This window comes from Gossypium hirsutum, chromosome A03 (assembly GCF_007990345.1).
Source record: "Gossypium hirsutum isolate 1008001.06 chromosome A03, Gossypium_hirsutum_v2.1, whole genome shotgun sequence".
NCBI lineage: Eukaryota > Viridiplantae > Streptophyta > Magnoliopsida > Malvales > Malvaceae > Gossypium > Gossypium hirsutum.
In genome coordinates this window covers 18,875,518-18,947,606 of record NC_053426.1, presented here as the reverse complement: position 1 = coordinate 18,947,606, position 72,089 = coordinate 18,875,518, and the positions used below count along the sequence as shown (strand labels likewise).

General features: G+C 34.9%; 1 protein-coding gene and 1 long non-coding RNA gene across 2 annotated transcripts; one reads left to right on the top strand and one right to left on the bottom strand.

Moving 5' to 3' along the window:
• Positions 1 to 37,061: 37,061 nt before the first annotated feature.
• On the bottom strand, positions 37,062 to 42,782 carry LOC121219130 (uncharacterized). Its single transcript, XR_005915850.1, has 3 exons — positions 42,625 to 42,782; positions 37,883 to 37,948; positions 37,062 to 37,784 (listed from the first exon to the last, which is right to left on the bottom strand). It is a non-coding gene; the product is annotated as an uncharacterized lncRNA (long non-coding RNA).
• Positions 42,783 to 55,571: 12,789 nt separating this feature from the next.
• LOC107886108 (protein IMPAIRED IN BABA-INDUCED STERILITY 1) lies at positions 55,572 to 60,621 on the top strand. Its single transcript, XM_016809946.2, has 8 exons — positions 55,572 to 56,598; positions 56,990 to 57,274; positions 57,478 to 57,795; positions 57,905 to 58,132; positions 58,481 to 58,578; positions 59,046 to 59,637; positions 59,788 to 59,920; positions 60,171 to 60,621. Exons 1-8 carry the CDS (start codon positions 56,176 to 56,178, stop codon positions 60,188 to 60,190), a joined length of 2,097 nt encoding a protein of 698 aa, XP_016665435.1. The 5' UTR covers positions 55,572 to 56,175; the 3' UTR covers positions 60,191 to 60,621.
• The last annotated feature ends 11,468 nt before the right edge of the window (positions 60,622 to 72,089 follow it).

The following is a 72,089-nucleotide window of genomic DNA, read 5'->3' as shown; positions in this document are numbered from 1 at the left end:
AGGTTTTGTTTTAATTGGCTAATTATCTAAACCAAGAACGCACAGAGAAAAGAATTGGGGAATTGCCTTTGGGAAAATCGATTGACTTAAGACAATACCTAAGGAAAAATCCACCTAGACTTTACTTGTTATTTTGGCTCCGAATCGGACGATTTATTCATTCAACTTGTTCCGTAGAGATCCCTAAGTTATGTTATTATCCCTATTCAAGACTAATAACGTCTAATCCCTAGATTGAATAACCGAGACTTTTCTCTAATTAACACTCTAGGGTTGTATTAACTCGATCTATGGATTCCCTTATTAAGTTTCACCCTAATCCGGAAAAATCTTGTCACCCTATTTTTAGGCGCGCAATCAACTCCGATTAATTATGGCGAATGTACTCTTAGACAGGGTCTATTCCTCCTCCGAATAAAAGCTTGTGTTGAATCAGTAATAATTAAGAACAAGTTAAATATTTATCATACGATTCAGAAAATAATAAAAAGATTCGTCTTAGGTTTCATTCCCCTTAGGTAGTTAGAGGTTTTAGTTCATAACTAAATAAGAAAACATCTCAGAAGAATAAAGATTACAAAACATAAAGAAAACCCAAAACTCCTGAAGGGAAATTGAGGAGAGATCTTCAGTCTTGATGATGAATCTGGCTTCTGAGATGGATCAATCGGCTTCCTTGGAGTAATTCCTTACTCCTCCTTCTCCGTCTCCTTTTCTTCCTCCTTTAGGGTGTATTTATAGGCTTTGGAATGCCTAAAAGCCCTCAAAATTGGCCTTTTCTGAATTGGACTCAACTTGGGCTCGGCAGGGACACGCCCGTGGCACATGCCCGTGTGCGATTACTTTACGCCGTGTTCGAGCCTGTTAGAATGGCACGGGCGTGTGCTATACCCGTGTGAGTCGGACTTCGATTCTGCCAGATTGACACAGCCGTGTGGTCTGCCCGTGTGAGGAGGTCCAGGCCGTGTTGATTTCGTACTTTGGCCCATTTTCTTCGTTTTTGGCTTGTTTCTCGTTCCTTTCGCTCTCCTATGCTCTTCTAAGTATAAAACATGAAATTAAAGCATTAGGAGCATAGAATTCACCAATTCTTATGGAAAATCATCCATAAAATACGTTAAATATGGGGTAAAAATATGTATAAATTACGGTTTATCACCCGTGTGCAAAAACATGGACATTCTGTTTCTGATGTTAGCAAACCCAAAATGTCAGACGGCAAAGGCACACGCTCGTGTGCTAGACCGTGTCCCTCACACGGCTAAGACACACGGTCGTGTCTCTGCCTATGTGTTTACTACAATGCATACTGACATGAAATTTTTACGTGCAGTGGACATATGGCTGGACAACACGCCCATGGGGCTGGCTATGTATTACAAATGGCCTAGACACACGCATGTGTATCTACCCGTGTGGACAATATAAGGCTATTTACCAAGTCTGTTTGCCACCCTTACTTACATAACCTATACAATAACCACCAAATCCAATATAAGACCATCGCAAGCAACAAAATCATCTACAATAGGCAACATTCCATTTACGCATTTTACTCAACCATGAAAATAACTTCATTCCATACAAATCAAAATGAACATTAGTCATCATTTGAGGCTTAATACAAAATGAGGATTTATCCCAAGCCAACACATTTGGCCAAGTTAATATTAACACAAAACATAAGTCTAGTTCCCTATACATGTCATATTCAAAAATAGAAATCAAACTATACTGAATGCTTCGATTGATAGTGTGATTGATATCTCTGACTTCCGTTGATTCTTGAGATAGATAGGCGGCACTATAAGGAAAGGAAAGGAGAGGGAGTAAGCATAAAGCTTAGTAAGTTACATATAAATAAATATACAACAATAATTTTACCATTCATTAACATGCTCATAACACAAAAGTAGGCGCAAGCATAACTTACTCATCACTATCCATATAAATATCATAGCATATATCGAGCTTATATCTCATACATTTCAAATAGGTACTTGTACCACTCACAACATGGTTATACTATGCTCATTAACTTAAAGTCATAATACTCACCGTTGAACTATTCAGAACACTATTGGATATTCATTAAGCCTCAAACGTGGGTAAGGTGCCGATGTCATATCCCAGACACAGTCTTACACTAGCTCATATCTCATGAAGATTCCATGTCCCAAACATGGTCTTACACTGACTATCATATCATAGCTGATGTATGTCCCAGACATGTCTTACACTGACTTACGTCTCAAGGCCGATGCATGTCCTAGACATGTCTTACCCTAGCACTCGTCTCGATGCCGATGGCATGTCCCAGACATGGTCTTACACTATCTTTCATAATGTGGCTGATGCATATCCCAAACATGTCTTACACTAGGCCACAATAACTCATATTTCATGGCATGAATATCCGATATATTTCCTAGGTTCGAACAGGAACTCTACTATCTCTATTATCATCATACTTTCTCAATTTCAAAATCAAGCAATTCATGCTATATTAATTCAAATACAATTCAACACATATACATTAGTGATGTAGTTGTATTATTTACATACAACTTGCCTCGAATTACAAAATGTGGCGACTAGTCGATTTAGTCGATTTGCTTGGCTTTTCCCCGATCTAGGTTCGGATTCAATATTTCTTAATCTATAATAGCAAAATGTACTCATTTAGTCACTAAATAAAAGTAGGCAATTGAAAATTCACATCTTTTGTAAAATGACCATTTTACCCTAGACTTTGACAAAATGACCATTTTACCCCTAAGCTTGAAAATTGATTTTTTATCAAGTTTCTTCATTTCTTAAGACTATCCAAACACTTTTTTCTCTTATAGCAACTCTAAATTCCCACTATTTCACATATTTAACATCTATTTTACAACTTATGCAATGTAGTCCTTTTAGGTGTTTTCATGCTAACACATTTCACAAAAGTTGTTTATAAGACACCCAAGACTCATTTTTTTCCATAAAAACTCAGCAAACATCACAAATCCTTTCATGGAAAAACCCTAGACTCTTAATCATTTTGCAAAATAGTACCCTCATTTGAAAGCTCATGACACAAAGGTCTCAAAAATGTAAAATCATCAAGAAAACTCATTAAAATCACTTACTTGTAGAGAAACTAAGTGGCTAAAAATTTTGAAGCTCGAAAACCCTCTAATGGCTGCATTTTTTGGTGATGAATAAGAAGAGGAAAAGATGATATATTTTTCTTCTTATTTTAGTCAAAATTGGTCACCAACCCACTTGATTTTGACCATTTCTCTTTCTTATGTCCCCTATGGCCGGCTAGCATCCTTTCTAAGGTCTATTTGTCCTTTAAAGACCCCCAATTTAGGTTTCATGACAATTTAACACCCTTAGCTATCAATTTAAGAATTTTGCACTTTATGCGATTTAGTCTTTTTTCTCAATTAGGCTTCCTAACGCTAAAATTGACTCATCAAACTTTTCACGTACTCTTAAAAACATGCCAATACATCAAAATAATAATAAAATAATTTTCCTGACATCAAATATTTCATCTTGAGACCACTATTCTGACTAGGCCCTAAATCGGGCTGTTACATTTCTCCTTCCTTAGGGATTTTCGTCTCCAAAAATCTGATCGGTGAGTAAGTTTGGATACTGATCTCTCAAAGTCTCCTCGGGTTTCCATGTGGCTTCCTGGAATCCATGTCTATGCCAGAAAACTTTCACAGTGCTATACTCTTATTCCTTAACTGTTTGACTTTCCGAGCCAAAATTCGGACGGGCTCTTCACCATAAGTCATGTCCGGAAGAATCTCAAACTTTGTTGGCGCAATCACATGCGAAGGGTCTGATCTATATCGGCGTAGCATGAACACATGAAACACTTCCTGAATCTGTTCCAATTCAGGTGGCAAAGCTAATCGATAGGCAATCAGTCTTACTCTTTTGGTAACCTTATAAGGTCCTATGAAACGATGACTCAACTTGCCTCTTCTACCAAATCTAAGAACTTTTCTCCACGAGGATACTTTCAAAAACACTCTATCACCAACTTGAAATTCGATCTCCTTCCGTTTCAAATTTGTATAGGATTTTTGCCTATCCGAGGCAGCCTTCAAATAGTCACGAATCACTTTAACTTTCTCTTCAGTCTCCTTGACTACATCGACCCCATAAATCTGACATTCTCTGAGCTCGATCCAATATAAGGGTGTTCGACACTTTCACCCATATAATGCCTCATACGATGCCATCTTCAAACCTGACTGATAGTTATTGTTGTAGGCGAATTCAATCAATGGTAAGTACCTTTCCCAATTTCCCTGAAACTCGAGAACACAACACCGCAACATGTCCTCTAAGATCTGAATCACTCTTTTCGACTGACCGTCGATTTGCGGGTGAAATGTCATGCTAAAACTCAAATTTGTTCCCAATGCCTCTTGTAACTTTTTTTCCAAAACCTCGAGGTAAGTCTCGGGTCCCGATATGAAATAATTGATAACGACACTCCAAGAAGCCTCACGATCTCAGATACGTATAAGTTGGCCAATCTTTCAAGGAAATAGTCGGTATGCACTGGTATAAAATGTGCCGACTTTGTTAGCCTATCCAAAACTACCCAAACAACATCCTTTTTCCTTGGGGTTTGTGACAGCCCTAATTTGACCCTAGTCGGAAAGTGGTTTCGGGACCACTAAACCGAATTGTGAAAATAATTTCGTGCTTAATTTGTGTGAAAATGCATATGTGAATTTGTGGTGCTTTGATTGAAATTTATTGAAAGGGACTTGTGTGAGAATTTTGAAAATGTGCTAGGTATTTATGTGATGGCTTATTACTATATGGTTTAAAATTCATAAGGATGTGCATGTCAAATTGCCATTTTTTTTATAGTGGCCGGCCATGTGGTTTAGTAGTTGAAAAAGTATAAATTTTATATGTATTTATATATATAAATGTATTATAATAAGTAATAAAAATTTTATATTATAATAAAATAAGTAAATGGGTGAAAAGAACAAGGTTAATTACTTTTGTTCTTCATTGCCGATTTCTTAAAAAAAAAGATAGGAGAGATCAAACTTTCGGCTATTTTAGCATCCAAATTAAGGTATGTTTCATGTGCTATCTTCAAATTCTTGTGAAAATTTAGTTAATTACATAGTTTCCTACGTAGCCCATGTTAAAACTTTAGTTTTGGTTGAGGATATAGCATTCGGCCATTTACATGAGTTTTGCTAAATTATTGATAGTTGAATGTTGGTTTTAAGGAATGAATAATTGTGATTGTAATGGAGTTTCATGTTGCTTAGGTGATGAATTAATCAATTTTTTCAATTGGACATATTGACGAGATGCAAGGATTTTGTTTTATTATAAATGCAAATTCGGTCATGGAATTTGATGTATTTTCTTATTAAATTTTGATGAATTTCGTTATAGGAGAAATTAAGGATGAATTTGAGTTGGCTATTAGTGATTTGTGTGAATCATTTAGCTAAGTGGGGTATTCGGCTAGGTCCATTTGAACAAATGTTTTGGTGTTGGCTGTTTAAATGATATTATTTTTGTATTAAGTTGAATTAGAAGATTGAGAAATGTGTTAAAGATGACTCAAGACTTATATAAGCATTCGGCAATAGCTAAGGAGTGGGAATTTTTGATAGTTGATGTATATGTGTAATGAGTAGTGTTATATATATGTGATTTATTTGGTAATAGAAAATTTGGCTAAAATGATTAGGGTGTTTCTTGATAAAATATTTGCGATGGTTAAATTTGTGTATAAGAAAGCAAAATAAGCTATGTGAGTTTTGCTTGTGTATGCGAACTAGGTATAAGTTGAATAATCGGTCATTAGGGTTATATGATCATTTTGTGTTTGAGCTATAAGTGATTTTCATGGCTTGATAAGTTCTTACCATTTTCGGTTATAAATAAATATGAAATTTGAATCATGGCATATTTATATAAATTATAATACATATTGAATTTGATATGTGATTGCCGAATGTGATTAATAAGTAAATAATATTGGTTAAGTAATTAAACAAATCTATTTGTTTTAATTAAGCTCAAGAGCAAAGAGGGTCAAAGTTGGATAGGGGAAAAGAGAAAGTAATTGAGTAGCCTTTCCGCAACCATTCAAGTATATCCGAGGTAAGTTTTGAATAGTCACATTTAGTACGTAATTGATAATGTCTTGATATGTGTATGATAACTGTACTGCGATCTATTGATTCTATTTGAATATAGTTGAGTGACAAATAATTTATGTTTAAGGCTTAAAACCGAATAGACATTAGAAGTTAAGCTTGGAAAGTAAAATGGACATATATTCTTATGTATGTTATTGAGCCAAAAGTTATATGAATGGTGCCCATGTTATGCTATTATTCGAATGGAATAAATGAACTATGATTGTGAGATGTTATGTGAATTGAATTTTCTTGCGAATAAGTATGCATGACATTCAGTGATGTTTATCCGGGCTTAGGGTCTGCAGGCTATGTGCTAGAATTATATCCAGACTTAAGGTCCGTAGGCTATGTGCAGGAATTATAACCGGACTTAAGGTCCGCAGGCTACGTGCTGGAAATATGTCCGGGCTAAAGTCCCGCAGGCTTCGAGCTGGTATTATACTGGGTTTAAATTCCCGCAGGCTTGTGCTGGTAATTGGTTTCAAGTTCTAAGACCTGACGGCTTAATGCCAGTAAGTTAAGTAAGATTATGATATTGAATGTTCGCAGTAAACCATCGTCGAGTAAATACTATACATTTAAGATGTTCAGGTACGTATTACTTACTCATCGGTGAATTGATTTCGAAGTGAATCATTAACATCAAAGAAGAATATATATATAAATATGATTGATGGTTATATTTGCGAATATGAGAATGATTTAATCGGTCATGGTATATTTGTATATGAATTATATGTTAAAATTTCTTTATGTACTCATGTACGTTCAGTCAATGATTTTGTGAATTATTAGTATTAAAGAATGATACTTAAATGTGAATGATTGTTATATCTACGAGTAAAACAATGACCTATTCGGTCAAATGTTGTTAATATATGAGATTATTTGATTTAAATGCATCGTATGAACTTTAAGTAGAAGAAAAATATGTGCTGAGAAATCTATGTATATGTTTATGTGTATTCGGCCATGAAGCAATTTGAATTGAGAATAAGTCTGTTTAAATGAATGTTTCGATTTTCGATAAGTCTTTAATTGTTTGTGATGCTTAAAACTTACTAAGCTTTGAAAGCTTACTCTTTTCTTTATTTCTCTATTTTATAGATTGTTGATTTTGGCCACCGACTCAGGGATCGTCAGTAGTTCATCACACTATCGATCTTTTTAGGTACAGTTATAATTTGGACTCGATATGGCATGTATAGGTTAGGCTAATGATAACGATGTTTTGAAATTGTAAATATTTTGGCCATACGAAAATGACGTATAACTTAAATATCAGTATGTGTTTCAGCTCGATCTCTGTTTATGTTTATTGACAGTGTGAATGAGATAATTAAATGTTTAGTTCGGTAATACCTCTTAGCCTTAATCTGGTGATCGGATTCAGGTTAGGGGTGTTACAGGGTTACTGGTAAACCTGTCACAAAATTGAAGTAGACCCGAAGGTACTTGGTGTTCAGCATTCACTTGCTGACACACTAGACACTTAGAAATGAACTCTGAAATGTCTCTTTTAATTCCCGACCACCAGTACATTTTCTTAAGGTTGTTGTACATTTTCACACTACCCGGGTGGACAGACAAACAACTACTATGCTCCTCTTGTAGAAACCTCCGAATAAGCTCACTGTCCTTGGGTACACAAACTCTATCTTTAAACATTATACATCCATCGGTACCAATACGAAAATCTGACTTGACGCCTGACTCACACTGAGTTCTCTTGGCTTGCAAATCACTGTCGTTATTCTGAGCTTCCCGAATCTCTTGCAGAAACATCAGTCTAGCTTTCAACTCTGCTAGAACTGAACTATCTTCGGACAAGGCCAAATTGGCGTTCATTGCTCTCAATGCAAATAACGATTTTCTACTCAATGCATCGGCGACCATGTTCGCCTTTCTCGGGTGGTAGTCGATAATCAACTCATAATCCTTTATTAGCTCTAACCATCATCGTTGCCTTAGGTTCAACTCCTTTTGAGTCATAAAGTACTTAAGGCTCTTGTGATCGGTGAACACCCAACACTTCTCACCATACAAATGGTGTCTCCAAATTTTCGACACGAATACGATGGCAGCCGACTCTAAATCATGCGTCGGGTAATTTTTCTCATGTGGCTTTAACTGTCTCAAAGCGTAAGCTATGACCTTACCTTCTTGCATAAGCACGCACCCTAAACCATTCAAGGAGGCGTCGCTATATATCACAAACTCCTTGCCCGACTCTAATTGCACTAACACTGGGCTTCGGTCAACAAAGCCTTTAATTTCTCGAAACTCTATTGGCACTTTTCTATCCATCAAACTTGACATCCTTTTACAGCAGCCTTGTCATCGGTGTAGCTATCATAGAGAATCCGTTTACAAATAGTCTATAACATCCACCCAAACCCAAAAAGCTTCAAACCTCAGTTACATTCCTTGTCGATTTCCACTCAACAATAGCCGAGATCTTGCTTGGGTCAACTCTGATCCCGTCACCCGACACAATGTGCCCTAGAAATCTGACCTCTTTAAGCCAAAATTCACTCTTACTAAACTTGACGTAAAGCTGTTTATCTCTCAAAGTTTGTAGAACCATTCTCAAATGCTTTGCCTGCTCACCCTCATCATGCGAGTAAATCAGTATGTCGTCAATAAAGACCACTACTAACTTATCCAAATACGGCCAAAAACTACTGTTCATCAAATCCATAAACACTGTCGAGGCATTAGTCAAACCAAAGGGCATGACGAGGAACTCATAATGCCTATATCCCGTCTGAAACGCAGTCTTCGGTACATCTTGTTCTTTCACTCTTAATTGGTAATATCCGGACCTCAGGTCAATCTCGGAAAATACAGTGGCTCCCTTTAACTGATCAAACAAGTCACTGATCCTTGGCAAAGGATACTTGTTCTTCATTGTTACTTTATTGAGCTGTCTATAGTCAATATATAACCTCATCGACCCATCTTTCTTTTTCACAAAAAGTACTGGAGCACTTCACGGTGAAAAACTTGGTCTCGCAAAGCCTTTATCCGTTAACTCTTGCAACTGTACCTTCAATTCTTTCAATTCCGTCAGATCCATCCTATACGGAGTGATTGAGATGGGTGCCATACCGGAGACCAACTCGATTCCAAACTCAACTTCCCTCACTGGACGTAATCCGGGTAATTCCACTGGAAACACATCTGTAAACTCACAAACCACTGGTACCAATTCAGTCTTCAACTCAGACACTTGAGTATTCAGTACAAAAGCTAGGTAAGCCTGAAATCCTTTTCTTAGATATTTCTCAACAGTTAAAGACGATACTATTATAGGCAAATTATCCGATTCATCTGGTCCAACCCGAAGGATTTCCCGTCTTCACATTTTAGTTCATTAAATTTTCTCCCACAGTCCAGTACAACACTATGAGAGGTCAACCAATCCATCCCAAGAATTACATCGAATTCATTAAACAACAATAACATCAGGTTAGCTAGAAAACAACGACCTTTAATTGTCAAAGGACAATTTCTACACACTTGATCATCTAGCACATGTTTGCCTAAAGGGTTGGACACTTTTATCACAAACTCAGTGGACTCTACTAGCATGTTCATACGAGGTATCAAATCCATACAAATATAAGAGTGGGTAGACCCCGGGTCAATTAAAGTAACAACAGATATTTCATGGATAGAAAAAGTACCTATGATCACATCGGGAGACTCTGCCTCTTCTCAGGCACGAATAGCGTAAGTCCTTACAGGCGCACCGTCGGACCTCACCGTAATATCTCTTGGAGTGCCTCTACTGCTAGTCTCACTTCTGGGGTTCTTTTGTGATCTACCCTTTAAAGGAGCACTACTTGCCTTCCCTTCTTGTTGTTTCTCTCTCTCTTCCATTTCGAAACAATCTCGGATGAAATGTTCTAATGATCCACACTTGAAATAGCCCCTTTCATTCCCTTGGAACTCGCTGAAATGATGCCTACCACATTGTGAACATTCAGACCTATTTGGCCGAGCACTATCGACACTTGCTACAGAAGCGGTCTAGGCTCTGAATGCCTTGTTCTATTTTTTTTTGGTTCTATTCGAGAAACCTACTAAAGCATCCGATCGGGTCATAAACTCTCTTAATCTTTTTGATGAGGACTAATGTGACTTCTCCATCTGTCTTTTCTTTGTATCCTGCGACTCAAAAACTGCTTTCCTCCTTTCTTTAATCAACTCTTCGGCCTTACAGGCTCTTTCAACAAGTGCTACAAATTCCCGCAACTCTAAGATGCCAACAAATACTCGGATATCATCATTGAGGCTGTCCTCAAACCTCTTACACATGGTGGCTTCTGTAGATACGCATTCTCGTGCATACTTGCTAAGCCTCACAAACTCACGTTCATATTTTGCTACTATTATACGGCCTTACTTTAACTCTAGAAATTCCTTCCTCTTTTGATCTATAAACCTCTAACTAATATACTTCTTTTGGAACTCTTCCTGGAAGAATTCCCAAGTTACTCTCTCTCTTTCGGTACCACAGACACGAGAGTGTTCCACTACTAGTAGGCTGAATCTCGCAAGAGCGATACTGCACACTTCACGCACTCCTCAAGCATGCACGATAATTCATCAAACATTCTGATGGTATTCTCTAACCAAAACTCTGCTTTCTCCGGGTTGTCATCTATGTTAGCCAGGAATTCCTCGGCCCCTTGTTTCCAGATCTTGTCTACCGGAGGCTTCTCTCTACTAAACACATTCGCGCCTTGCGAAGCTACCAAGGCATACTGAGGATTCGGAGGAGGTGGGGGAGGTGAAGTGTTCAGATTCGCACGAACGAACTCCGTGTACCAAGCTTCCATCATTCAGAGATAGGCTTTTTTAGCCCCTCCACCTTGGCCTATAATTACAGGTTCAATCTCTACTGGTGCAGTCCTTTCAGCGAGAGTCGGTGCGTTACTCTCTACTTCATCTTCCGTGGCTCTATCAAGATCATTTACTATATAAAAAACATAATTTAATCGTCAAGAGTCGTCACACTATCATACAGTTATGGCATGTATAGCTAGACGCGTACTCATGCTAGGCTAGTCTTAGAACCGACTAAACCATAGCTCTGATACCACTAAATATAATACCTCACGCCCAAACCCTTCACCAGGACGAAATACGAGGTATTACCTAACTTTAAACTCATGCTAACAAACATTTTTGAGTCACCAAAACTCTACTAAATTTAAAACTTTTTCAATTTCTACTTTAAGCTTATTGTCATGGGTCTACGATCCCCAAATCGACCATAGGAAACTATCCGGGATCAACCTGGTCCCTTAAGCTAACTATAGAAAATTGATACTTGACACAGGGGCACACGCCCATGTGGAAGGGCAACGCGCCCGTGTGACCATATCGACCTGGTCGTGTTGATGGCCTGTGTGTTTCACACGGCCTGAGCAAAATAGGGACACGATCATGTCCTCTACCCGTGTGGAATTAATTCTAAATGCACACTTACAGGGGTTTTCACACGGACTGACACATGCCCATATCCCTGGCCCATATCCTTCACACGACCATAACATGCCCGTGTCCTATCCTGTGTGCAAAAATATGGACATTCTGTTTCTGACGTCAGCAAACCCAAAATGTCACATGGCCAAGGCACACATCCGTGTGCTAGGTCATGTCCCTCAAACAGCTGAGACACACGGTCGTGTCTCTGCCCGTGTCTTTACTACCATGCATACTGACTTGAAATTTTTATGTGCAGGGGACACACAGCTGGACAACGCACCCATGGGGCTGGCCGTGTATCACACACGGCCTAGTCACACGCCCGTGTGTCTACCCATGTGGACAATATAAGGCTATTTAACAAGCCTCTTTGCCACCCTTACTTACACAACCTACACAATAAGCATCAAATCCAATATAAGACTATCTCAAGCAACCAAATCATCCACAATAGACAACATTCCATTTACGCATTTTACTCAACCATGAAAATAACTTCATTCCATACAAATTAAAATGAACATTAGCCATCATTTGAGGCTTAATAAAAAATGATGGATTTATCCAAAGCCAACACATTTGACCAAGTTAATATTAACACAAAACATAAGTCTAGCTCCCTATACATGCCATATTCAAAAATATAAATCAAACTATATCGAATGCTTTGGCTGATAGTGTGATCGATATCTCTGACTTTCGTTGATCCTTGAGCTAGATAGGCAGCACTGTAAGAAAAGGAAAGGAGAGGGAGTAAGCGTAAAGCTTAGTAAGCTGCATATAAATAAATATACAGCAATAATTTTACCATTCATTAACATGCTCATAACACAAAAGTAGGCACAAGCATAACTTACTCATCACTATCCATATAAATATCATAGCATATATCGAGCTTATATCTCATACATTTCAAATAGGCATCTATACCACTCATAACAAAGTTATACCATGCTCATTACCTTAAAGTCATAATACTCACCGTTGAACCATTCAAAACACTACCGGATATTCATTAAGCCTCAAACGTGGGTAAGGTGCCGATGCCATGTCCCAGACACGGTCTTACACTAGTTCATATCTCATGTCAATGCCATGCCCCAGACTTGGTCTTACACTGACTATCATCTCGTAGCCGATGCATGTCCCAAACATGTCTTGCACTGGCTTAAGTCTAGAGGCTGATGCATGTCCCAGACATATCTTACCCTAGCACTCGTCTCGATGCCAATGTCATGTCCCAGACATGGTCTTACACTAGCTCTCATAATGTGGCTGATGTATGGTCCAGACATGTCTTACACTAGGCCACAATAATCCATATGTCATGGCATGAATATCCGATATATTTTTTAGGTTCGAACGGAAACTCTACTATCTCTATTATCATCATACTTTCTCAATTTCAAAATCAAGCAATTCATGCTATATTAATTCAAATACAATTCAACACATATACATTAATGATGTAGTTGTATTATTTACATACAACTTACCTCGAATTACAAAATGTGGCGACTAGTCGATTTAGTCGATTTGCTTGGCTTTTCCCCAGTCTAGGTTCAGATTCAGTATTTCTTGATCTATAATAGCGAAATGTACTCATTTAGTCACTAAATAAAATTAGGCAATCGAAAATTCACATCTTTGATAAAATGACCATTTTGCCCCTAGACTTTGACAAAATGACCATTTTACCTCTAGGCTTGAAAATCGATTTTCATCGAGTTTCTTCATTTCTTAAGACTAGCCGAACACTTTTTGCTCTTATAGCAACTCTAAATTCCCACTATTTCACATATTTAACATCTATTTTACAGCTTATGCTATGTAGTCCTTTTAGGTGTTTTCATGCTAACACTTTTCACAAAAGTTGTTTATAAGACACCCAAGACTCATTTTCTTCCATAAAAACTCAAAAAACATCACAAATCCTTTCATGGCAAAACCTTAGACTCTTAATAATTTTGCAAAATAGTACCCTCATTAGAAAGCTCATGACACAAGGGTCTCAAAAATGTAAAATCATCAAGAAAACTCATTAAAATCACTTACTTGTAGAGAGCTAAGTGGCTGAAAATTTTGAAGGTCAAAAACCCTCTAATGGCTGCATTTTTTGGTGATGAATAAGAACAGGAAAAGATGATATCTTTTTCTCCTTATTTTATTTTTATTTTAGTCAAAATTGGTCACCAACCCACCTAATTTTGACCATTTCTCTTTTTTATGTCCCCTATGGCCGGCTAGCATCCTTTCTAAGGTCTATTTACCCTTTACAGACCCCTAATTTAGGTTTCATGGCAATTTAACACCCTTAGCTATCAATTTAAGACATTTGCACTTTATGCGATTTAGTTATTTTTCTCAATTAGGCTTCCAAATGCTGAAATTGACTAACCAAACTTTTCACGCACTCTTAAAAACATGCTAATACATCAAAATAATAATAAAATAATTTTCCTGACATCGAATTTGTTGTCTCGAGACCACTATTCTGACTTGGCCCTAAATCAGGCTATTACAAGTAAAGTTGTTTCAGATCATTATATATCTTCACACTACCCAGATGAACAGATAATCGACTACTGTGAGCTTCATTCAAAATCATCTGAATCAACTCTGAATTTCTCAGAACACATATTCAATTTCTAAACTTCAAACAACCCTCAGTATCAACGCGAAACTCTGAATTAATATTCGAATCACATTGAGCTCACTTTGCTAACAAATCATCAGCAACTTTCTGAGCATCACAAATTTGTTGAACAAATAATGGTCTTGCTTTTAATTCATCTATTATGAAACCATCATAAAAAATAGCCATATGCACATTCATTGCACGCAAAGAAAATAGTGATTTTCGGCTTAGAGCATCAGCAACAACATTAGCCTTTCCTAGATGGTAGTCAATCACAAGCTCATAGTCTTTTAACAGCTCTAACCATCGGCGCTGTCTTAAATTCAGATCTTTTTGAGTCATCAGATATTTCAGGCTTTTGTGATCAGAATAAACATGACATTTCTCACCGAACAGATAGTGACGTCATATCTTCAATGTAAACACAATAGCTGCCAATTCTAGATCATATGTCGGATAATTCTTTTCATGCGGCTTTAACTGTCTCGAGGTATAAGCTATGACTTTGCCTTCCTCCATCAAAACACAGCCCAAACCATTTAAAGATGCATCACTATAGATAACAAATTCTTTACCCGATTCTGGCTGAATTAGCACTGGAGCTTCGGTGAAAAGGGCTTTCAACTGATCAAAACTTTTCTAGCACTTTTCTGACCACTCGAACTTAACATCTTTCTGAAGTAGCTTCGTCATCGGGGTTGCAATCATAGAGAAACCTTTCACGAACCGTCTATAGTAACCAGCAAGTCCTAGAAAACTTCAAACTTCAAAAGCATTTCTCGAAGGATTCCAATCAAGTATAGCTAAAATTTTACTCGGATCAACCCGAATACCCGATGCTGATACAACATGTCCCAGAAAATTGACTTCGCGTAACCAAAACTCACATTTACTGAACTTCGCATACAACTGTTTATCTCACAAAGTCTGTAACACAAGTGTGAGATGTTCTGTATGCTCGGTTTCATCACAGGAATAGATAAAAAAATCATCTACGAACACAACCAAAAACTGATCCAAATACTGTCTGAAGATCCGATTCATCAAATCCATGAAAATAGCAGGTGCATTAGTAAGTTTGAAAGTTATAACCAGAAACTCATAGTGTCTATACCTCATTTGAAAAATAGTCTTTAGCATATCAGAGTCTTTAACTCGCAACTGATAGTAACCTGATCTCAAATCTATCTTCGAAAAAACTGTAGCCCCTTTTAGTTGATCAAACAAGTCGTCAATCCGTGGCAACGAATATTTATTCTTTATAGTTACCTTATTGAGCTGTATACAGTCGATACACATTCTCTTGCAACTGGTGCACCCTAAGGAGAGAAACTCGATTGCGCAAAACCTCTATCTGTCAACTCTTGCAACTGAGCTTTCAATTCTTTTAATTCAGCGGGTGCCATTCTGTAGGAGCTACCGATATCGAAGTCATCCCCAACACAAACTCAATATCGAATTCTACTTCTCAAATAGGTGGCAAACCCGACAATTCTTTAGGAAACACATTCGGATACTCGAACACAACTGGTGCTGATTCAATCTTTCTTTCAGCTACTTTACTATCAAGCACATATGCACAGTAAGCTTCACAACCCTTTATCACATACTTCTGAGCTAACATCGAAGATATCACTGCCAGTAAACCATTCAGATCATTAGATTTAATCCAAATAATCATATCATTCTGGCACTGTAAATCAATAGTCTTTCTTTTGCAATTAACGACAGTGTCATGCAAAGTCAACCAGTCCATACCCAGAATTATATCGAACTTGTCAAATAGAAACAACATCAAATCAGCCAGAAAACACGAGTCTCGAATCATCAAAGGACAATTCTTACATACTTTGTCAACCAGAACACACCAGCCCAAGGGGTTCGATACTCCAATCACAACCTCAGTAGACTCAACAGGCAAAGTCTTACTGAATACTAAAGTCTTACACACATAAGAAAAAGTCAAACCAGGATCAATCAATGCAATTACACTAGTATCATAGAGAGTGAATGTACCAGTAATAACATCTGGGGATGAAGCCTCCTCGCGTGCGCGTATAGCATAGGCTATGGTAGGTGTACGAGCCTCGGATCTAGCTGTTGTATCTTTAGTCCCTCTCTGACTGCAACTCACATTATCTGTATTTCTAGGTGGTCTACCTCGAGCTGCAGTGTTACCCGATCTCGTATTCTGTACTAGATTTTGTTCAACTAACTCAGGGCATTCACGAACGAAATGATCCATCGATCTATATTTAAAACAACCCCGATCGTACAATCTAAAACTGTCGGGATGTCGTTTACCATAATGTTTACACTCGGGTTGTGACACCCCTAATTTGACCCTAGTCGAAAGTGGTTTTGGAACCCCAAAACTGAGTCACAAAAATAATCAGATGTTATATTTTGTGCTTATTGAATGTGGAATTTGTATGTGCGAATATTTCGTGCCTTGATTTTATCAAGGCGGTGTTAATTTATAAGAAAGGACCCATGTGATAAGACTTGAAAATGTGATAGGTGAAATTTAAAGTGGCCAAATAATGCATGAGTTATTGACATGAGGGACTTGCATGTGAAATGGACCACTTTTAATTAGTGGCCGGCCATAATGATAGTTGATAGATATTATATGCATTTTATTTTAGCATGATAATAGTTAATGGCTTTATATTATGGAAGAAAGAATAATTAAAAGAAGGAAAGAGTGATAGAAACAAGGTATGTCCATCTTTCTTTTCCCCATTGCCGTAACTAGTGAAAGAAAAAAAAAAGGAGAAGAAGAAGCCAAGGCATTCGGCCATGGTTAGTTCATAAATCAAAGGTATGTTAATGTGATTTTTATGTAATTATTCATGAATTTAAACCATAGTGCATGTGTGAAAATTTGATGTTTTAATTTAGACTTATGACGGTGAATTTCATGTGATTGACTTAGTTGAGAACCTAAGAAAATATGATAGGGGAATATGTAAGGATCAAATGATAACAAAGTGAGGAAACTTGGGTTTGCATGTCAAATCACCCAAACCTCAAGTAGTGGCCGGCCAAGCAAGGATGGTTCTTCCATTAAGTTGAATTTTTAATGATGCTTTTATTAGTAAATGATTAAAATAGATCAAAAAAAAGAAAGGGGGAATAAAATAAGAAAGCAAGAGAAAGTCTTCATCTTCTTTCTTTTCTTGAAGTGCCGTGAGCTAGGGAAGGAGGGGAGACTTCATTGTTTTTGGGTTCTAGCCGAAACTAAAGAAAGAAAAAGGGGAAAGTGTTTTGGGAATGTTCGGTCTTTTGGAGGCCAATTTCTAAGGTAATTTCATTGTAATTTTGTTAAATTTTGATGAATACGAGTTTCACTTCTTTATCTAGCCGAAACCCATTTGCTAATTTTGGTCTAAGTGGCGTATTAAGTTCGGTTCATGTGTTTTTGAGCTAGGGATTTGTTTTTAAAGTTAAAAGTTGCTGGATAAGTGTTGGATGGACTTGATAATGTTAAAATTATTGAGTGTGTAAAGTTATAAGTTTAGTTTATGATTGGGAGCTTAAATTTAGCTCAAATTTAACTCAATTTCTTATATTAAGCATTTCGGCTATGGTGTGGATTGCATAAAATTTGAAGTATTTGATGTTTGAGAGTTCTAAATAGTTAATTATTAAGTGAGGCTTAGTAATTTTGTGTTAAAGATGAATTTCATTACTAAAAGTGGTATTCGGCTATGTGGCATTGTGTTAAATTTTGGATGTTGTTTTTTTTAATTTTAAATTAACTATTAAGTAAGCTTTAAGGCTGTTAAATGGTAAAAAGAGACTTGAGAGTGATGTTTAGGTAGCTTTCGGCCTTATAGTGAATTATGATTGTTAAAGGATGGACTTAAGTTGTGTATATGGGATTTAACCTTGCCGATTATGTGTTAACAAGGTGAAAATGGTTATGTTGCGTTAATAGAGTGCCGAATGTGAATTTGGTGTTAAGCTATATTTGAATACTTGGTTGAATGATTTTTGATATACCCGAAATAAGGTGCATGAATTATGGATTAGTAATGATTTGAATTTGTTTAAATCTAGCTCAAGAACAAAGGACACCAACTTCGGATAGGGGAAAAGAGAAAGTAGTTGAATAGCCGATTTGTACTAAGTCGATCAAATTCAAGGTAAGTTCTTAAGTATTTGAGTTTGATTCCTTTGTAAGTTTTAAGTATTAAAGTCTATAATGTGATTGAGTATGATATGTTAAGCACATATTAAAAGAATCATAACTCTATTGTAAATTTTTATGCATATAGCCTAATGGCTATTATGAAGTATAGGTAAGTTATTGATACGATATGTTGCCAAATGGATATGATATTATGAAGTGCTAAAAGGATATGTCAGAAGAGTAAAATTGTGATAAACCTGCTCAAGACAGCAGCAGTAACATGAATTTAGAAAATCACCATAAATTGTTGGAGTTGAATGGGAGGCTGAATAAATTATGAAATTAAATCTTAATGAGTCTAGTTTCTTATAAAAGAAACCGTGTAAGCAAAGGGATTTCCGACAATGAGATACTTAAAGTTGTGTGAGACAGCGCAGAATGACACTGTAATCCTCTGTTCTGTTTTTAGAAAATCATTATAAATTGTAAAAAAATGGTTATAAGATAAAATTTATATGCTTAGACTCCTTAATGAGTCTAGTTTCAAATGAAATCAAATACAACACATTTTTAATTCTGTAAAATGATAAATTTGATTCGTAGTGAAGAGTGGTCAGATTAGTCAAACAGTGAAATAGGGAAAATTTTAAGAAAAATCTGGTATTGATTGGCCAAACCTAAAATTCTGGAAATTTTATGGATGGAAGATATACGAGTCTATATTCAGGAAAAATTAACGGAAAGTGATTTGGAGTTTTGTAGCTCCAGTTATAAATAATTTAGTGACTATTGCTCAGGAAAAACAGCTTGTGCTGAATTTGAGATTGTGTTGTAAACCTTGATAAACTTGTTTTAGTTGCTCATAAGCTATTGATTAAACCCATACGTGAATTCTAAATTGTGATATTGGAAAATGATAGATGTAGATTCAGCCAAGACAGTTTGTATACGTGAAAGTATATGTGGTATGTGAAGTATATTTGGATAATTGTGATGTGAATACATGAAAATCTATATTTTGATTTAGGATTCTATGTGATGGATGTGAACATGCATATATGTGATAAGGCCTAATGGCCGATGTGATGAATGTGAAAGTGTATATATGTGATAAGGCCTAATGGCCGATGTGATGAATGTGAAAGTGTATATATGTGACAGGGCCGAGTGGCCAACGTGATGGGTGTGAAAGTGTATAAATGTGATAAGTCCCGAAGGGCATTTGTGTCAGTACTATATCCGGGTTAAAACCCCGCAGGCTTTATGCGAGAATATTATCACTGATTAATGTCCGTAAGCTTCGTGCTCGTACTATATCCGAGCTCTAAAGACCCGATGACTACGTGTGGGGATTTTGTCCGGGTAAGACCCGATAACTTCGTGTGGAGATTATGTCCGGGTAAGACTTCGTAATAAGAATTGCTTATAAATATACTCAATGCGAAAGGTTAAACAGGTATGTACTCCAAGTTTATATGTGAGCTTGATTTGCACTAAATCATAAGGTAGTTATGTGATGCATACGAGAGCAATCTATAAGACTATTCCTATGATTATGTGACATCGGATCAGTGTGAGAGGTTATGTGAAATCATACGATATATCTATGTCACATGAGCTCACTTTTATGTGAAAGTTTATCTGCCTATTGTATATGATGAGACGTGCATATTCGGTAAAAGGGATGGTATGCCCGAAGGAAGAGTGAAATAAAAATACGAACAACTATGTTATAATTTGATTGTTATCTGTTGACACTGCTTAAAACTTACTAAGCATTGTAATGCTTACTCCGTTTACTCTGTTTCCTCTATTTTATAGATCTCATTGCAAAGCTACAGGCTCGGGGATCGTCAGCAACTAGTCACACTATCACTATCCACTGTTTGGTACTGCTATGTTTTGGATTATCTTATGGCATGTATAAAATAGACTAGTGGCGGAAGAATATTTTGGTTAATGTATATAGCCATGCGAAAATGGCTTATATATGTTTGAGCATAATGTTATAATCATTTGGTATGGAATGGTTAATCACTATCATAATTTGTGCTATTTATGCTAAAAGGGCTAGTTGAATCATGGAAACTATGAAATAGGTAAAGTCTACCTTAAAGGCAGATGCTGGCAGCAGCAAGGATGTAGATTTGGAAAATTACTAAAAATAGTAGGATTGGAATTAAATAATGAATAAATTATTTAAATGAACCTTGATGAATCTATTTTCATAGGAAAGTAACAAAATGATCATATGGACAGTATGTTAAGAGATATTCAGGTTCTCGTGAGACAGGGCCAGAACGGTTTCTGGATTCCCTGTTCCGACTTTGTAAATTCATTATAAATTAACCAAAGATAATTAGGAGTCATGCCATATATGTATAGATTCCTCTCTGAGTCTAGTTTCTATAGAAACAAACGACATTAGTATTGAAGCTCTGTCCAGGGAGATATCCAAGTAGTAATGCGCAAAGGTCAGTGTAGTCAATCCCTGTAACATGGGAGACTTTGACTAATAAACTGTACTAATTGGCCCGACCAAAAATTCTAGAAAAAAATATGTAGATGGGCATATGAGTCTAGTTTTAGAAAAAAATTACGAAACTGATTTTCGAGTTTTGAAACTCAAGATATGATTTTTAAGGTGACAGTGTCGCAGTTAGCCAACTGCCTGGAAAATTTTAAAATGGACTGCGATAGTAAGCGAATTTAGTCTGTGAACCCCTCGTGTCCGACTCCGGCAACGGTCTCGGGTCCGTGGTGTTACACGGGTTGATTCAATTTAACATTACCAACACTAGCTACAGAGGTAGCTCTCGAGCTTACAGGTGGTCTATCTCGATCCCATCTAGAATAACTAGAAGTAGCCTTATAATGGCTAAAATCATCTCAGAACTTCTTTGATGCCGACAGAAATGATTTATTTGATGATCTCTTACGTGAATCTCTAGCTTCAAAGTCAGCTTTTCTTTTCTCTTTCCCGAGCTCTTCGGCTTTGCAGGCTCGCTTCACCAGTACTATGAACTCTTTTATTTCAAGTATGCCAACCATTAGTTTAATGTCTTCGTTCAACCCGTCTTCAAATCTTTTACACATTGTGGCTTCAGTCAAAACACACTCTCGGGCATACCGACTGAGTCTCACAAATTTTCGTTTATATTCTGTCACAGTCATGCGACCCTGTTTCAATTCCAAAATTTCTTTGTGCTTCTGGTCGATAAATCTCTGACTGATATATTTCTTACAGAATTCAGTCTGAAAGAAGTCCCAAGTTACCCGTTCTTTTGGAACCACCAATACTAGTGTATTCCACCAGTGATATGCGGTGTCTCGTAGCAAAGATATGGCACATTTCAAACATTCCTCAGGAGTACAAGATAGCTCATCAAACATGCGGATAGTATTATCAAGCCAGAATTCAGCTCGCTCAGCATCATCATCATCAGTAGCTCTGAATTCTTCAGCCCCGTGTTTTTTTATTTTATCAATAGGAGGCTTATGTAATCTCATCGGATCACTCACTTGAGGCATAGTAAGTATCGGAGAAGGATTAATTGAGGGTGGAGGTTGTTGTACAGCCAGATTCATTTGGATATACTCAGTAAACCAGTCATTCATCATTTCGTAAAAGGCTTGTTTAGCCTCTCCCTCTTGGTTACTTGAAGTTGATTGAGAATCAACTGGCGCTGTCCTTTGCTCGGGAGCAGGCGCTATACTCTCAACATCATTAGCTATAGCTCTGTCGGGATCCATTTATTATACGAAAACATATTTTCAAATATCAGAAGTCATCACACTATCGCAGTATGTAATATGGCATGTATAGCTAGACTCACATGGCTATGTTAGTCCTAGAATTGGCTAAATTGTAGCTCTGATACCAATCAAATGTAACACCTCTAATCCGTATCCATCGCTGGATTAGGGTTACGAGGCATTACCTAACCATACACAACGTAAGAAAGTCAATTTTACTATTCATGTTTATCAAATGTGTGCCAATATATTTATTTAATTTAATAAATAGCAACAAATCATTACTTTAGCTCTACATGTGTGCATATTAGTAACCAAACATATCATTACACACCAAGTATTTGCTCAAACGCATATGCAAACTTAATATCATTACTATATGGCAAAACTTGACTTTAATGCAATTTATACATATATATTGGGCATATTTTTAACATACTACAATAAACCATTAAAATAGTACAAAATACAGACCATCGAATACCTTGTATACATGCTAATTATCATACATAAATAGCGATCACATAGCCAAGTAGTCATACTTATACCAAGGGATATGTACAGTTATTTTACTTATAACTTATCATTTTAACGAATCAAATGGTCATAATTTCAATCATCAAATATATATAGATATACAACAATCATACTATTCTATCACATAAATTAGGTCATAGAAACAATTCTAGATAGTTTAGTCACATAGCTGAATACAATATACTTATCAATAACCCATTACCGAATCATATGACCAATATAACAAACATATGAACTTTGTATTAAGCTTACTAAATTGAACTAATTCATACTACAAATCGTGTATTTCAAATAAGCCAATATTAACTTATAATTGAAATATTTACATATAAATATATATCCATCAACCATGCTTACTTCATTTAAGCTAATTCATAAAAATATGCATATACAAAACATACCATTATAACAAGCTTGCCAAAATGAATGGTCATAAGTTAACCATAATATTACTTTAAATAATAAGCATATACCAAGCACAAACACACATATATATATAATATACATATTTATTTAACAAGGAGATCTATCCACAAAATTTCATATCATACCTAATTTACCTTTCAAATATATCATGAAACATATTTACCATAATATACCCTGTTAACATTCCTATGCCAAAACCGAATGCATGAAAGCAATAATATTAAGTCTCATAACAAAACCTTATCAAAGCATATCAACCAAGATTCACATATATATATGCATATATTTACATATAAACAATAGCCGAACACCAAAATCAAATATGACATCACCTGAACGAAGCACTAAATCCAAACTTAACAAAGTAATAAGCCATTTTCGCATGACTCATGTTTACATAAACCAAAATCCAACATTTCAAAATATAATCCAGCCTATACATGCCATAAGTTCAAAAATTTAGCTTATAAAATACCGAAGACAGTCGATAGTGTGATAGACTTTGCGGACGATCCCCGAGCTTATAACTAGATCTCGAAATCTATAAAACAGAGGCAAACATATACACACACAGTAAGCTATCATAGCTTAGTAAGTCATAAGCAAATAATAATCAAATGAACATTTTTATTTAATCAACTAAACCAAATCAAATAATCTTTAATCAAATACACATTTTTCATGCTTGAAACTCATAGACCATCACATGAACGATATTTTAATTATATTAACTTGGCCGAATACACATAAGTTCATAAGCATATATAATTCCCACTTTCATAATGCGTATTTCATTTGCTCATCTCAAGTATATACTTACTTTATCTTTCAAATCAACTAACTTATCACATACCTGACATTTTAGCTCAATTTACATTCGATCTTAACTTGATATTGCCCGTTGAACCATTCGGAATTGAATAGGATACTCGGATAATCACATATATCGAACAATGCCAACGTCCCAGACGTGGTCTTACATGCTATCTCATATCGATGCCACTGTCCCAAACAGGGTCTTACACGAATCAAATATGATGTCGATGTCCCAGACATGGTCTTACACGTAACCACATATATCGATGCCAACTTCCAAGACGTGGTCTTACACAAAAACACATATCGAATCCAATGTCATGACATATGTATCCTAGCTATTCCTAAGGTTCGTCCGGAAGTTTCGGATGTCGTAACTCGGTCGAAACGAATTCGTAAACTTAATTCCCTATCATATTCACATTCGGCTAACAACATATACACTTCACATAATTCATTTCAGCATAATAAACTCGTATGCATTTAAAATAAACAACATCTATTTCCTTATAAACTTACCTCGGACAATGAAAATCGGAACGGGACGACTAATCGACAACTTTAGTTTCCCCCCGATCCAAATTTGATTTCTTTGGTTCTTGATCTAAAAATATTTAAATTAAACTTATTCATACATATTTTCACTCAATTTAGTCCAAAAACACATAAATGGGTAAATTACCATTTTACCCCTGACATTTTACACTTTTTACAATTTAGTCCAAATTTCACAAAACAAAAAATATGCAAAATTTCAATATATCATGCTTAGGTTGAATCTTCCTTATGTTCATACAAGTCCATACATTTCATTTATTTCACATTTTAGTCCCTCAATTTATTATTTTTGCAATTTAGTCCTAATTACTCAAAATCATCAAAAATTCCAATACAAAACATATCAATCCAAAACATATCTTTCATATTTCATCAACTAATATCACAAAACTCAAATATTCATCAATGGCATAACTCAAAATATTCATCAAAATCAAAAATTCAAGCATGGGCTTTGTACATTACACTGCAACGATCTCAAAAACATAAAAATGATCAAAACCGAGCTAGTTACATACCTTGATTGAGCTTAGCAATGGCCGAATATAAGAAAACTTTATTTATTTTCTTTTATTTTGATTGAGCTTAGCAATGGCCGAATATAAGAAAACTTTATTTATTTTCTTTTATTTTAGGCTTTGATCATAGAAAGAAAATATGAAAACTTGGTTTAATTTTTATGTTTTATTAATTCATATATTATTACATGTTTTACTAAATTAACCTTCGTAATTTAATATATAATCTTTATAATGGTTGTCCACAATCGTCCATCACATAATATTATTGTCTAATTGCAACTTAAAACCTCCATATTAAAAGAACAACAACTATCCTGCCCTTTCACAATTAACCACCAAATTTTTATTTTACGCGATTAAGCCCTTTTTATTAAATCGACCACTCAAACGATAAAATTAAAACACGAAAATTTCACAGATACAAATTTAAACATAATAAACACAAAAAATAATTTTAAAATATTTTTCTGACTCAGATTCGTGGTCCCGAAACCACCGTTCCGAATATGGTCTAAATCGGGTTTTACATGTTGACTCGGTCATCTTCCTGAAATTGTGAATTGCCACAACATACAAGTTGGCAAACTGTCCACCCTTTTGCCCTAGAAAACCTTCACTTCTTTATTCCTTGTTCTTCATCTTGCCCTGCAAATCCACCAAACACAGTCCTTCCACAAGCAATTAAAAATAACAAATAACATTTTAACACAAACCAAGCTCCTAATGCAATGGTTAAGGAAAAATACTAATGAAATGTCCTAAAGAGCAACTAAATGTACTTAAATACAGGTAATTCGTGAGGTCTGAAGGCATGAAATATAACTCTTTTCAAGAGTTATCAATAACCCTTATAAGTAACTTTTACACATTAACCTTAATTTTCAATTAGCCCATATTACTTAGAAATTAGTTACTTGGCCTTACTTTGTTTGATAACTAAAGTTCAATTATTCTTAACCATATTATATCAATTTTAATTTAAGCTAACCTTTTATAATAATAAGTAATATGAAATTATTTTTCTAATTTGTGCCTGTGATGTCTATATTATCTAACAAATATTTGTAACTCCTCCCTCTATTCTATGCTAAGCTATTCTTTGTAAAAAAAATGTTTTAGTATGAGAATTATGATGCATCATGATTATAATTATATTTATAATTAACCTCATGGTTTTTGTGCAAAAATTATTTATTATTTATTATATCTTTATAATAAAATATTTTTTACACATTATAATTAGTTAATAAATTATGAATAATTCTTATATATCATAAATTTTAATTAAATTATTATATTTACTTGAATCATTATTATACATCAAAATTTTTATTTGAACTTTGATCAATTAATTATTTGAATACGTAAGATATTTTGATGCATTTTCACTTTTTTGAAATAGAAATAGAACTATTTTAATATAGAATGGTTCAAAAATTTATAAATTGATATCTATATATAAAAAAGTAAACAGTTATAGAGATAAGTAAACCATTGCAAGTTCCTACTATTTTCCTACCCTTTTTTTTTCTGTCTCCCAACACTGTTGAAATATATTCACTGACTTGCGCAAGAGAGTATCCCATAAGCCAAACTTGATATCAACCAATGCACCTTCAATAGTTCAAAGTGTCACCGGTTATTACTTTCTCCCCCTGTCTTTTGGAAAACGAAGTGATGGGTGCATGACAACTAATATTTGTGTCCCTTCATTTTTCCATTTTAGATCCAGTAGGAATTAGATCAATTGTTATTTCCAACTAAACATTTTTGAGGTAAAATAATGAAGATGTTTGTGAGAAACGAAGGCCATGCGATGTTGGGAAAGTGAAAATATTATGCCAAAAGCTATATAAAAAAAAAAGTAAATGGTGAAAATTAATTCCATGTTACATGGGAAAGGGAACATCTTTGAACATATAAACATATGATATGCATATCATATGATATATTTTGGGAATAGGTGTTAAAATGTAGCAGGTTGTTCGAGTACTTATAGAAAGAAAAGAGTTAAAAAACCAATTAACTTGCAAACTATTTAAAATAGACTTAATCAAAATAACCGATTTTTATTTTTTTTAATTAAAATTGTATGATCAATTTAATCATCTAATCAATTTTAAAAACTTTGAATTCTATATGTGTTATACAAATAATATAAAACGTTGTTACTCGCCTAACACGCTTGCTACCAACTTGGAGATCTCTCCAAGCGCTTATCAGTTATGAATGTTTGCCACTTTCATGGTCTCACCCTACTCGCCCATAATTCTTTGAGTATCTAAAACACGTGTAACTCTTATTGGTGGTAACATATCACCAAACATAACATGTAGTTACTCCTAGTACGATACAAATATTATTGAGTTCTTTAATCACAACAACCACTGTTGCCCTGAGTCTCGTTTCAGCTTTTCTCCACCGTCACAGTCACTCCCCTTGAAAGTCTTCTTGCCCCCACCCCTGAAACATGTTTTGGGCAATAAGGTTAAGGATACTACTTTGATGGAGAAAAAGAATAAGTTGATTATATTGGTAATCCACCTTTTCTCTATGATTATGATCTTAAACTTATGTATAGGGTTTATAAAGTATCCTCTTCTAGTAGCATGAAACTTGAACTCGTGACCACATAACCACTATTAACTAAGAGCTCGAGTTATAATTGAACCTGTGATTGCATAATCACTATCAACTGGGAGCCCTAGTTATAGTTGAACCTATGACTATATAACCATCGTGAACTGGGAGCTCTAGTTGTAATGTGACATATTTTAAGGTGATAGTGCACTCCCCATACAACAAATGAAATGTGTGGGTCTCTAATTGCCACCGCATCCCGTGAACTCAAATATATCTTAAAACTATCACAATTTCTTCCTAAAACTCCAACACAAACAAACTTTTCCTCTCAAAATTTCAACCAAAAAAACCAATTAAAACAAAAATATTATTTTTTCTAAAGAACGATGGGCGAGAGAGTTGATGGAGTAGGGGGAACAAAACCTCTCCTTTAAATAGACAACCGAGGGAAAATTTTTAAAAAATTATGTTGGAGCCCATAACCGTTTGGGATTCCTGGGATGGGATGTTTGAAAATTATATGTTGGAGCCCATGACCGTTTAGGATTCCTGGGATGGGATGTTTGAAAATTATCTCAAGTTCTAAAATTTTATCATGGGATTCCTTGTTAGGGTTAGGGTTGAAAATGTGTGGAAGAAAACATCACCAACAAGTATTAGAGAAAATACAGAAAAAAGCGAACTCTATGCCTGCAGTGTGTCACTCACATCCAAATAAAAAATTTCGGTTACAGAGTTCTATAGACCCAACAAAGGTATTATTAGGGAATCATATTGTGTATAACTAAGACAAAAGTCTTGCGACTGTGGGAGATTTCAAGCACTTCGTTGTCCATGAACACATGTAATTACTGCATGTGCCTCTGTGGCACCCCAAACCCAACCGGGATGCTCCAACCTGAATTTCGAATGCCACAATAGCTACCAAAGTTACTCTCCGTTAAACCACTATAAAACACACCATCCAACCAATCACAGGTCACATATATTGAATTATTTAGTATTTAAAATCTTAACACAAGCTTTACTAGTCAAATCATTTAAACAGATCAAAAAAGTCAAACTTATGACACCTACGAACCCTCACCTCACAACGAACCCAACCGGAAATCCTAGCAACTCGTAGATGACTCGGTGAACCCCTAGCTCGCAATCTACCCTGTGAACACCTAGTTCGTAAAACTTACCCTGTGAACCACTAGTCCGCAACTTATCGTGCGGTCTCCTATTGTTGGTGAACCTCTATTTCTAGCGAACTCAGAATTAACCTACCATTATAATCAACTGAATATTTTGTGAATGGCGAACTCCCTTACCTTCACATACCCGACTACCTTGGGGAACCCTTATTGTCGAACTTTATATTTTGGCAAACTCTACCCTCAACATAGTTCATTTTACTAAACAACTTATTTGTTATTCTATATGACATCCCTTTTACAATTGGCGGAGCCTTTACTCTTCTAACCCCTAACATGTTTTTGTCTACCCATTCATACATCAATTAGACAGATCACAGGCATCAATGTAACATATCACACCTTATTTCTTATGTATACTAAGTCAACATAGTGATTCAAAAAAATTTAAGATTTAAAGACGTACCTCATTGCTAGCTAACTCCTTAATCTCTATTTACTTGTTAGTTCATTGATTTATCAAACCATCATTGTACATTACAATCCAAACATTCAATCATTCAATCAAGCAATTATAAAATATCTAGAAATCAAAAATTAACAGTCCATAATGTCCATTTACAATCCATCAAAATTTATTTAAAATCTAAATAAAAGTCTAATCCCTTGGAACAGTCCCACATTGCATTCCTTTTTGGGGGTTTTGAAAACACAGCACATACTTAGGGGATTTTGCCTTGCAATGGATCACTAGGAAGGTTCACTTTTCCACTTATCCCACGAGCTATTTTTTTTCAAGGTACATGCAAGGAATGTGTTGGAAATTTTTTACTATGAAACATATTCACAATTTATATGCATTGGATAAACAGATCTCTAAACACTCCAAATGACTCAAAATGTCATGCGCTATCCCTAATAAGTGTAGCATGAGTGCTTAAACTCTCCAAACATTCTACATTGTCTATAGTGAATAAATCTATGCTCTACATTCCCTTATCTCTCCAATGCTATCTTCAAGCCACAATGCCCTAGCATGTAATAAAAGGTGAGTACTCATAATCCTATGGATGCTAATGATATCCAACGGTTTCAAATGTTCACAATGCCAACATATCATTTTTAACACATTCACAGTACACGATATAATAGGGCTCGCAATATCACAGTTTGTAGTTTAGTAGAGCTCGCAATTCTGCAGGCTTGCAATATCATATAGGTTCGCATATATCATGGGTTCGCATATAACACAGGCTCGCATATAACATGGGTTCGCATATAACATAGGTTCGCACATGGTATAAATTCACACATAGTATAACAGGGTTTGCATGTAGTAAAATAGGGTTCACATATGGTATAATATGGTTTTTAGACTACTTCAGTTCCCCTTAGCACATGAACTGGTGCTCAATTGTAGTATATATGACCACTCACCTGCTAGTTTGCTGATTCCTGTTGAACTTAAGTCACCTTCTACTTGCCTTTGTCTTTGCTTGAGGAGGCTCCCTTACGATCTGGGGCTTCGCATATAACACACAAGCAAAATAGATTACTATCGTTTTAAGGCAGAATAACCTTCCTAATATCTTAATAGCTCACCATTCACACCTCCCTGCGAGCTCACTTCGCACAACATTGATCTTTTAATTTCTTCACTCTCACTCAATTTAATCCCTATTTCTTACTTCGTAATATCATATTTAATGTTTAATTACAGATCTATACCTTTAATTTCACATAATTCCATTTTGGAAAATCACGTTTGTTTTCAATCAAATAGAAGAAAAATCATTTGAGCCGTCCAAATTCAATAAAAACTTGTTAAATTAAGATTATAAACCTCTTAATTACATCAAAATGATTTTAAAATCGTATTAAAACATTCTCTTAGCTCTCTATTATGAGATCTACCATTTTCAAGCAAAAATAAGCTTTAAATCAATAGATCTCATGCATTCTTGATTAGATCTATAAAAACTCGAATTGAAACAACATATTATCTATTTAAATCATAAGAAAATAGTTTGTTACCTTTGCTTTGAAGAACTCCACAAGATTTGGATCAATTTGAGCAAAAAGGTGTTAAGAAATAATGGAAAGTTGGAGAAATGATTAGTTTCTTTTAAAATTGAAGAAGAAAATTTGTTTGGATGCTTAGAAAATCAGAATGATTAAGAGAAATTTGAGAGAAAACTCATAATTTGGATCTAACAAACTTTTCAAATGAATGGAAATGTGGAAGGAAGAGACAATAGGTGTTCTTGTATAGCCAACCAATTTTCAAATTTTGGTTTATTTCCCCTAAGGCCTCTTCCTGTTCTCTCCCTTTCTCAACTCAATCTCGTTTCAATTAAAATTCTTTATTTTCATATTTGACCTCTAATTTAAAATTCGTTTCAATTTAATCTCTACTAACACATATATTTATTAACCTGATTATTACTATTATTTTATTTTAATTTCTACTACTCTAATTCTGATATCTCTCTCTTGAGCCCATGTCTTAATTAACAGATTTTAGTAACTCGATTTTCAGGGTGTGACAACTTCGGCACGCTTGGGTTACATGAGTTATGTTGACAAAGTTTAGAAACCAAAATGCATATATAAAATATGGAAATCTAAATTCCCACTTTTCCCAAATGAAAGTATGTGGTCACCTATCTCGATATCTCCATTCGAGTTGGTACTACATATTACGTTGCATCGCAAGCCAAAAGGTCGACTTAATTCTACTTGAATATGCAGCAACATGTGTAACACCCTCTACCCAACCCGATCTCTATGTTCGGGTACCGAATGCTACACCAACTTGAATGACTTAACATGAGTTTCTACTTCGGGTTTAGTTACATATTTAAACAATCTAGTTTCAAAATTCTAATCGAATTCACAACTTATATTAAACTAGTAATAAAACTTTAAGGCTTCGTTCCATCAGCCGATTACAATTTTATTTTTGAATAAAGACTCTATAACATAAAATGATACTTATCCCTAATGCGGAGCCTCTACAGGTGCCCCTCTATACAAATGCACAACAACTGCATTTTACTTAGCTCTTAGCGAAGCCTGACTTGGTCCCTCTCAATTTTCAGTTCATTAACTAACCTGCATTTGAGTAGAAAACTTATAAGTTTAGGTGAACTTAGTGAGATCCGCATATACAATTTTAAGAAAAATTTGAGACATTCAGCTCAAAATTAAACTCCCTGATAATCATGTTCATTATTTTAGGCAGACAACGTTTGGTGCTAGCCCAAGTGTTTCATACATTAGAGGTCTTTCTTAGATTTCAATGACCCCACTGCCTTAGAGTACTAGAGCTCACTAACAACACCAAAACTCTTGCTCTGTCGATCTGTTTCCAAGGGTGGCTTCTTAGGACAGTAGTCCCTGCCTTTGGGGAAAACTTAACAAGATCTCTGCCACTCTCCATGGCCATGTTCGACCTCTACTTTCCACTATCCCCTAAAGGACTTTCTCACTCTTTCAAAAACAAGTATACATTTCCTCCTATGAAATATTGATTGGCATTTTGAACCCTTCAACAAGATTTTTTCAGTTTGCAATGATCGTATTCTACTGTAGACTAATCCACAATTGTTTAAGCTGTGTGGAATCCACAGCTTTCCTAACGGACTAGGACTTTTGCGTACCAAATATACCTTTCTATCTAAGGAACCTCTTTTCTTTTTCGCCCTAACTGAGGTTTGGATATAACCTTGACATTCCTCATCGTTCTGGTGTTATATATTCCCCAGACACGCCGAGATTATTCATTTTTGAGACTTATCGCTCCAATCACTCCGCGAACACTACTTTCACTCTAGACATCATTAATGAATCATGAATTGTCCAATTATAACCCTCATGTTTGACGTTCTAACTAATTTCCCGTAATTACTATCCTGATGACCACCTCGTATTTTCTGTCTTGGTGGACTACCCCATGTTTTTTGTCTTGGCAAACTATCTAGGTCGCCGTAGGCGAGCTATGGTCTTACAGCCTAAACATTTTGAGATGTCACCCCGAAGGTCCTTACCACTGTCGTGATGCCACCCTATAGAGCCTATTGATCCCCATCACGAAGTTGCTCTATAGAACCTAATAATCATCAATATTGTTTTATCATATATCCACTTTGATGCTTGAACATCGAAATATCCTCCCCTCTGCAAGGCCCGGAGCTTTGTATATCACGGTTTGCTCCCAGTAATCTCGGATAGTGAAAATTGAAATGGAATTCCAATTTTCCTTTTTCCCTATTCCTCTGCCCATTCCTCCATTCACCAGCCTAACCTTAATGCTTGAATATCGCAGTGTCCCTACTGTAAACCCTAGAGCTTCGCACATCACGGTTATACTTAGCAACTCTGTATGGTAGTAACTAATAGAATCACCATTCTCCCAATCCTATCTTTATCTAACCCGTCAACATTTCCCTCTCATACCATGCATACACCAATCATGCATACAGTACAATTTAACTACTGACAACAATCAACACATAACTAACAAGATTGCACAACAATGTTTACAGTCAAGAGGCAAGGCACAGAAACTCACCTGATGCTTCCTTACCTCGTCAGTTTAGCTTTTTCGAATGGCAGAACCTCCTTTGTCCTAGCAGCTAAGCATGAAAACTATATATTGGTTAAACTAAAGCTGTTCATCCCTTAAAACCCAAAATCCACAATTATTCAGAAGTTTTGACAGTTCTCACTCTACTTCTTTTCTTCAATTCACAAGTACAGAGAGATAAGGAAACTTACTGGTCCTTGATTTCTCCCTCATCGGACTTAAATTCACACATCTACTGTAACATGTATAGCTTCCTTCATTTGCATCTCCCTCTTCTTAAGAACGACTGAAAAAGATGATGCTACGGAGAGGAGAATATTTATATACAAAATTGAGAAAAATATGTCTCCATTCATGCCTATATATGCTCTTTGGGCACAATCTTCACCTGTCATTCTTACCATACATTCTTAATCATTTTGTCTCTCACATTGGAAGTAACTGGTTCCAATGTAACTAATCTAGAATTGAAATCCAACTATTCACAATTCAGCCACTAAAATTTTCAAATCTCCCATTAGAGTCTGACAATTTACTAGTCCTTTTAATTTAATCCTAGTTTTCCCAATTTACGAGTCAACTAGAGTAACCGAGTGTTACAACACCCCACCCTTAAAGAAAAATTCATCCTCAAAATTTTTCTTTCTCACCTAATCTTCTCAATGCGATGTCTAGTTTAATTTCTCTTGTATTAGAAAATACTCTGCATACTTAAGGAGCAGTCGCTTCCACTTTTATTGGGGACATATCACTGCCTTGCCACCTTAATTTTCATCTAGATCTTATCCCGCTCATCGGTGGCTCTACCCTAACTTTTTACAAGGAAATTAGCAACAAGAGGACCATTTTGTACTTATTTTTCCAGATTCTTACTTACATCATCAACTAGTCATGCCTCAGCACAACATTAATAGGCATTTCCCGAAGTTAACATGGGTCGTATGAAGGAAACTCGATAAACGACCAGATGACAAACATTTTTGCTTTTTCAATGATCAATTGGCTTAAGAAAAACCCTTTCCAGCTTGACAAGTGCCAACTATGGATTCGGGAATTTGAATTGTTTACTTTGAATTCCCCCAAACTTCCTGTAGATGTTTGGCTACTTAAATCAAGACGTTTGGGAAGAAAGACCTTCATCTAAAATTACTCTTCAACTTTTTACTAACTAAGTCTCTTTCTAAATCTCTAGTTTCTCTCTTAGCCTTCTTTTTTCCCTTTTCTAAATCCCTCTTCGTTTCTTCCTTGATCTTTTCTTAGCACGTCTTCCAAGTAATTTTTTAAATCCTTTATGTTTCTTTCACCTTTTCCCTAAAATGGTCACAATTAAGCAAAGTCATTGTGATGGTACCAGTCATCATGACAGTAGTAGTAAGAGAGGTGGTAATAGTGTCAATGAAGGTGACAACGGTGGACCTAATGGTCGCGGGGTAAATATCCCAGTAAAGACCCCTCTTTTCCACTTTACCATATCCCAAAGGAAATGGTTTGCTTCCTTGGTGTTAGAGGAATGCAACTTCCCAACTTTGCTTACGATTTCAGCCATGTTCAATGTGAGTGTCAACTAAATGACCACTCTGATAGTATCCTCCTCCTCTCTCTATTTGTTCAAAGTCGGGTTTCACCTACCCCTATATCCCTTCTTCTAATCTGTCCTTAACGAGTATAGAATCGCGTTGGGGTAACTTGCCAACGTATCTTGGTAGACCTTGGTAGCTTACTTTATCGATTGTAGCTTGAAGGGTGAGCCACTCATCATTGGTATTTTCTAGAGAATTTACCAAATAAAGGTGACCTCTCGTGGGTCCTCTGTTGGGCCAACCCATTTTCGTACCTGCTAGAGGTGTGAGCTCATTATCAGAAAATGGGACTCTAACCTTCACCTCAATAAAAATAAATTCATCCGAATAATGTATAACCTAAGGGGTAGATTCTAGTTCCCTAACCAATGGCCTATTCCTCCCGACTCGATTTGTACTCCAGGAAACAATTAGGTAATGAGGCTATGGAGGATCAATTCAATCGTTTGAACTTGGGTCACTCTCTCATGTTAGAAAGTCTTTTTACTGTTAGAAATGCATTTTGTTTCTACTTAGAGAACCATAACACAAACGGTTATAGGCCCTTGGGCTCTACTTCTAAAGCTATTTCTCAAGCTGCACGTCTTTCTGATTCGATATGGCCATACAATGCTTTTGATAATTTAACTGTTGTATTGGTTGACAGGAAAGAGGAACCTCTAAACTTCTTTTATACTAATTGTAGGCAACGCGTGTGCCACTGGTCCATTCCGCCAACAATGGTTGTTGGTGAATCTCTTAAATAGAGATTTTATTCCTTGTATGGCTAATTTCTAACTTTTCTTTTGTGGGTACTGCTCAATCATCCATTCTGTATCAAACTTCAAGCAGTATGGATGTGGAGGCCATTATGGACAGGGTCATAAGAGGCTGAGGGCTAAAAGGGGATCTCGACATACCAATGATAGCAATGGCAATAGGTTGGTCTATCGTAAATGAGGTAAAAAACCAATTAATTCTAAAAGGGAGCTTACTCCACCCATCTTCTTGTCTCTTCTTGAAACTCAAACTGAGTCCATCACCCCCATGAACATTTCTCCCGTCGCACAAAGTTCGCCTGATGAGTTTACTCCAGAAGCTACCCCTCTTGCACCGCCATCTCTCCATACTAAATCAAGGTAACTTGTTACTTCTTCTTGTGGGATATCGATTTTGCTCCTATAAAAGGACCATTTTTTTTGTGAGCCAAGCTCTCTTCTCCCCAATTGAAATTAGTCAATGCTAGGAGAGGAACCTACCTCAAGAATTGAAAGAATATACACTCCTCTTTTCCTTCGAAGGTCATAAACCAACTTTTTTGGAGCCGGTGGACTTTTACCAAATCAGGCGGAGGAATCTAGTGTGATTGGCTGGGCCCTCCGTGACTGGTGTCATAACACCCTTTACCCAACCCGAATTAACATATTCGAATATTAGGTATTACAAGACCTAAACACTTAAAATTTTTAAAAATTTGTGTAACTTAATTACAACAAACTTCTTGTTTATTTCTTCACAACCATTAAAAATAAATACTCATTAAATACAACAAAACTTAAATATGGTATATGTAACACCCCAAACCCGGCCTAGACGTTATGGTCGAATCTGGCGATGTCACATGAAATGGGATTTGAAAATTGACTTTACCAAGTTAAAACCGTTCCCTTTTATTAGCTTCTATTTATCTCTCGTCAATTTAAAAAATTATTTTCTCGTTAATTAGATTCGTTTAAAAATAAATTCTATAGCGAAAGCTTTTAAAACTGTGACATTTATGGGAAATCGTTTGAGTTTAGGAAAAACATTCTTTTTAATTAAACCGAGTTTTCGTTGAGTTTTGCAGTTTAAAAGTCCATGAAAACAGTCAAAATCCAAAACATAAGCAAACAGTCCAAAAGTCCTAAATTACATCAAAAATACCCCAAAAATAATTGGAAGTAAAGAAAAAACCTTAAATGAAATTAAGTCAGTTCAAAAATCATGTGGTCACTGTTGAGTCCTCCGCCGCACCAATCCGCCTAAGTCTGGGGATTACTTGTACAGATAAATAGAAAGAGGTGAGTTTACGTAAACTCAGTGTGTAATCCCCACAAGAGATGTGCATACAGTCAAACAACAGTAATCAGTCAAATGCAGTCTAGGTCTAAGCCCATTACAGATTCAGATATAGTTTAGGTCTTAGCTCATCTTAGATACAGTAATAAAAATCAGTATCCTACCCACCAGCCTCTACACACCATCTCCGACCATCCCTACACACCATGTGGGGTTTAAAACACCCACCCAGCCCTACACACCAAGTCGTACTGAATGCGGCACATATCAGTAATATTGCAGCTGAGCTGCCAAGTAATAGGCATGAAAGCCTTTCAATACACTTCCTCCAATAATCAATTATCCCGCCTCAATGCATATGTAACTAAACATGCTCAATGCAAATATACAGAAATATATGCTTAGATGCTAAAGTTTAGTTATACATACAGATCAGTAAACATACATAAGTTTAACATGCTCGATACATACATTATATATTAAGATCACACGATTTAAGGTCTGAGTAGCGCTTACCAACACTATAATAGGCTCACAGTCGACTTAGGCGACCCGTGCAACCCTAAGAAATAGTTTAGCTCAATAGGCCCACACGCCCATATGGCTTGCCCTTGTGGGCCCACACACCCGTGTTGTCACACACGACCTACCACACGACCGTGTGGCATCATCAATAAAGTTTTCGACTTTTGCCAAAAACTTATTTTCTTGCATTTCAGGTACACACATGTTACAGATTCGATGTAGAAACACTTTCGAGCCTTCCAAAACCTATAATCGACATATAATGCTTCAAAATCAATCACAATTCTCTATTAAACCGAAAACCCACATCAATAATAGTCCAAAAAAAAGCGTCCAGCACTTACACCAACTATCATGAATGATTGGCTACGATTCTGTAAGAGGAGAATCACGATCAAGACGCCTCGCTACTGCCAAAAACACAAGTTCAATCATCAATGGGAAAAATTACACATTGCTCAAACGGATTAAAAGAATGACTCTAAATTCGAACAAAAACCTCTTACTTACCGAGCGTAAAAACATAATGCCGAAATAAATAAATAAGTACAATCCTTGTTGAAATGGAAAAGAAGAAAAAAGATTTTTGTTTGAAAAAGAAAGGGAAAAACGGATGAGCAAGAAAGGTGGACGTCAGTTTTCTGTAGAGAATTTCATTTGGAAAACAGATTTACCTAAACCCCTAAATTCACTTATCCACTCACCCACTACTTAGAGTTCCATCAGCACTGAAACACTTGTGCAACACCCAGCAAAAATAAACTCCCACACTCACATAGGTATTCGAACACTTGACCATCAGCAATCCTAACACTCCACTTAACCACCAGACAAGCAGGCCTATTCTGATATGTTTCTACAAATACTTAAATATAAGCCTGCTGAACAAGGGTAGGTCTTTATTTTAAAAAAATCACAAAACTTGCCAAATGCAAGGCTTGAACTTGCCAAACACACCTAGAACACTTAACCACTGAAACAGATACACATTTGTCACATTTTCAAAAAAAAATTAGGGCGTTACAGTATATAAGTCATTACAACTCAAAACCTTGTTAAAGACAGACTCAAATATAGTGTAGAATACAATTTTCCATATCCCTATAGTGTCTTCTATATGCACAATAACGTCATTTGAGCAGCCTCCATGGTGCATTCCTGGCTTGATCTCTCCAAAATAACTGACCTATTCTTACCTATTCTCGGCACCTGCATCATAAATAGATGCTTTTAAGTTCATATATGGATTTGGCGCCCAACTCACAATTAAACTCATTGATAACGTGTTCATTATTTCTGGTGAACGACACCTGGCGTTAGACTAAGTGTTTCCTACACAAGCAGTCTTTCAAATTTCAATGACCCTACTGCCTTAGAGTACTAGAACTCACTAACAACACTAAAACTTTTTCTCTATCAATCAATTTGCAAAGGTGGCTTATTAGGACATATAATTCCTACCTTTGGGGAAAACTCAACAAGATCTCTGCCACTCTCCATGGCCATGTCTGACCTCCGCATTCCATTATCCCCTAAAGAACCTTCTAGCCCTTTCAACCACGAGTATACATTTCCTCCTGTGAAATCTTGATCGACCTTTTAAACCCTTCAGTGAGCTTTCGTCAACTTGCAATGATCGTATTCTACTGTGGACTAATCTACAATTGTTTAAACTGTGTGGAATCTGCAACTTCCCTAGAGGAGTAGTATTTGTGTGTACCAATTATACATTTCCATCTAATGAGCCTTTTTTCCTTCCCACCCTAACCGAGGTTTAGATATAACCTTTGCATCCCTCACTATTTCGGTAGTTTATATTTCTAAGACAGGCCAAAATCATTCATTCTTGAGACTTATTGCTTCATTCACTTCACGAACTCTATTTTCACTCTTAACATCCTTCACGAATCGCGGATTATGCAATTATGATCTCTATGTTTGACGTTCTAATGAATTGCCCATGATTACTACCCTAGTGGACTACCCTGAGTTTCCTGTCCTGATGGACTATCCCATTTTTCTATCCTAATAGACTACCTAAGTTGTCATAGCTGAGCTATGGTATTACACCCTAAACCTCTTAGAGGTGTCGCCCGAGAGGACCATACTGCCGTCGCGTTCTCGCCCAATAGAGCCTATTGACCGTCGTCGCGGAGTTGCTCTTTGTAACCTAATAATCGTTAATATCATTTTATCATATATCCACATTGATGCTCAAAAACCAAAGTGACCCCCCTCGCAAGGCCCAAAGCTTCGCACATCATGGTTTTCTCCCAACAATTCTAGATGGCAAAAATTGAAATAGAATTCCAGTTTTCCTTTTTCCCTATTCCTCCGCCATTCCTCCATTCATTGCCCTAACCTTGATGCTTGAACACCACAATGTCCTCTCCGCAGAGCCCGGAGCTTCACACATCACAAGCGCACTTTGCAACTCCATATGAAAGTAACTAACAAAATCACCCTTCTCCCAATCCTATCTTCATCTAATCTGCCAACATTTCCCTCTCATACCATGCATAAACTATAACACCCCATACCCAGTTCGGTTATCAAACTCGAGTTACAGGATGTTATTACAGTTGCCAAAACATTATAACACAATTTATAACACTTAACTGAATCTTAAATCATTAATCACTTTAATTGCATTGACAATAAAAGTTATAAATACATCAAGGACTAAATCGAGCATAAAAACATAAATTAATAAAATCTAGCATAAATTAAGGACCAATTTGAAAATTTTCAAAACTTTGAACTATGTATTGATACCAAAGAAATAAGTATCGATATTTTTATGATAATTATCAATACGAAAATCTATATCGATACCATTTTTGCATTCTGCCAACTTTGAAAAGTTGAAATCAAAGCCTTTTTATCGATACTCTAAAAAAGTATCGATCCTTGTAAATAGATATCAATACTTATTAGAAGTAACGATACCAAATTGTCATACTGTCCTTTTTGAAAACTATTCATTTGGTAAAATATTGATACTTTGGTCCTCAGTATCGATACTTTTACCCAGATGGTTAAAAATCTAATTTTAAAATACTTTTTATGCCCAAATATATAATTCGAACATTGATGCATCAAAGCACACAACCAACCTGCATAATTATTATTCAAAGCATTCCAAAACATATCACATATCATCCTAAGAATACCTAACCAATATGCCATAAGGATTACCAAAATATCATAACTTTTTATCACCAACAACTAGCTATATCTAATGCATATATCCTTCTATACATTTGACACTAAGAGAATTGATGCACATATCATTTTTATGACATTCAAATCACATATCAAACTATATTGCTATAAATTCCAACCAAATTTTTATCCAAGTATTTCATATAATGTTATAACTTACCGATACTTACTTCATTCCATCACATATCAAGCTCAAATACCACATTCAAGTCACCAAACCAAATCAGGAGCAACCATACCATTAGTAAACAAGCATACATTTTTTATGCATTCACAAAACATACCACTTTTACTAAACACTTATATACATATACAAGTTACTCCTATTACATGCCACATATCCTAAAATAAAACATTTACAAAATCTTCCAAAAGAAGTCTGGATAGTGTGATCTTTGAATTGATTCGATCGCCTAGTTTCGCATATGAAAATTACAGGAAAAAAGGAAAATAAAACAGAGTAAGCTTTAATGGAAATTAGTAAGTTCATAGGTCAAAAAAATATAACATACCTTATAATCAAAGTTTAACTAACAAAACATTTAACTACATTTAACCCTATCATCACAACTATATCAAGAGGTGAGTTTATCATATGCCAAGTCATATAATCTTTCAAGTAAGCGAGTTGATTCAATAACAAGTCACAATATACAATCTATAAACATGAGTACATTTTCAAGTCATTCACCAAGTCGTTATTACCATACTTCAATACAAATTATTATATCGTTTAAAAATTTTGATTCAGCTCAATAAACTAATAAGAACATATATGAATACACGGTTATCCACCAAAGACATGCTAGAATGCTCAACCAAGCTAATCCAACCAAGAACATGGCTAAGCATTGAGTGTCTAGCCCGAAGGTTAACATCCCTCCAAAAACAAGTCTGGGCACCAAGTGCCAAGCCCGTAGGCTTCACATCCTCCCCCAGAAACACGTCTAGATCATTGTAAATATAACTCGATAATCCATAATAAATGTTGGATTCCAATACATTTAGTGTATAATAGCATGTCATATATCATCATCTCATCACATATTGGTCCCATACAATGCACAAAAGAACTTATTGGTATGTCAATTGTACCCTATCCTAATTTCATTTGAGCTCGATACAATAAACAATATAACACTTTCAATTCAATCCATTTTCTCACTTTGTACCAATTTTCAATATTTAAGTTACATACAACTTCCCAAAATACACAATTCAAAATAAACATTCCAAAATACGCAAAAATATATCATATGAACTTAACAAGGCCAAACAACAAAGATAGGAGTGTTAGGGACTATTCTGTAATTTTTTTCTTTTCCTCGATTTAGGGACTATTCTGTAATTTTTTCTCTTCCTCGATTATCTACCGATTCTTAATCTATACAATGATTTATTTCAATTTATCTATCTCAATTATCTTATAACATGCAATTTAATGCATATGACCTCCTATTAACATTTTTCATAATTTCCCTAAAGTTTTACATTTTATTTAATTTAGTCCCTAAAATTGAAACAATCTTATTTTTATAATTAAGCCTAAAGCCATATTGTTGAATTCATTATCATCCCCATACAGCTCTCAAATACTAAAATTTTACAAGAACTTCATGCTAAATTTTACGTTTAGTTTAGTCCCTAAACTTAAAACTATCCAAATCCACTCTACAAAATAGTCATATTTCAACACTAAGCTTCAAACTCAACCATTAACATCTAAAAAGCTTCAAGAACATCTATGATAACTTTTCAAAACTTCAACAGTATATCAAAATAGTCCCTAGGCTAGCGAGATTAAGCTACAACGATCTCAAAAACATAAAATTCATGAAAAACGGGTGAGAATTTAACTTACATACAAAGGTCCTAGCTTGGCAGAACCTTGGAGGCTTAACCATGGCTTCTCAACCTTTTTTGTTTCTAATTTCGGTGGTGAAGGCTAAATAGGAGATGATGCTCATTTATTTTTATGTTTTTTAATTACTTTATTTTATAAATTTACATTTTTAACTAATAAACTTTAAAATAAAACATCACCAACTGCCCATAATATTTAACTATGGTCTAATTACAACATAAAACCTCTCACTTTTACTATTTAAGTTGTTTAATTAATGAAAAAACAATAGTGAGTAACTTTTGCAGCTTTTACGATTTAATTATTTTTTTCTCAATTAATTATTCTAACAGTAAAATTTCTAGACTAAACTTTAATATGATACTCTAATGACCCCGTAAATATTAAATAAGTAATATTTATGGACCCATACATTGAAATTGTGGTCCTGAAACTATTATTTTCGACACCACTAAAAATGGGTTGTCACATACACTAGTCATGCATACAGTACAATTTACCTGCTGACAACAATTAGCACATAACTGGCATGATCACACAACAACGTTTATCATTCAAGAGGCAAGGTGCAGAAACTCACCTGATATTTCCTTGCCTCCTCAGCTTAGCTTTTTCGAATGCCAGAGCCTCCTTTGTCATGGTAGCTAAGCATGAAAATCATGTATTGGTTAAACTAAAGGTGTTCAACCCTTAAGACCCAGAATCCATAATTATTTAGAAGCTTTGAGAGTTCTCACTCTACTTCTTTTCTTCAATTCTCAAGTACAGAGAGATAATGAAACTTGTTAGTTCCTTGTTTTCTCCCTCACCAGACTTAAATTTATACCTCTGCTGCGACATGTAGAGCTTTCTTCATCTACATCCCCTTCTTCTTCAAAACTACTAAAGAAGATAATGCTATGGAGAGGAGAAGATTTATATACAGAATTAAGAAAATTTTGTCTCTACTCATTCCTATATATGCTCTTTGGGCATGGTCTTCACCGGCCATTCCCACAATCCATTGTTAATTATTTTGTTTCCCACTTTGAAACCAGTCGATTTCAATTTAACTAATCTGGAATTGAAATCCAACTATTCACAATTCAGCCACTAAAATTTTCAAATCTCTTATCGAAGCCTGACAATTCACTAGTCCTTTCAATTTAATCCTAATTTTCCCAAATTCTAGGTCAATTAGAGTAATTAGGTGTTACAGCATAGATATTCGGAAGAACAAGACTTCTCGTAACTTCCACCTTTCACCTTCTGTAGGGAGGAAGAAGAAAAAAAACGCTTTTCTTTAACAAGGAAGTCTAAGCCAACTATAGTACAAAGAGTATAACTTTAATCTCTAACTATAACTAAGTATTATAATGTTTTATCCGCTCGCTATTGGTCATTTAGTAAAGGTATGGGCCTTAGATTAGGATTATTGTAACACCCCGAAACCGAGACCGTCACCGGAGTCGAACACGAGGTGTTAACAGACTTTAAACCACTTATAAAAAAAATTTCCCAGACACTGCCAATCTGCGTACTAGTCGCTTTAAAAATCATATCTTGAGTTCAGAAACTCGGAATCCAGTTCCGTAAATTTTCCCTGAAACTAGACTCATATATCCATCTACATATTTTTTTCTAGAATTTTTGGTTGGGCCAATTAGTACAGTTTATTAGTCAAAGTCTCCCATGTTACAGGGATCGACTACACTGACCTTTGCGCATTACGACTTGGATATCTCCCTGTACAGGGCTTCAATACTGATGTCGTTTGTTTCTATAGAAACTAGACTCAAAGAGGAATCTATAAATATATGGCATGACTCCTAATTATCTCTGGTTAATTTATAATGAATTTCCAAAGTCGAAACAGGGAATCCAGAAACCGTTCTGGCCCTGTCTTACGAGAACCTGAATATCTCTTAACATACTGTCCATATGACCGTTTCGTTACTTTCGTATGAAAATAGATTCATCAAGATTCGTTTACATAATTTATTCACTATTTAATTCCCTTCCTACTATTTTTAGTGATTTTCCAAATCTACATCACTGCTGCTGTCAGCATCTGCCTTTAAGGTAGACTTTACCTATTTCATAGTTTCCATGATTCAACTAGCCCTTTTAGCATAAATAGCACAAATTATGATAGTGATTAACCATTCCCAGGCCAATCCTTGTTAAGCATATCCACACCTCTCAATAACCATGTCCATACCAAATGATTATAACATTATACTCAAACATATATAAGCCATTTTCGCATGGCTATCCAAAATTATACAAGTCCAAAGGGTCCATGACCCCCAACAAAAAGGGTAGTCCTATACATGTCATTTCGAAGTTCAACCAAAATTGTACCAAAAGGGGGGGGCTTGATAGTGTGGGCGACTTCGACTTCAAAATCCCGAGTCCGATAGCTGGAGAACCAAAATCTATAAAACAGAGAATCAAGGAGATGGAGTAAGCAATTTATGCTTAGTAAGTTTTGAGCAAGGGATTCCAGCACAACAAAAGTATAGCATTCATGTAGCTAAACGGATAATTTCATATGCACAATTTTTCAATATCATACTTACTTCACATTACCAACCCTTTTATTCATACACAAAGATCAACTTAGCCAAAGGCCGGTAGCTCATTTATCAACTGAGCGAATACTTATTTGTAAGGGCTCAACTAATTCAAAGCACATACGAAACATACCTCAATGTTGGGATGTTTCAAGCGTATTAACTGAAATTTTTACAGCAAGATCATTCATTCCCAAATCACGTACCTTCGGAATTTAACCGGATATAGCTACTCGTTCAAATGCCTTCGGGACATAGCCCGGTTATAGTAACTCGCACAAATGCCTTCGGGACTTAACCCGGATTTAGTAACTCGCACAAATGCCTTCGGGCTTAGCCCGGAATTAGTATCTCGCACAAATGCCTTCGGATCTTAGTCCGGATATGGTCACTTAGCACAAAGCCTTCGGGACTTAGCCCGGACATCATTCAAATAACCATGCACATTTAACAATAAATCATGGCACATTCGTATTTCGTTTTTGTTAGCAAAACTCAAACACAAGACACTTATCATTCTTGCAATTTCGGCTCAATAGCCACACAAAGAGCATGATTTTGATTTGCTTAAAACATGATCTAATCAAATCATAATTTAAGCTCTTTTACTCAAGAACTTACCTCGGATGTTGTCGAACGATTCAGATAGCTATTCGACCACTTTTTCCTTCCCTTTATCGGATTTAGTTCCCCTTTGCTCTTGAGCTTAATTAAACAAATAAATTGATTTAATCATTTGAGCATCGAAAAGAGGAACACAAGGCACTTAGCCCATATTTATACATTAGACATTAAAGTCACATATGTACGGAATCATGAATCAAACTCAACATTTTAGCTAATTTTCCCCCTTGGCCGAATTTTCTAAGCCAAGACAAAAGCATCAATATGCTTGCCTCTAACCGAATACATGCAACACCAATCTCCTTCCTATGGCCGAATATGCATGTCTATGTTGGGGCCGATTGCAACACTTAATACATTCTACAAGTATGGTCACTTGTATTGACTAAACACCATTTTGTTTCAAGTTCAAAACTTGGCTAATACACACATATATACACTAGTAAAGCATCCTCTCCCTTTCCATCAATTTAACACATGCATTACTCATTAATATACAAAAATTATATTCGGCCTTAGCACACAACTTGCTAGCCGATTCTTCTCCATCTAGCAACTAATGCACATATGTGCTCACTCAAAAATGCTAAAAAGAAGATTCAAGAATCATCAATCCACCATCACATGCATCATTAACAAGCTTCATATTTAGCATGCAATGACATTAACACAAAATCCACCTAGGCCGAATATCATCCCCATGAAATAGCAAAGATTTGAACCATGGGCTAATTAGAACTCAAGCTAGCAACTAAAAACATGCATGAATCTCATGGCACAACCTCAAACATACCTTGATCTAGATACAAGTATGGCCAAACCTCCTCCTAATCCTCTTCCAAACCAAACATGAAGCAAGAACTCCTTCCTCCTTCCTTAGAATTTTCGGCCAAAAGAAGATGAAAAAGGATGAACAAAATTTTTTTCTTTTCTTTTCTTTAACTCACGGCAAAAGGGGGGGCATGGATGAGACCATTCTTTTTTTTCATCACTCCTCCCTTTCATTATTTAATGCCCATGCTCCTTATTTTATCATACTTCCCATGAAACACTAACTCAACATGTTTATGACATGTTCTTGCCCATCACACTTGGTCTACCATGCTTGTCATGGCCGGCCACTACTAATAGAGGGGGGGAAATTGACATGCAAGTCCCCCCCTTTTTCAACATGCACTAATAGGTCCTTATGCTTTGACCTATCACATTTCAAAATTTTCTCACATAAGTCCTATTTACTAAAACTCACATGCAATCGACTAAATCGAAGCTTGAAATTTTCACACATTCATAATTACATATTCTAGACAATAAATATCACATTCGAACATTTCGGTGACTCGGTTTAGCGGTCCTGAAACCACTTCCCGACTAGGGTCAATTTTGGGCTGTCACAATTATGGGCTAGTCCTTTTTGTTGATTTAACTGTTAACACAAATTTTTCAAGGTTGGAAGCAATGATACGGACGGCTAGAAGGGACCTCCCACACAAGGAATAGAGAATAGAGAGGAGGACCTTTCCTTCGAGTGACTTGATTATTTGCTCTTCGACAGCCCTAACAAGTCACCCGAAGCTCTTCTGGCGCGCTCTAGCCAAGTGGTCCTCACCTGCACAAGCAAGCAGAATAGCGCCCTCATTCTCTTATTGTGCCGGCAGGCCTGGGCGAGCAAGGTAGAGTTAGATTAGAGGGAGGGGAACTGTGAGCGCCCGTCCCATGAAGCGCCAGGGAACTACGCATTCCTCACAGGAAGGTGGTATTCTAATATTTTTTACGAACTTTGACTCTTTCTACGAGCTTTAGTAGTTTAAACCTGATCTCTCAAAAAGAGAGGAAGCCAGAATTCAATAAGTTACTACTATCTATGACTGGCCAGCAGGCGCTACTATATGTATAGAAAAAGGATAGGAGAGAACAAGGGCATCTCATTGATTCTTTTAACCCTAAGAAAGATTAAGGTGGAATGTCAGCAGAGTCAGGAAGTGATAGAAGATAAATTTGTCCCTAAAGCATATTCTTCCGAAACTCTTCTTCTTATAGTTGATGTGATAGAAGGTCATTCGGCTATAGCAACTAAACAAGTACTTGCACGCATAAGAAGAAGTTTACTTAATTAGGGCTTCAGATTGAATCCATCACTTAGATAAATGACGTATCTTTCCATCCATCCCCGGATCCATCATCCTCGATGAGGAGGAAAGAAAAGTCCAATACTCTTTTTTTTTGTCTTGGAAGACTAGGGATTGCTAATCTACCCATGCAGGAAGCCTTCCCCTCTCAGGCTAAAGAGTAAAGATAGCCCTTGCCCTATAATACATGTCACATTGGATTTTCTAGTATTCCTACGGGGCCTTATTATTTCGAAGAGTCATCCTAATTATACCGAGCCCGCTAAGTGGGAAAATGGGGCAAAAAAAACTCAAGAATGAACCAAGAAGGGCATATCTTCCTGAAAAAAAATGAAACTCTAAATGTTGATCTTCTGACCACGATAATGAGCAATAAGTCCATCCGATAGTGGGTGGTGTATTTGGAGATCCAAAAGTTCTGTTTTTATGGGCAGAGGTATAGCTAAAAAGTATAATTCTTTCATTGGGACTAAGGATAGACAGGACTCTCGGTTCGTCTGAGCCTGAGTCGAAGACTTCGGATCCTGCATCTGCTTCAGTTAATTAGGTAAAAATGTGCCTTAAATGGTGTTTTGATCCTAATCCTAGCTATTCATCATCCGAAGTTGAGGCATTCAACAACTTTCTGAGACACCATTCTTTCCATAGGCAAGGGCTAGCCCGAAGATCAACGGGGTCTTTCTACAAACTCAGTTTTTACCCAACTTTTTTCGAGAGAACCGACTACCGGGGGTGTTGATAAACTCAAACTCGTCTCCGCTCATTTCATTTTACCTAGAAATTGAAATAAATTTGTGTAGCTTACCCACATCATCTGAGATGAAGTAATTTCCTACTTAAGATTCAGATGCCTATGTTATGCAATTATTGTAGGAACCCAAGGCATAGTAAGCTAATATGTCCACACTTGAGGCAACATTGAGGAGAAGACCTAATTAAAATATTTATTTATTTTTTTGGTAAACAAACAATTTGTTCTTTTTTTCATTGCTTCTCATTTTTTTTGTAAATTGTAAATAAGTATATATTATTGATATAAATACAATAGAATGCAATACAAATGATTTTTTAAAATTTTTTCGTAGATTGTAAATAATTATATTATTGATGTAAAATATAATAGAAATTTTTTTTGATAAAATTAGAATAAAGACATTATGGATGAAAAAATTTAATACAATACAAATTAAAAGTTAACAAACTAAATGATGATTTACATGAGAAAATTTTAAAATAAAAAATTCATCGGCGTTGTCGACCCGAATGTGTGCCACAACTTGGTGGGTGTCAGTTACGAGAAGGATTTTGTCATAGTTAGGATTCTGGCTCCACATCATCATCATCTTCATCTTCACCTCCACTTCCACCTCTATCTTGATCTTGATCTTGATCTTGATCTTGTTCTTATGTACTAGATTGCATTTGCATCTTAGGTTCCCATCGTATGCCGTCCGTGGTATTAATAGGTGGTTACGAACATGACCCATCTTTGAAGAACAATGATGCTGTTGGTGTTTGAAATACTATCGGCGGAGAAGTAGGTGGTGTCAAATAACCCGGTTTTGGATAGAATGTTAAAATAATAGGCGATGGCAGATACATTGGTGTTACTGTCAGCAGTGGCGTGTAATATGATCCTGGGGATGGAGGTGGTGCAAAAAATTTCATGGAGAAGGTGTTGATGCATAGTATGATGGTGCATATGTGGTGTTTGTGTAAAAAAAATGGGGTTAGTGGAAGTAACAAAAAAATATGAACTATACTGATTGGAAGATGGTGCACCCATCGGTATAGTATTTGGGGTTGGAGCTGATGATGATGAACTCGATGCATGTACTCCCGATCGTGGCCTCATATGGGGTCATTTTGGCTTTCTACAACAACATTACCTACTCCTTTCCTCCTCCGACAATATATATGACTTATCGTCAAGTCTAAACAATGTCATGTAATGCGAAGAGGTTGTCAAATCCGGTTGGACAATTGGCTCACGCATAGGTATGAAATCGTACCTATGTTCCCAGATGTAGATATATTTGGCATGGAATTTAGGCCAATCTTCATCGGTTTTCCCCCGCAAGTCGATCTTGTGAAATCCATCGAGCTTCTAGGGTGATAGCAGAATACTTTGCATAAAACTGAACTAACACATCACTCGATCAGATTTGTGCATCTCAACTATTGCAAAAACTACCAATGGCACTTTGACATACCAGATATGGCGATTTGCCAAAAATTTGGACAGGATGCATTTTTAAATTCTCGTATCAGAATATGACATCCATTCAAACTACAGTACAAAATTATAAATTTTATTATGTACTTAATATTAAATTTCAAATCCTTATGTAAATATTATATGATTGAAATTTTCAAAAACTAACATTGGCTTCAGATTATTGATCTAGCAATAGCCTGATATCTTCAAGCTGGTTCGATATACCCACATAACTCATGTCAATGTTCAACCTATTCAAATAATATTTTATTTCAAAAATACAATAATGGAAAAAATATTATAATAACTATATTATTAAAATAACTTTACCTTATTACAAGTGAGAATCCATAAGGGGCGTTTGCTCGGAAACGTAAAAATGGTAGCCGGTGCCATGCCTATAACTGAAGAAGGGGTATGCAACCACTGATTTTAATTTTTGTGCTTCCGTTGCCCAACACATCTCTCGATACAATGTTGCCAACACAGTTAATCTCCAACTAAGTCGCTTCGTTTCTTTTAAGTCAACTAGTTGTAAGAGCCACCTTAAATGTACCAGATTTTGAGATTTATCTAGCGTTAGAAGACCCCTGATTAACCTCAGTATTAATGCTTACGCGTATTGTTGTCTTTCAACGGCACTAACGGAGTCGTTGATATATGAGAAATTGTCTTCTAACCATTTCTTCTCTATTCGACTACCACTAAACTTGTCTGGCACCTTACCTAATAGTTGGTCGCAAATTGTGCTCCAATCTCCAACACCCACTACCCCAATAACGACTGCCCCATCAACGGGTAAATCGAGTTGTAATGCTACATCCTCGAGTGCAATTGTTCACTCATTGCACGGAAGATAAAATGTGTGTCTCAAATCTCTATTTTTCCACAAAAGCACTGATAAGTGCAGGCTCAAATTTATTCCCCTCGAGCATACGAGACACGTGCAAGAATCCTGCCTCTTATAAGTGTTGTTTAATACCACGAGGTGCCCTCACACTTAAATTGTGTATACTTCTCGATAATCTGAACTTTAGTCTAATTATATAAACATAAAAAAATTTAAAATTAATAATGTTATCAACTTAATAATTATATCAATTAAAATAAAAAATTAATAATATTTTCTTACCATTTATAATTGGACGCTAGAAATGTGTTTACCATCCAAATAAATAAGAGGTATTGACATTTTAAAATAATAAAAATCAAATCAAAGGAATTATGAAATATAAAATTAAGACAAGAATAATTTGAGAGAAATTGAATGAAAAATTGAGAATAAAATAGTTGAGAGAATTGAGAGAATAAGATTTGAATGAAAAAGAAAGAAAATGAGTTGCGTATATATAGCACATAAACTAGTAGTTAGAAAAAGAAATCCTAGCCGTCGGAAATTAAACCGTTAGATTTTTTGACCATTGCAAAAATTACCATCGACTTACTATTGGACGAAAACGTCTCCTATAGGAGGCGTTTTCTATTTCTCTCTCTAAAATTGGTCTATTTCTTTAAATTTGAGAAAATTCGGCCTAATTTGCTAATTAAGTTTAAAAATTGGCATTTTTCTCTAATGAACCCCTTATAAGTGCATAGTAAAATTTTCAGTAAAAGTATCATGAAGGCTTTTATATTAAGAGTTGAATTGCATTTTGTTCCCTTTACTTAGAAATAGACAAATTAATCCATGTATGTTAGATCAAAGAGCAAACTGGTCATTGTGTTAAATTTTCTATCTATTTTTATCTTTAAAAACTGGTTCCTGTCCACGTGTAACTGTTTAGTTATTTAATCATCAGCTTTTAACAGTAAAAATAAAAAAATTTAATAAAAAAAAGTTAATTTACTTTTCAATTTAATGTATAAAGATTAATTTATTTATTTTTTAAATAAAAAAAGAAAAGAAATAAAATACATTCTAGCATTTAATAAAGGTCCTCCATCTTACTTTCACTTAAAATTTCTCTTACAATTTGTGGAATAAATGCTGACAGTTACGGATGAATGGATGCTTGAAAGTTTTCCCACTCTAAACTTTTGAAAATTCCTACCTTCAAAATGTCGTCCTCATACTTGGCCCTCAATCCATGACATGATAGACACACAATTTGACTTTAGAATTTGTAGCAGAAGCTCGACCATTGCTTCATATTTTCCATTCCATATTGACTCATGGGGATACCATTTCCCTCCATCTTTTGATTTTACTAATATTTTATATGGATTTTTTTATTTTAATTTTTTTTATGACTCTTTATATTTACACACAAACTCTTGTAATATAAATAAATGTTGAATATTAATGATTAAAGGAGATAAAGTCAGAAATTTTTTTTAATAAGTAAAAATTAAAGAAATAAGATAAAATATGATTTTATAATTATATCAATTCATAATTTTACAAAATTTAGAGAGATAATATATATACATATATTAGGTTTTGAGGGATCAAAACAACTGTTTGCTCTTTTTGTGCCAGCCCTGAACATAAATGCACAATTATAAAAATTAGATTAGATTAATTGATTCAATCAATTGAGTAACGAATAAATTGATCTAGAGTTTCAACTATTTAAATTAAATAGAATGTTTTAAAAATCAAAAAATAAGGAAAATTAACAAACTTTTTTTTCCTAATTTTAGATTTTTTTAAAAAGAATTTTTTCTTTTTTGCAATCATGCATAAAAATGATCTCGATTTTGATAAAAGAAAAAGAAATGTTGGTAAGTGGATGAAAAAAAAGGGTGGACACCCCCCCCCCCCCCACTTCAACTAACCCACACCAGCAAAAGTCTTTGCATGTGGGGGATGGCCCTTACAGTCTTTTTTAGTCTTCATTAATCTTCCTCTTTTTTTCATTTTGGTTGAAAAGTAGTTGTTGAGTAATCCTATGAGTTTGTATTAAATAGCACGATAAAGATAGATGTAAATCCCCATTGTTAGGGTTGAAATTCCGTAAGTAATGATTAATAATAATAAGCCCAAGCTGGCAAAATCCAACTCTTCATTAGTGTAATTATTATTGGTTTTAAGCATAGGGTCTTGACCAAATCATAGGCTAGTGGATTAGGATGTTCATTGTGAGGATTCTAGCCTTAAATTTAGGTGCATTTGGGTCTTCCTTTTTTGGTTCCTATCCATTTCAACCCTTGGTTTCTTTTCTTTTTCTTTTTTTATTTAATATATTTTTAATTGCTAATGGTAATTTAAGTTGAATTGAAGAAAGTCGAATTCTTTTCAAGGTTAAATTTATTAGATGGAAGGATTCTTCGTTTTATTGAGTTTAATCTATAATACATATAAGTATGAATTTCAACTAATAAAAATACCATTTATTATTTATATTTTATTTTTATTTATTAACGAGATACTTTTGTTAAAGTTAAAATTATTTAAATTATACTTTTATTAAAGTTTAAATTATTCAATTTTGTGGTGTAATTTTATTAATATTTCAATCATATAAAACTAAAACTTATCAATAAAAAATAGTTGCTTTTTATATTTATATATTTTTAAATCATTTTATCCCTCCATTTAAATCTTTGCCTCTTTAGTTCTTAAGTTTGTGCTATTTTTTAAATCACTTAAAATGGACAGAAAAGTTAACGTTTATTAACTTTACTGATATAAAATACATGTGGATTGTCATGTAGATGTTATATTAGTAATTAATTAATTTTTAAAAATTTAAGAATTCAAAAAATTATTAAAAATATAAAAATATTTTTTTAATTTTTAAAAAATTAATTAATTTTTAATATGACATGTTGTGAACTGCCATGTGGATGCCACATTAGCAAAGTTAAGAAACATTAATTTTTTCCATCTATTTTTAGGTGATTTGACAAACAATGCAAGTTTAAGAGTTAAAAGAGAAAAAAAATTAAATAGAAGGCTAAAATGACTTTTTTTTATAAAGTTGGAGAGCCAAATAAATTTTTATGCCATTATTATAAAAATATTTAAAAAAACTAAAATGTTATAAAAAGTTTATACTTAATTACTATTATTTTTCATACTTTAATTATGATTTGAATTTTTATTGTTGTAATATTTTAATAATAAAAATAGTTAAAATGTTTTAATTAGGTTAAATAATTCGAAATTAATTTACTTTAATTAAAAGAAATAAAAAAATAATATTTAATATCTTCAAAAACATTAATATTTAATAAAAGTGAAGAACAAACCTATAAAATCACATAAACCTAAACCCTAACTCCATCCCATTAAAAATTAATATTTATAAAAACAAAAATAACCCTAGATAGACGATAAAAATAAAAAAGTTTAAATATAGTAAAGGTTGTTAAACTCTTTTGGAATTTAAAATTGCAATTATGAAAAGGTAGAGTAACTTTATTAATCCTCAATATTAACATTTTTTTTAATTTTGTCCGTACTTTTTAAAAGTACATGAAAGTTATTTAAAAGTTTTAAAATAATTTTTTTTTTAAATTTCAACAAAAACTCCTAAAATTGTTTTAAAAATTACAATATTTGTTAAAAGTCATTTAAAATTTCAAAGAATATATATTATTTACTTCTTGAATGATGTTAAAGTCTCTCTCAAAGATTTAGTTATTTGTTCAATTAGTATTAAATTAGATTTTAATATAAATTTTGAATTAAATAAAAAAATACTTGTTTAATTTCAATTTTAATATGTTCTAAACCAACAACTCAAACTTTGAAGAAACTTTATTATCATTCAAGAAATAACTAGCACATTTTTTTTTATTTTCAAGACATTTTATATATTTTTATAGTTTTATGAACTTTTAAATTTTTTGAATTTTTGAATTTTTTTTTGGAAATTCTTTAAAAGGTTATAAATTTTCAATTTTTTTTTGAATTTTTATTGAAAATATAAAAAATAATGTTTATAATTATTTTTAAAAAGTAAGGACCAAATAAAAAAATTCTATTAAACATTGAGGGATCAAGAAGGCATTCTACCTCTTTTATAATTGTAAAATTAAGAGAAAGCATCAATATTTTTAAATAAAAATGTACAAGTACTCATTGTTTCAAAATTAAAATACAAAAATTTAATTTAAATTTTAAAAAAAAAACAGGGACCACAAACATATTTAAACCAAAACTTAAAATAAAAAAGAAAAAAAGAAAAACCCTAGTTATGAATTGCATGAAAACAAAATTGGTTGTTTCAAAAAATGCCTTTTTTAATGGTGCAATTTGTAAATGTGAAAACAAAAGTTGAAACTTTGAAAAAATTCATTGACAAATACCTAATTCAACCAGCAACAACCCAACACTTTAAATTAATCAATTGAAACATTAGATACTGTCTAATAACACTCGTTAATTACTTCTTTTAATAACAAAATAAATATATTCTATGTACACAAAATTAAGAAAAGAAGAATCCACTTGCAGTAAAATGCCAGACAATTTTTTTTGGCTTCATTTGAATTGTCAAATTCAGACTGATAACCAAACAAACTTCATTAACAGAGTTGACAAACAACTGTTTTGTTCTTTTTTTTCTTTCATTCACAGAAACAATAACAAAGAATACAAATTCCCTTTTCCAAATCCTTTTTTTTTCTAAATTTTTTTATTCATTAATTTCTCAAAAAAAAAAAACATCATCAAAGGTGGGTATTCGGCAGCCACATTTAAAATCCGTTGATTTTCCATTCAATTATCTTCCGCAATCGTCGCTTCCCATAAAAGTACAATATTCTGTACAGATTTTCATATACATATATATATATGGATGTTTATCGTATGAACAGGTTTCATTCTTTTTTTTGTGTCTTCTTAAAAGAAGGAAAGAGGGAAAAAGAATGAAAAAGAGCTGAATCCTGAAGGGACTGAAAGCGCTCTAAACTCAGTTTACAACTCACCTTTCTTCCCCACTGTTTGTTTCTTTGTTTTTTTTTTTGTGTGTGTGTGCTGGGTTGGCGCCAAAAAGGAAAACACCCAGAAAGAAAGTTTGGGGGGGATCTTTGGTTCTTGATCACATGATCAACGGCCATTGAAATTTAAAAAATGGGTTGCGTCAGTTCGAAACAGGCGGTGTCGGTGACGCCTGCGTTAGACCATTCCGGCGCTTTACGTGACAATGCCGGTACAGTTAGCTTTGGTAGTAATTCGTGTCGGTCTCGGATCGGGTTCTCGGAGCTGGAGAAGAAGACCACCGCCGGCAGCGGTAAGAAGAAGAAAAAGAATAGTAATAGCGGTGGTGTGAGTGATTTCGACGGTGTTACGGGAGCATGTGGGAACGAGTTGGGTGACTCGGGTCGGGCGAATTTGAGATCCGACTCGCTGAGTTTGCGGTTGGGGAATTTACAGAAGTATGTTGAAGGTGAACACGTGGCAGCCGGCTGGCCTGCTTGGCTTAGTGCCGTCGCCGGAGAAGCCATCCATGGTTGGGTTCCACTCAAGGCCGACTCTTTTGAGAAGCTTGAGAAGGTTAGATTTTGTATATTAATTTGTTTGGGTACCATAGAAATATTATTTATGATTTTATTTACTGTTAGTAATACCCTAATAGGGAATTTTTTATTCAGTTTATGGCAAGTAGATAAAGACATTTCTTGTTGTTTTTTTTTTTTTTTTTGCCCATAGACATTTCTGGTTTAATTCATGCATGTTATATGCATATATTTGGATGTTAACCCTTTTTAAGTTACTTAGTTGTTCAAGTAATGTTTCTGATCGTCATTTATGTTGCTCGGAATCTTCATTTTTCTTAAACTATGTTCCGATTTCTGTTTTTACATATTTAGAGATGAGTATGCCATACCTTTCCTGATATTTGATGTAATAATCTTTGTACCATTTTCATCTGTTTGTTTAACAGATAGGGCAAGGTACATATAGCACAGTGTTTCGGGCTCGAGACCTTGAGAGTGGGAAAATAGTTGCTCTAAAGAAGGTTCGGTTTGACAATTTTGAGCCCGAGAGTGTTCGATTCATGGCAAGAGAGATCCTGATCCTTCGTAGGCTTGACCATCCGAATGTCATAAAATTGGAAGGGATAATTACTTCCCGAATGTCATGTAGCATATTCCTCGTATTCGAGTACATGGAACATGATATTACCGGGCTTTTATCTTGTCCCGACATCAAGTTCAGCGAGTCACAGGTTTGTTCACTTTGCCTCTGTCATTAAGGTTAGTCTTAAATGTTTGAGGATAGCTTGTGTATGTAACATATGTTACTTGGACTTTGATGTCAGTATCCGATACAGATGACACGGAAAAATAAAGAAGACATGCAGATACTTGAATGCCTTAAATAGAACAGAAAAATGTATCTTTGACAATGAATATTGATTGTGTTTTGTAGATTAAATGCTATATGAAGCAGTTGTTATCAGGACTTGATCACTGCCATTCACGGGGTATAATGCATCGTGACATTAAAGGATCAAACCTCCTCGTAAATAATGAAGGAATCCTAAAGATAGCCGACTTTGGTTTGGCTAACTTCTACTGTTCAGGGAAACGGCAACTGTTGACAAGTCGTGTTGTAACCTTATGGTACCGTCCCCCAGAACTTTTGTTGGGTTCTACAGATTATACTGCAGCTGTGGATCTTTGGAGTGTCGGCTGCGTGTTTGCTGAACTTCTTCTCGGGAAACCTATCCTGCAAGGACGAACTGAGGTATGCACCTTGTCTAATGATCATTGCTTCTCTTCATTGCTTTCTAGTGCTCCTTATGATATATATATATATATATCAGAGACTAATGAAAGTAACTGTTTTTCTTCAGGTTGAACAACTGCATAAAATTTTTAAGCTCTGCGGTTCCCCACCCGACGATTACTGGAAAAAATCCAGACTTCCTCATGCAACTCTATTCAAACCACAACAACCTTACAATAGTTGTCTTCAGGAGACTTTTAAAATTTTACCGGCAACTGCTGTTAACCTAGTAGAAACTTTGCTTTCAGTGGAGCCGTACAAGCGTGGAACTGCTTCCTCAGCTCTTGCATTAGAGGTAATTATTCAATGTATCACCGTCATCATTGCTTGTTCGATTTTGTCATTTGTTCTTCTCCCTTGTTAAGTATCTAATCTGATAGCAACCGACTATAGGTGTTGTTAGAATAACACTACTAAATGTCCTTGAATTTAGGTGCGGTGCTAACAAATGGTACTGATGGCCTATAGCATGGACAAAAAATTTGGGGCTACAAACTACTTATAATGTGTCTTTATTGTTCTTATATATATCAGCTAGTGTTTCTTTAGAGCATTACAAACGCAATATCCACTACATGCATGCTTTTACAGTACTTCTTCCATCATTTTGCAATAATTCTGTTTCTTAATCTTCAATTTTCAGTATTTCACAACAAAGCCTTACGCATGTGATCCATCAAGCTTGCCAGTATATCCACCTAGCAAAGAGATAGATGCAAAACATCGTGAAGAGGCAAACAGGTGAGAACGTGTTCTGAAAATGTGTGTATGGAGACATTGATTTAGATTAAGCATCTAACATAAAATATTATCAATAGTCTCTAAGATCGCTACCCCAGTTATTGGAGATTTCGGCAGACGGAATGGTTTGCTGCTTGATGTCTGTGTCTGATCTTTTTTCTTTTTCTGAGGTTTTAGAGAATGCCTAGTCAACTTATGCATGTTATAGTACTTACACGATTATCTGCAAATCTACTATATACGCACATATATACGACTCGACACCATTTGGTATCATCTTCAATGAGTTTGTCATGGAATGTGGAAATGCTTAATCCTGTGTTCATGTATCTGCTCCTTTTTTTTTGTTTCCCAAGGTTTTGGAGAAAGTGTAGTTGCATTTTACAGTACTTTCGCAATTGTGATCATCAACAAATTACTACTTTACATTAGCGTCTTAAATGAGCTTGTCTCAATGAATTACTCAGGAAAAAGATAAGCGGAAGAGTTCGTCGGCCTGAAACAAGAAAGCCAATAAGAAAACCCCTTGGTGCTGCCGCAGATACTCGAGGTTCTCGGAATAATGGTAACCATGAAATCTCAAAGCAAAGAAATGCTACTAACAATGAGGGAGCGTCAAATCCATCTACTGATGCACTGGAAGAGACTTCTCATGTAAAGCATGAATCCCAAGGTGATATTCCCTTTTCTGGTCCATTACAAGTTGCTTCATCGAGTGGCTTTGCATGGGCAAGAAGACGAAAAGATGATGCATCCGGAAGATCACTTAGTAGGTCTATCTCAAGAGGTCACATTTTCAGTTCTTTAGAACCTTCTGCTCCATTACATACACGAAATGATAATGATTTGAAACGGCATGAAAATGAGGATGTTATAAATGGAGGTCGAACTGATTCTAGAGGCCATGATTCATATGAAGCTGCCAAGCGTGACATGCAGAAACAGTGGAGCCAGTTCGAACACCCAGATTCTTTTGATACTTCTGATGGATACCACTCGCAAGAGCTATCATTGGCACTTTATCGAAGAGAGGAAATGGCGGCCAAGAGAAATAATCCGGTATGTCCGTAAATTTTAGGACCAGGAACTACGTTAAAATTTTGTTCTTGAAATCTAATTTAAACATCTGTTGCAGATTATTCAGTTCATGAAGAATCTTGTTTAGAATTTCTCTGTCGGTCGAATTATATATATTGTTGTTTTTGACAGGATTCCCAGGATGAAGTGGACAAGGTTGAGTTTTCAGGGCCTTTGTTGTCTCAATCTCACAGAGTTGATGAACTCTTAGAACGACATGAACGAAAGATCCGCCAAGCGATTCGTAAGTCATGGTTTCAAAGAGGTATAATAAATAACATCAGAAACACTATATAGTTATCTATTCTTTTAATCAATGATTTGTTTCACCAGTTGTGACAGCTCTTTTGCGCCTTTAGTTTGTTAGCTTTATGAATTACCGAATATTTACGTATAATTGAGAACAGTCCATTGAATACAGAAATGTGTTTGGCACGGAGTTCTTTCTTCATAAGTTCATGTGTTTGAACAAGATTAGATAGGCCAGCATTATTGATTAATCATTTGCATTGCAGGCAAAAAACATGGGAAATAGTCTTAAGCTACTCTCATGTCTAATGGCGGGGTACGAAGAAGCTTCTTCCTCTACTCCAACTGCAGCAGCGATAAGTTGACCACCATGTCTATAAAAGCATGCCATTAACAACCTCGAACTGATCCTTGTGCTCCAAAGCGGCAAAGAACGAAACTCAGAAACTGCAATATGATGGTACGGGGGCGTGTATGATTTTGTAGAGCCTCTAATGGGAGAGGGACCTTAGGTGACTTCTCAGTCCCTTCCTGCAATGAACCATACTTGTTTCCTTTTTCTTCCATTTTTGTTTCATTATTTTCTGCTCATCAAGTTAGACACTAGAATGTGTATAGGTTCATAGTAACTGATTCTGAGAGCTATCTTGTTTATGATCATTGGTTCATATCGATATCAATTTATGATATTATATATAAAATTTGACATTCTACTAATTCATGTTATATGGATTTTCTACTCAAATTTGCTCGAGCTCAAGCTCAATTATGTTTGTAGTTATTTAAGCTCGAGTTAGAACTTGACTTAATAATTAAGTTTAGAGTTAATATTATATTAATGGTAATAACATAATTTAATGGTAATTAAGTTTAGAGTTAATATTAACTCTAAACTTAATAATTAAGTTTAGAGTTAATATTATATTAATGGTAATAACATAATTTAAAAATATATTATATATCAAAAAATGCTCGCAAGCCGTTTAAGTTGAGTTTTACTAAGCTTGAATCAACTCGATCAATAATTGAAGTTGCTTGAACTCAAGCTTGATTCAATAATTATTGAATCGGGTTTGAGATTTTTTAGTCAAACTTAAGTAGTTTGTAATTACCAATATATTTACACCCTAATTCAATTGATTTCTAAATATGTTCAATTATTAAATGCAATGGTACGTTATTATAATATTAATCATTTGTACTTCTACATTCGTTTGAGAGGGAACTCCCATTACTAGAAAAGGATGGGTGCCAACCATGACATTCATATCAAAGTCCAGGTTTGAAAAAGCATTTATATCTAGGTTCACAAGTTTATAAAGCATTAATAGACAATGGTCATTTGTTTTATAGATGTGATTTCCAGTCACCTTGAAAAGCGTCTTGTACAAATTCATCAATGACGGAGGGTAGTAGAGACCTAGGAGAGCTATGGTCCCCCGTAAAATAGTGAATTTTTAATTTAGGTATTTTATAATTTATAAAATTTTAAGTTAATAATGATAAAATTATATTTTGGCCTCTCAAAAATGATAAAAATTTGATTTAACCTTTTAAAAGTTATAAATATATAGATTATTAAAATGATGAAATTGTATTTTTACTATCGTAAAAAATATATAATTTAATTCTAATCCCTAAAAAAAAATTTTAACTCCACCACTGCACCCAAATAGCTAAACCTCCAACTAATTGTATCAAAATCTTTTAGTAGAGAAAGATGCATGACATGATCCTTGTTGCGATATTTGCCTAGAAATAGTATTCTTCCTATCATCTAAAATGTCTAAGTTTTAACATATCGAACAAGCTACTCCACAATTACTTGTAAAGGAAGAGCCAAATCGACAAGTATCTCTAATCATGTGCATTTCACTCTATTCTCATCGCATTCTTTATAATTAGTACAAATTATATTTTTTTTTGTTTATTTACAACATAATATTAAAGTTTATAATTCTCTTTTTTCTTTTCTTGTTTATTTCTTGGGAAAAGTAACAGAGAAAAATGATGATAGTTTTGACTTGTTTGAGAAGCCATCCATTATATGACATGGGTTTTTCTTAATTTGTGATTTAAAGGTTTGTTTTTTGATGTTTAGGATGTTTGATGTGGGAAGATAGATGTTTCAAAGGAAGGGTTACAGCGAAAACTTATTTTGTTTCTTTGACCCGTGCACATGCTGAAAGCATTTTACACATCATGCATGCTTATGTTCTCTAAATCATGGTTAGTAGGTGCATATGCTGGACAGGGAGTGCTTTTCATACTTGAATCGCGCTTTAGAGAGCTCACAGTAATTTTGGCTACAAATAGAGACATTTGTAACGCAACTGTCAGAATTTTTGAAATATCGGCAGCTTTTAGAGGGTTAGCATAGTTTTACATGTTGCAATTTGAGAATCCGAATATATTAAACCTCTGCTGCAAGATGAATATTATTTTTCTATAAGTTTCGCTTGATATCATATCCATTGCTTGAGTTATTTTGGTTCTAGTCTGTGTCAAATGGATGTCCGTTTTTGCAGATATGAAAGGAGCATACCTGTCGACTTATTGGACAGAATGGTGATCATCCGTACATAGATTTACGGTCCTGCTGAAACGATACAGGTTAAATGGATGTCCATTTCACTGGATCTTCTCTTTCAATCTCTTCCAAAATATCTGTTGTAATCCTTCCTTTGCAAAATCCTTCTTCCTGCATCAACATCCTTCACCACATCCAAAACACCAAAAAACACACCTTTAAATCACAAATTAAGAAAAACCCATGTCATAGAATCATGGAAACAAACAACTAATGAGTATATTCTCAAACAAGTCAAAACTATCTTTATTACTTTTTTGGGTAAACAAACATTAAAAAGAGAAAAAAAAAAAAGAAAGAAAACTTACAAACTTTAGTTTTATGTTACAAATAAAAAATATATATTTTGAACTAATTATAACGACTTCATTAACTTTAGTCAAATGTAAAAGAAAAAAAAAAGTCAGTGGATTAGACGAATTCGAGTAATTATCCTAATCAGAGTGATTAAATTAAAAAGTCACTTTGCGATGGTCTTGTGTCATACGTGCAGATGTACATGTATAGGGCTCTTCAAGTTTCCAAATGCACCACTATTGAGTCCCCTGCCCCAATACAGTTCGAATCTGCCATTGACAACCTTTCCCGGACTTTCAACATTATCCAACATATAATGTTGATGTAGACTTGATGAGTTTGTAGTCCACTGACACCTTCGTGCTGTACCACTTGATGGCATGTAAGCAGTCCTGCTTATTTGGGAATCACTGCCCTACGAACAAATCTTTCATTTCTGAAGATGTCATCAACCGATGAGCAAATAGTATATCTTCATACTCGGGCAACTCAAGTGCATGTGTCGCATTGGGGTCAACACTCAACATGTCAGCCCCAAGGTCATTTCGTAAAATAATCCCATGACTTGAGTGCTCGACCAAAGGGGTTGTAGATTTTCACCGTCTTCTACGCCTTTATTGTAACGCCCCCTTACCCGAGACCGTCCCCAGAGTCGAGCATGAGACATTACAAAACTTATTTTAGCATTTAAACAATTCTCGTAATAAACTATCCATCTGCATCACGGTCGCTAAAAAAATCATATCTCGAGTTACAAAACTCAAAATCCAATTCCGTAAATTTTCCCTAAAACTAGACTCATATACCTACTTACTAATTTTTTTCTAGAATTTTTGGTCAGGCCAATTAGTACAGTTTATTAGTAAAAGTCTCCCCTGTTTCAGGGTTCGGCTACTCTGACCCCTATTCACTACGAATCAATTTTCTCTCTGTAAAGAAATCCAATGACTATTCCGTTTTTTCAATTAAAAATAGACTCAATAAGGAATCCATACATATAAAGTTTGAGTCCTAATTATTTATACACAATTTATGGTGAATTTCTAAAGTCAGAATAGGGAATCCAGAAATTACTCTAACCCTGTTTCACCAAAACATAAATATCTCATAAAATAAAACTCTTTTACCTATTTTGTTTCTTCATATAAAAATATATTCATTAAGCTTCAATTAAATATTTTATTCATATAAAAATATATTAAAGTTAGACTACTGCTACTGTCCAAATCTGTTTTAGTATAAAATGTTGATAACTAAGTTTATAACATCTTCATTTCTTCTCTCTACAATATTTACCATCACTTCCTCTTATTACTCTTCACTAACATATCAAAAATATACCATACTTAAGGTTTTGGTAACATTTACAAAACATATCAAAATATCACTTAACAACTTAGGTACTTTCAAAATGACCAAAAGACATCCTAGGTACAATGCCATTTTCCAAAAAGATAGAAACTTCACCAATTTGAGTTCGGGGATCGGCTTGTATACTGAGTCCTTATACTTTCGTACCTAGCCTGCGCACGGAAACAAACCTTACGCTGAGAATATTCTCAGTGGTATTTCTATAAACAATAGCTTAATCAACTTTAAAACATGGTAATTCAAACACATTATTGCTATTATTCAATATCAATCATCATTTCAATAACAGTCAATCAATCAGTACTTTAATAATCTTTACTTTATTTACCATTATTAACATAACTCAGACATTGAGGGATGCACGGATCCAACCCACACTCCGAGATAAGCACATAGTGCTTCATCGGAACAAATCCGGAACTTTAACAGTAGTCGACACATAGTGTCTCATCGACTCAATGTCGGAATATCCCAATACTTCCAATTCCTATGACATGTCAACTATATCCGACTAGCCCGACACTGTTAATAGGGTATTCAAAATCACATTCATTTCAATATGGTAAGAATACTTACCTCATTCACATTTTCATGCAATATAAATATCAAATATAGCAATAACGATTAAGCTCGGTTTATAGAAATACAAACTACTATTTATCGAATTTAATCGATATCTTCGTTTACTTTCTCTTTTCCCTTCTTGGATGATGTATCCGGTGCTACGTTAGCTACGGACAATCATACAATTAAAAATCATTAATATACTAATTCATAAAACACATTTTCATTTTCTATCAAACTTTTACAAAAATTCCAATTTCGTCCTTTTCCCATTACTAATCTTTTTTTTTAACTAAATCATCATATTTTCATTTAATCAACTCATTAACAATTTCAAGCTCATAAAAAAATCATCATAAAACATAATTTTGAGCTCTATACAACTTAGTCCCTAGTTAAACCTAACTTAAAAATTCCTTTAACAAATCACTTCTAACTTCAATTTCTATCAATTTAACCCATAAAACCTCAATTTATTCAACTAAATCAATATCTAAAAATTCTCTATTTTTTTCTTCATTTTAGCCTCATACATGTAGAACTTTGAATTAGGCATTCATAAACATAAAAATCATAAGAAAATGAGCTAAAACAACTTACCAATCAAGCTTTAGGGCCTTAATCCTCAAATTTTCCCTTTTCTTTTTCTTTCTTTCTTTCTCACATTTACTCTTGTAACTCTTTCTATCTTTCTTTTTTTTTATTTCATTTCATTTATTCATAAATCTATATTCAATATAATAATATTAATAATATAATATTATTCTAATAAAATAACTTAATCCATAAGAAAAACTATTTTAACACATTTAATATTTTTACCAACTATTACACATGTTATACAATATTAACACACACATGTCACCTAGGGTCTAATTGCTAGATTAGTCCCTTTACTAATCTTTAATCTATAATTAAACTTTTATACCTTATGCAATTTAGTTCTTATTCTAAATTCAAGCTACTTAACTTAATCAAACATTAATCAACCACTCAACTATAATTCATAAATATTTCTAATAAATGTTCATAAATTAATTTCACGGAAACAGTACTCAAGACTCGATTTTCGTTACTGTAACTTTCAGTTCATTACAATTTTCTCCCCCTTAATAAATTTCATCCTCGAAATTTACCTGAAAAGAGATGAGGGTACTGAGATCTCATCGTTTCTTCCGGTTCCTATGTAGCTTCTTCAACAGTGTGACTTCGCCATAGCACTTTCATTAAAGGAATACGTTTATTACGTAATTCTTTTACCTCTCGTGCTAGAATTTCAACTGGTTCTTCTTCGTACGATAAGTCAGGTCGAATCTCTACATTCTCAGTCGTAATAACATGTGAAGGATCCGATCGATATCTTCTTAGCATAGAAATATGGAAGACATGGTGCATTTTCTGTAGTTCAGGAGGTAAGGCCAATCAATACGCTACTGGTCTAATTCTCTCAATAACTTCGAAAGGCCCGATAAAACGAGGACTTAACTTTCCTTTTTGACCAAATCTTAGAATTTTCTCCCAATGTGAAACCTTTAGAAATACTTTATCCCTGACTAAGTATTCAATATCCTGTCGTTCCAAATCTACGTACGATTTCTGTCTGTCAAAAGCAGTCTTCAATCTTTCCCGAATCTTCTTAACTGTACCTTCCGTTTCTTGAACCAATTCACGCCCAATCATATTCTTCTCATTCAGTTCTGTCCAACATACGGGTGATCGGTATCTTCGTCCATATAAAGCCTCATACGGTGCCATCTGTATACTTGACTGGAAACTATTATTATACACAAATTCGGCTAATGACAAATAATATTCCCAGTTAGACTCAAAATCAATCATACAGGCTCGAAGCATATCTTCTAAAATTTGTATTACCCGTTCAGATTGACAATCAGTCTGTGGATGAAAAGCTGTACTAAAGTGAAGTCGAGTACCGAAAGATTCATGCAATTGCTTCCAAGACCTTGACGTAAACTTTGGATCTCTGTCAGAAATTATTGATTTTGGAATACCATGTAATCTAATGATTTCCCGAACATAAACCTCAGCAAGTTTCTTTAACGACCAATCAGTTCTCACAGCTAAGAAATGAGCTGACTTCGTAAGTCGATCAACTATTACCCAAATAGCATTCTTTTTATTTGCAGACATTGGTAATCCCGTTACAAAGTCCATCGTTATTCGGTTCCATATCCATTCAGGAATATTGAAAGGCTGAAGTAATCCCGATGGAATTTGATGTCCTGTTTTCACTCGTTGACAAGTCAAACACTTTGCCACATATTTAGTTATATCATTTTTCATTCCCGACCACCAATACAATTTACATAAATCATGATACATTTTTATACCTCCAGGATGAAATGCAAATGGACTATTATGAGCTTCTCGAAGAATTAACTCTTTCAACTCAGAATTAGTCGGAATGCAAAGTCGATTCTGAAATCTTAAACAGTCATTTCCATCAATGCTAAAATTTTCTATTGTACCATTCCGAATCATCTCTCTTTTCTTTAAAACTTATCATCTTCTAACTGTGCTGATCTGATTCGATCAAACATTACTGGCTTTATTCTTAATTCAATCAAAAGACTTCCATATTCAGTGATACTAAGTTGTGCAAACATTACTCGTAATTCAATTGCAGCCTTTCTATTCAGTGCGTCGGCTACTACATTAGCCTTCCTTGGATGATAGTCTATGACACAATCATAGCCTTTCAGAAGCTCTATCCAACGCCTTTGTCTCAGATTCAATTCTTTTTGCGAAAGCAGATACTTCAAACTTTTATGATCCGTATAAACATAGCACTTTTCACCATAAAGATAGTGCCTCCAAATCTTCAAGGCAAAAATCACAGTTGCTAATTCTAAATCATGAGTTGGATAGTTACGTTCATGTGGTTTCAGTTGCCGTGAAGCATAAGAAATGACTTTCCCATTCTGCATCAGTACACATCCCAGTCCACTCAATGAAGCATCACTGTACACTACAAAATCTCTTTCTGATTCTGGTAAAATCAACACCGGTGCCTCTATTAACATTCGTTTTAATGCTTCAAAACTTTTCTGACATTGCTCATTCCAAACAAATGAAATATTTTTCTATAGTAGCTTGGTCATCGGTAAGGCTATCTTTGAAAATCCGATGACGAATCTTCGATAGTAACCAACCAATCCGAGAAAATTTCGTACCTCTGATACATTCTTAAGAACTTTCCACTGAATAACTGCTTCAATCTTCTTTGGATCCACTCTAATTCCATCCGCTGATACGACATGACCAAGAAACACAACTTCTAATAACCAGATTTCACACTTGCTCAATTTTCCGTACAATTGCTTTTCTAGTAGTATTTGCAAAACAATCTGGAGATGTTGCTCATAGTATTTTTCTGACTTGGAATAACCAAAATATCGTCGATAAAAACTACTACGAACTGATCCAAGTACGGCTAAAAAATCTGATTCATAAGATCCATAAAAGCAGCAGGGGCATTTGTCAGTCCAAATGGCATCACTAAAAATTCATAATGCCCATACCTCGTACGGAATGCCGTTTTCAATATGTCGCACTCTTTTACTTTCAACTGATAGTATCCCGACCTCAAATCAATCTTTGAAAATACAGAAGCTCCTTTCAGTTGATCAAACAAATCATCTATTCGGGGAAGTGGATACTTGTTCTTGACAGTCACTTTGTTGAGTTGTCGATAATCAATGTACAACCGCATCGACCCATCTTTCTTCTTAACAAATAACACTAGAGTATCCCCATAGTGATGTACTAGGTCGTATAAAACCTCTGTCCAATAAGTCTTGCAATTGTATTTTTAATTCCTTCAGCTCAGTAGGTACCATATGGTACGGAGGTATCGATACTAGATCTGTACCTAGGTAGACTTCAATCACAAATTCTACCTCTCGATCAAGGGGTAATCCAGGTAATTCTTCAGGGAATACATCAGAAAATTCGCATATAGTCCGAATCTTACTACACTGACTTTCAATTGAATCCGAATTAATCACATATACTAAGAAAGCATTACAACCTCGATGAAGAAACTTGCTAGCTTCAATGGCCGAAACAATATGAATTGATCCACTAGTTTGAATACCATTTATTTCAATCCTATCTTCACTTTCATTCTGAACAGTAAACTTCTTCTTATAACAGTCTAAAATCACTTCATGTTCTGATAACTAGTCCATTCCCAAAATAACATCAAAGTCGCCAAATGGCATAATCAACAGATCAACAGGGAATATTTTATCTTGAATCATTCACGAACATCTTCAAAATATATGGTTCACTAAAGTAGTTTGTCCCAGTGGACTAGACACTTCTATCATAACTTTAGACAGCTCAGACTCTAATTTTTCCGTCTCAACTACTTTCGTATTAACATATGAATGTGATGACCCAGGGTCTATTAAAGCATAAATAGGTGCTGAATTCAATAAGAATATACTTGTTACCACATCGTGAGCATCTTTCTCTTCTCGAGTCCTCACAACATACGCTCAAATTGGAGCTCTAGCTTTAGATTATTGTGTAGCACTCTCACTAGTTCTTCTAGCACCACCTCTAGCAAGCGAACTACTTCGGCCTAATCCCCGGCCTTTGGAAGCAGATTCAGATCTTTGCACTACTATCGGTGTTGTTCCAAAAATTTTTGAGCAATCTTTAATAAAGTGATCGGTAGCTCCACAACGAAAACAACCTCCAGTCAACTTTCTACACTCCTCTTTGTGTCGGTTTCCACAATGCTCACATATTGGAATTTCAGTATTCAGAACTGGACTTAGGATACTGCTAGTAGACACAGTAGCCTGTCTTTTCTGACCTCGATCACCTTTTTCCGATCGAGAACTAAATCTCCAATTACCTTGTGATTCATTTGACCGCTTAAGCTGCGGACTTGAACTAACCATTCTGGGACATTTTTCAGTCGAACGAGCAACTTCAGACTTTTTATCTCTTTCGAGAATTTGTTTAATCATCTTAGCTCTTTCCATTAAATCTGCTAACTCAGTGATTCTAAGAGGCATTAAATGTAGTCTAAATTCATCACGTAATCCTCTTAGAAATCTTTTACATCGGTCGGCTTCAGTCGGTACAAACTCGGTGGCATATCTACTCAATCTTAGAAATTCTCGTTCATAATCCACTATGAGCATCTCAACTTGTTTCAGTGTTAAGAACTCTTGTCTTTTGTCCTCTATGTACATTTCTCCCAAATACTTCTTTTGAAACTCTTTTTTGAGAGAAGTCCCAACTTATCTGTTCCTCAAGTACATTCTGAATCACTGATTCCCACCATACGAAAGCTTCCTCTTGCAGTAATGAGACAACACACACTAAGCTTTCTTGTAGTGTACATTCAAGTTGCTTCAAAACTCTCTTTGTAGTCTCTAACCAATTTTCAGCAGTAGTGAAATCAATTCCCTTTGCACCCAAAAATTCTGTAGCTTCATATTTTCTCAATTCTTTAATTGGAGCTCTTCGAGTAGTAGGGGTAGAGGATGTAGCAGGCATAGTTCCTACCGCTCTTTGAAGGGCAACGACGATCATTCTGAAGATTTCAGTATTATCCCTTCCAACATTCGGTTGATTTCCTACCGAATTCACACTTGGAGTTGCAGACTCCGATTCATTCACATTATACGGTTCATCATCTTCACTATACATCTCTTGATCAGTAATCTCAATGCTGGTATCAGACATTCTTAATGTTATAAAACAGAAATATTCAATAAACATATCAGCATCCAATCCCAACTCAAATTTGACTCAGTAATGGCATGTACCTCTAGATTCACATTCACATTCGATTTAGTTCTAGAACAGACTAAACCTAATTAGCTCTGATACCAATCAAATTTTAACTCCCCCTTACCAGAGACCGTCGCTGGAGTCGAGCATGAGACATTATAAAACTTATTTTAGTATTTAAACAATTTTCCTAAAACTAGACTCATATACCTACTTAATATTTTTTTTCTAGAATTTTTGGTCACGCCAATTAGTACAGTTTATTAGTAAAAGTCTCCCCTGTTTCAGGGTTCAGTTACTCTGACCCCTGTGCACTACGAATCAATTTTCTCTCTGTAAAGAAATCCAATGACTATGTCGTTTGTTTCAATTAAAAATAGACTCAATAAGGAATCCATACATATAAAGTTTGAGTCCTAATTATTTATACACAATTTATGGTGAATTTATAAAGTCAGAATAGGGAATTCAAAAATTGCTCTAACCCTGTTTCACCAAAACGTAAATATCTCATAAAATAGAACTCTTTTACCTATTTTGTTTCTTCATATAAAAATAGATTCATTAAGCTTCAATTAAATATTTTATTCATCATCTAATTCACTTTCTACTATTTTTGGTGTATTTTCAAAGTTGGACTACTGCTACTGTCCAAATCTTTTTTAGTATAAAATGTTGATAACTAAGTTTATAACATCTTCATTTCTTCTCTCTACAATATTTACCATCACTTCCTCTTATTACTCTTCACTAAAATATCAAAAACATACCATACTTAAGGTTTTGGTAACATTTACAAAACATACCAAAATATCACTTAACAACTTAGGTACTTTCAAAATGACCAAAAGACATCCTGGGTACAATGCCATTTTCCAAAAAGATAGAAACTTCACCAATTTGAGTTCGAGGATCGGCTTGTATGCTGAGTCCTTATACTTTCGTACCTAGCCTGGGCACGGAAATAAACCGTACGTTGAGAATACTCTCGGTGGTATTTCTATAAACAATAACTTAATCAACTTTAAAACATGGTAATTCAAACACATTATTGTTATTATTCAATATCAATCATCATTTCAATAACAGTCAATCAATCAGTACTTTAATAATCTTTACTTTATTTACCCTTATTAACATAACTCGGACACTGACAAATACACAGATCCAACCCACACTTCGGGATAAGCACATAGTGCTTCATCGGAACAAATCCGGAACTTTAACATTATAGTACACAAAGTACTTCATCGGAACAAATCCGGAACTTTAACAATAGTCGACACATAGTGTCTCATCGAATCAATGTCAGAATATCCCAATACTTCCAATTCCTATGACATGTCAACTATATCTGACTAGCCCGACACTGTTAATAGGGTATTCAAAATCACATTCATTTCAATATGTTAAGAATACTTACCTCATTCACATTTTCATACAATATAAATATCAAATATAGCAATAACGATTAAGCTCGATTTATAGAAATACAAAACACTATTTATTGAATTTAATCGATATCTTCGTTCACTTTCTCTTTTCCCTTCTTGAATGACGTATCCGGTGCCACGTTAGCTACGGACAA

What these genes read in the sequence shown, in the direction of transcription:
- LOC107886108 (XM_016809946.2), top strand. Translation starts at nt 56,176, where the DNA reads ATGGGTTGCGTCAGTTCGAAACAGGCGGTGTCGGTGACGCCTGCGTTA. An exon ending in CTTTTGAGAAGCTTGAGAAG is followed by an intron (nt 56,599 to 56,989) that starts GTTAGATTTTGT and finishes TTTGTTTAACAG; the next exon opens with ATAGGGCAAGGTACATATAG. An exon ending in TCCTGCAAGGACGAACTGAG is followed by an intron (nt 57,796 to 57,904) that starts GTATGCACCTTG and finishes GTTTTTCTTCAG; the next exon opens with GTTGAACAACTGCATAAAAT.